The 72089-nt window shown below is 36.7% G+C and overlaps 1 protein-coding gene and 1 long non-coding RNA gene across 2 annotated transcripts; one reads left to right on the top strand and one right to left on the bottom strand.

The window, feature by feature from the left end:
* The first annotated feature begins 6849 nt into the window (after positions 1 to 6849).
* Positions 6850 to 10689, top strand: LOC149829777 (E3 ubiquitin-protein ligase AIRP2-like). Its single transcript, XM_090015620.1, has 5 exons — positions 6850 to 7222; positions 9468 to 9618; positions 9738 to 9804; positions 9988 to 10222; positions 10325 to 10689. The coding sequence occupies exons 1-5, from the start codon at positions 7140 to 7142 to the stop codon at positions 10530 to 10532; spliced, it is 744 nt and encodes a 247-aa protein (XP_089871746.1). The 5' UTR covers positions 6850 to 7139; the 3' UTR covers positions 10533 to 10689.
* Positions 10690 to 16879: 6190 nt separating this feature from the next.
* LOC149829776 (uncharacterized) lies at positions 16880 to 65266 on the bottom strand. The gene is made up of 3 exons (XR_016433590.1): positions 64899 to 65266; positions 17565 to 17663; positions 16880 to 17489 (listed from the first exon to the last, which is right to left on the bottom strand). It is a non-coding gene; the product is annotated as an uncharacterized LOC149829776 (long non-coding RNA).
* Positions 65267 to 72089: the final 6823 nt, after the last annotated feature.

Genomic DNA, 72089 nt, shown 5'->3' with positions numbered 1-72089 from the left:
ATGTGTATAAATATGATGTGATGATATATTGCACACGAAAATCTATGTATTATTAAGATTTTCTTTTAACTGGTAATGATAATATCTATAATATCATAGGACAAAATGGTTGCAAACCGTGAATGGATGTATCATAAGATAGTTGATAATGAGGTGTCACATGAATATATGGATGATGTTGACAGTTTTATTGAATTCGCAACGACAAGTGTCAGTACAGTAGATCCCACCGGTCGGATCAGATGTCTTTGCACGATGTGTAAGAACAATCGATTTGTAGAACCTCATGACGTTAGACATCACCTATACCAGAAGAGTTTTGTTAGTGGTTATCAAAATTGGATGCTTCATGGTGAAGAGTTTTGGAATAATTTTGACACACGGGTGGATGTGGTGCACGATAATCCATATATGAATTTGATATTTGATGTCGCAGGACTAGAAATAGGTTCAACTGTGGGACATAGTGATGCACCAACTGAGGTAGAGGAAGAAGCAACAAACGATGCAGCTAGTATATTTTATGACTTACTTAGAGATGTTGATGAACCATTGTGGAATGGTTGCGAGAGTCACACTATCTTGTCTATAGTTCTTTGACTACTGAATTTGAAGTCTGAGTTTAATTTGAGTCAATCATGTTTTGACCGTTTGTGCTCTATTGTGAAGAATATGTTGCCCAAAGATGAAAAATTACCATAAAATCTCTACCGTGCAAAGGTTATGGTCAATGCTCTAGGTATGGGGTATCAAAAGATAGATGCTTGTCCCAATCACTGCATGTTGTATTTCAAAGATCAAGAAAATAGTAGATCATGTCCATCATGTGGACATCCTTGGTTCAAGCCAAAGACAAAGGGAAATAGTAGCACAAGGTCAAAAGAAGTGACATATAAGTCACTCCGCTACTTCCCGCTCACCCCTAGATTGCAACATCTTTATATGTCTTTGAGGACAGCTAAACAAATGATATGACATGCAAATAAAGTTCAACATAATGAAGACAAGATCACACATCCTGTTGACGCAGAAACTTGGAGGCGCTTTGATTGTACTAATCAGAACTTCGCTTTAGAAGTGAGAAATGTTAGGCTAAGTTTATGTACAAATGGATTTAATCCATTTGGGGGTAGATCAACCCCATACTCGTGTTGGCCGGTATTTGTCACCCCATACAACCTACCTCCAAGCTTGTATATGAAGCGTCAAAATCTTTTCTTGTCTCTATTGATCCCTGGTCCGATGTATATTTGAGCCATTGATTGATGAATTGAAAATACTGTGGGATGACAGTGTTTTCACGTACGATGCCCATAAAAAATAAAACTTCAATATGAAGGCTGTTGTTCTATGGACAATCAGTGACTTCCCTACATATGATATGTTATCTGGTTGGAGCACACATGGGAGGTTAGCATGTCCGTACTGCATGGAGGATACAAAATCGTTTAGATTGACACATGGAAGGAAGCCGTGCTGGTTTAATTGTCACCGTCAATTTCTACCCAACGATCATTCATTCTGATGACAAAAGAATGTGTTTCGAGCAGGCACAACTGAAATGGAAGGTCTACCAAAAAGGTTGTCTGACATAGAGATTTTAAGAAGATTGTAATACTTTTTATGTGGACTGACAGATGCTCGTAAGCCAACGCCTTTTATTGGATTTGAGAAGGATCGCAATTGGACAAAGAAATCTATATTTTGGGAACTACCATATTGACCAACCTTATTGATACGACATAATTTGGATGTCATACATGTGGAGAAAAATGTGTTTAATACAATAATGAATGTGAAAGGGAACATGAAGGATAATCCAAAGGCACATGTAGATTTAAAAGTGGTATGTAAAAGACCAGAATGTATTGTATTGATTTGAATATATTGAAATGTATTGTATTGATTTGAATATATTGAAATGTATTGCAATGTTTAAATATCTTGCATGAAGTTTTTTTCAATTTGACCTAAATGATTTGAATGTATTGAAATGTATTGTATTGATTTGAATATATTGAAATATATTATAATGTTTGAATGTCTTGCATGAAGTTTTTTTTCAATTTGATCTGAATGATTAGAATATATTGAAATATATTATATTGATTTGAATATATTAAAATGTATTGCAATGTTTGAATGTATTGATAGTACATTTTTATTTGTTAGAATATGGTTCGTGAATGATACACTCACCAAGCACCCAGTGGTAGCCAGTCTGAGCCTTCATCTTCACAGGCTCCTTCGATACGTATATCATTTAAATAATTGTATACTTGATTAGTTGAAATGTACATTGTGTGAATTTCTAACTCATTGTTATGTAGGTACTGTTTTGCCTACACATGACCCACCTACGTCGGATGCAGGGTCTTCTTAGTGTGACCCACGATAAGTAATTCAAATACTTTATATCGATGGTCGAATGTAAGTATTTCATTGTCACTTGTCCAATATTTAGAGGGATTTACAAACATATAAAAAGGCAATAATGTAAATGAATTTAACAGACAAAATTAATCAGTAAGAAAATGGGCATTTTGGTAATCTTGACAACAAGAATAAAAAATAAAATAAAATAAAATAAAAAAGGTAACTTAAGAGTTAAGAGAAGAGGGTTTTCCCTTTGCCCCTAATGCCGGCAACAAAGGCTGTCGAAGATCGGCACAGATTGACTCCTCTACAGAAAAACACAGCTCAAAACTTAGTAAATTGACTTTTATTATTATTACTTTTTCCTTTTTTTTATTTCATACCCTAAAATTTTGGTTACGTGCCACACTAAAATGTATGATTTTCTATCAAGAGGGTAGCCAGTTTTTTGACGACTGCCCCAAACAAAAAAAAGAAAAACCTCTGACCTTTACCTCTATTCCTTATTTTTTGTTTTGTTTTGTTTTTCTTGTGTGATTGATGTCGAACAACAATTGATGGTGAAAAGCGGTTGATCGTGAGTGAGAAGCGAGGTTCATAGGTAACGAAAAGTGTTGAGCAACATATCTATGCACACCGTAAGACTCTGGCTCTGATACCACTGTTGAACCTCTGTAGGACTATCTTGAAGTGCGCAGATGATGCAGAGAGTGTAGAAATAAAGAGAATAGTATTTTTGATATTTCACGACCTCCTTTAGGGGGCTTGTTTCTCTTTTCTATAATGAATCTCCTCCTTATCATCAATTATGTGCTCTTATATAAAGAGCGAAGGTTGGGGATAAGTCCTTCTTTCCTGGGTAGCCGTTACTCAGCCAAAACGTCATGCATTATGATTTTTTCGCATTAAGGGATGAAACCGTTTTGGATATGTCTAGGCATGGATATCCCATGCATAAAACAGAAAGTGGGCCCAACTCTCTCCTTAACGCGTGAGACCATGCATGTGAATATGTTATGGAAAATAACCAACAATGTCACCCGCATGTTTTGAATCCCGTTAACTTGGTGACATTTACAAGTCGCCCCTACGAAAAGAGCGGTGCCCTTGTGAGCTGAATTGATAAAAGTTTGGATAGCTAGGTTGTTGGATTGGTATTTCTTGTGGGCAAGGGCGTAGCTAGGGGGGGGGGGGGGGGGCAGGACTGGGCTGTAGCCCAGTCCTGCCTCCCGAAACAGTTAATTTTTTTTGTTTTTTTTTAAAAGCCCAGTCCTAGCCCAGCCCTGATTCCATATGAAATAGATTTTTATCCATTTTTGTAGCCCAGTCCAGTCCTAGCCCAGCCCTGACTGCAGCAAATAGTTTGATTTGTCCATATGAAATAGTTTTTTATTAATAATTGTAGCCATTTTTTATTTTATCTCAAAAAAAAAAATTCGGGAATAATTTTTTTTTTGCTACACCCCTGTTTGCCCCCCCCTCACATGAATCCTAGCTACGCCCCTGCTTGTGGGCAACCAACAAAAGACGCTTAAAGTGACTTGACCAAGTCCTCCAAGCCCATTAACACTGTGGGGTACAAGTGGCTAATGGAATCTCTGACATGCTTCAGACCCACCTAACCCACTAAGCCAACTTGACCGTTCTCAATTGCCTCCTCTGTGACTTGGAGGCACCAAGTTTGTCAAAGTGGGATGGGCCCATAGTGTCAGGCTTATGATTACTGGGTCAGATCCTGATTCAAGTCAGAGCGCAATAGTGCTGCACTAATAACACATCTATGGGGGTCCTAGCAGATCTGGACCTGGTGATTACCAGATCCGGACTCAGCAGACCAGACCAAGTTTTGACTGGTTATAGTGCATATTGATGCACCCACTTATCCACAAAAATAAGATAAACCTGGAATTTAGAATTGATTTCCACAATGTAGTATCCCAACTTATCCCATTTTTCTAGATAAGTGCACAATTTGAGATTATGAGTGCCACTCAATCTAATTAATTTGACAGGCACCAGTAGGAAGTCACAAGGTGCCAGCTTCTTTTGGTTAGTGAGATAGGTTATCTTGGATTTTCTAGCTTCTTCCTTTTTCTTTTGCCGATATTTTCACATGCAAAAGTCACGTATACCTTTGATTTATGTCCTAAATATCGTCAATAATTAGGAAATGTGATTTTATCATGATATTTTCAAAGGCCAATATAATATCGAACTAGAGTGATATTTTCAAATTATGTTTCGTTTTGAAAATATCTTATTTTTACCTTGAAATTAATGTGATAAAAAAAGTTGTTCTAATAAATTTTTTTAAATATTATTGATCTTTTAGATATTTTTGTATATATGCTTTATGTATTTGATGCATTTTTATATATGCCAATATTCTTCTAATTTTTTTTTTGAAAATACCATGTTATTTTCTTTCGATTGAGTTTTGACAAGAACGAGATTTTTCACATTAGTTTTAATTTCACAGACTGGGCAAAAGGGTCTCATGTATCTTAACCCCAACAGTGGCCATCAACTCCCAAAATTTCTGTAGCAAAACCTGGCACTTGTCTGGTGCTAGTGCCGGATCGGGTGTACCTGACCCATGATCCACTCGAATTTCAGTGCTGCATGTTCCGTTTGCTGACCTAGGTTAGGAGAAATATATAGATATTTGGAGTTGCTAAAGTGGGGAGAAGGTGCTGACCTTTTTGTCCCAGGTTAGCCTCTCATTGGGTGTGTGGGTGCCTTTTACTAGTGGGCTCCCTGAGAGCTTGGGTGCTCAATCATTACCTGTTTTGGGTAGGGATGGCAGTGGGGCGGGGCGGGAGACAAGGTCTCCACCCCCGCCCCGCCTCAAGATTAGAACCTCCATCCCCGGCCGGGATGGATTTTAACCTCCACCCTTGCCTTCATCCCCGTTTCATGTCCTCCATCCCCGGTTCAAACGGGGATGAGGCGGCCGGGGGCGGTGATGAAGCGGGGATCGTGGCGGGGACGGGGTGGGGAAAAGGGTACATCCATCCCCGAACGGGGATGGATTTTAACCTTTGTCCCCGCCTCCATCCCTGTTTCAACCCTTCATCAACGGTCCAAACGGGGCGAGGCGGGGCCCCGCTTTCCCGGGGTCCACTGCCATCCCTAGTTTTGGGAGGAAACTTTTTTTTTTTAAAGGCAAGCTGGGGTTAGGCAGACCCCCACCAGTTATTCAACCTACCACTGGGTTTTGAACCTGCAACCTCCCGCCACAAGGAGACGTGCACTGACAGCTCCTACCAATCACATGGAGCCCCTAAGCCCAATGAACTGAAATTATTCGAACCCGAGACCACAATGTCAGCCATATATATACCTGGCTTTGGTATTAGACTACATCGGAACATCCTGACAATGAAGTTCATTGTGCTTGCGATCCAAGGGTCACTTGACTTTAAGGATTCGTTCAATCTTGGACAAGCAATCAAACACACCCTGATGTGATGCAGCCAATCACACTGAATGGGGGCCTGCATTCTATTGCTGAGGAGCCTGTGAAAGGCTGTCATGTGATTGGTTAATGGGATATTAACGGCCAGTTAAGCTATCATTAGATCTAAAACTAATAAACATTGAGCTATAATATCAAAACACACCCTCTTAGGCTATGTGCCAAATGTGGGCTCTACTGAAGTCAGACATAACTGGATATGACCAAATTTGGCAAACTAGAGACAGGGAAGACACTTAGCAGATTAGGACAGCCTGATTTAGAGCACCAAAATATCCTGCCTTGCGTGCATGATGAGACAAAAACATTGAACGCCCTAAATATGAACTGTCCTACTCCTACCCAAACATCTTTTCCAAGCTACAGCATGAGCCACGAGGGTCCAGACAGTTGTTGTTTGCCATGATTTTATCAAGATATTTTTCAAAGCCGATATAATGCTAAAATATCGTGCTTTTGAGATATAATTCAACGAAAAAAAAGGATGATTTTAACGTTTTGATATTACTTTTATACTTTCTATACGCAAAAGTTTCTTAAGATTTTTTCCTTGGCAAGATTTCCTTGATAGCTAGCTAGATGTAGTGTCCACAACGTTTCTAATGTTTGAGAATGTTATCATGATACTTTTTAAAGGCCGATATAATACCAAAAAATGCGATATTTTTAAAAGTATCTTTTATTTCGAGAATAACTTGTTTTTATCATGATAGTAACGTGATAAGAACAAATTTATAATTTTTTATATTATTTGTGTATTTTATATTTTTATATATACGGAAGGCTTTCGAGAAGGGTCCACGGGAACCGTCGGGAGAACACGATAATGGTGGGGGAGAAATTGAGGAAGAAAGAATGCAAAAAATAAAAACAATCCCCGCAAAGTCTGCTTGCCACATTTCGTAATACCTTACCTCATACCAAAACCAACAGAAGCAATCACCCACCATCACCTCATTATTTAAAAGAGGCACACGCACAAAAGAAAGAACAAATTGGTTCCCCAAAACCAAAAAGGAAGGGCAAGGGAAAGCAACAGCAAAAAGCCATCCCTTTCTTTTCTTGCGGTTGGTTTTGAAGGTTTTTTTAATTCCAAAGCAAAACTGTCTTCCCCCTCCTCCTCTCTCTCTCTTAACCTCTCTCTCTCTAGCTCTTAATCTCTTAACCTCTCTCTCTCTAGCTCTTAATCTCTTAACCTCCTCTCCCTCCCTCATCTTTCTCTATTTTTCTCTCTCTATAAAGCCCGCCTCCTCCACTTCTCCCTTTCTATTGAAGGCAGAGGAAGATGATGCAGAGACTGCAGCAGAAATCATCTTTTAAGGAATCACTCAAGGCCTTAGAGGCAGATATCCAACATGCCAATACCTTGTGAGTCTCACTCACTCTCTCTCTGTCTCTCTCTTGGCTTAATTTTTTCAGTCATTTAGTCATAGCCATGATAACCCAACATTGAAAAGCAGAATATTGGATGACCCATCTTTTTCCTTTTGTGATTTCTGTCTTGTTTATTGTCTCCGATTTTTTCGTATGTTCATATCCTCTTTATAAAATATATGTTCTTCTGTACTTTTATTTTCCTTTTCTCAAGTGATAATCTTAATCGGATTCTATATGTTCTTGTAATTTGTTCATCAATTCGTTCTCCCCTGTTTCTAACATGGAGAAAGAAGAGAATGGAGATGAACCATCCTTTTTTTTTTATTTGGTGTTTTTTTTTCTGTTTTAAGGTATACCAAAGTTGCCATGGTTGATTTATTTTCTTACAAAATACTAAAAGGAAGAAGTTGATGAATTGTGTGTCTACCCTGTTCTTCCTTTAGTGTACCTTTTGAAATTTTGGTTGTGCATTTTTTGACCTTTTTTTACCATTTATTGAGGTACAGCCTGTAATGACTAATATTGGAAACGTAACTTAAAGCAGTTTTATCTTCAAATTGGTTGCTGCTTATCTTGTCTCTTAATATGAATTTATGATCATCCGTATGCTGGTCGATTGGTTTAACTAAAAAAGGCAAAGGAAAAGTATGTTGAGCATCAGTGGGTTTACTTTGTTCTCGTCTGTTTTTCTCTCCAAATGTAGAGTTCAATGGTGCTCCGCTGTTGTTGGGGTTTTAATTTCCATGTTTTTAATCAAACATAAGATTCCTAATCACTGAAATAATATAACATACCCATCGAATTATTGGCCCTTTTTGTTTCTTCCATTTACTGTAGGAATTGATATATGTGGATGTGAAAAGAAGAGCAATTGTATTCAAACACTGTGCCTTAGAGATTTTGTTCTCCTGATGGAATTTTCCATTTTTTTGATTTTTTTCTTGTAGCAATGTCATTTCTGACTCTAACCTGGAAAACTAATATGAAGTATGAACGGAAAATTTCTATTTTGTTTTCTTGTTACTTTTTATTAAGCACGAACAATACGGATAGTCTGCATTATTATATCCATATTTATGAAAAAGATGGTTTTGTTAGATAGTGGTGGTTGTAGTCAGTATCATCTGTTTTCATTTTTCATGGATTATTTTCCCCCTTTTCCTGTGCATTTTATTCAATCATTGACATCCTTAATTTCTATCATGTGGATGTGAAAAGAAGAGCAATTGTATTCAGACACTGTGCCTTAGAGATTTTGTTCTCCTGATGGAATTTTCCATTTTTTTGAATTTTTTTCTGTCACAATGTAATTTCTGACTCTAACCTGGAAAACTAATATGAAGTATGAATGCCAAGCCCCAAGGGGGGTTGATGTAGTGGGGTGGGGCCTTGGCTGCTTGACGGGCAGTCAAGGTTCGATTCCCATGTGTGTCTCCCCTCTGCACAAGCTAGCATAGGCATTGGGATCTGGGGTCCTAGCCTCGGAGTTTTGCGCTGCCAGCATGAGGAGTGTAGGTATGGCAGGCTGAGCCAGCACGACTGGGTCTTCGTGTCTGGTGCGGTTTCTTTGGGTTATAAATCCAAAGAAAAGTGTGAACACCAAATTGCTATTTTGTTTTCTTGTCACTTTTTTTTAAGCATGGGCATTACGGATAGTCTGCATTATTATATCCATATTTATGAAAAAGATGTTTTGTTGGATAGTGGTGGTTGTAGTCCGTATCATATGTTTTCATTTTCATGGATTGACGTCCTAAATTTCTATCATGTGGTTGTGAAAGGAAGAGCAATTGTATTCAGACACTGTGCCTTAGAGATTTTGTTCTCCTGATGGAATTTTCCATTTTTTTGATTTTTTCTTGTCACAATGTCATTTCTGACTCTAACCTGGAAAACTAATATGGAGTATGAACGCCAAATTGCTATTTGGTTTTCTTGTTACATTTTATTAAGCACGAACATTACAGATTATCACCTGTTTTCATTTTTCATGGATTGTTTTCCCCCTTTTCTTGTGCATCTTATTCAATCATTGACATCCTTAATTTGTATCATGGAAAAAGGCTGTCAAACTGTTCTTTTGTGTTTTTTCTCCTTCGTCCTATGAATTTCTTAATTGAAAAGTGACTTTCTTATTGCAAATTAAAATTAAAAAAAAAGGGAGGAATATTGATCATTTGGGTTGGAAACTATTTGGCTTATACTAAAATTGGATCAATACCTATCTATACTTCAGGGCTGCTTCTATTCCTGGAGATTTTGATGGGGCTTGCCTTCAAATGAGATTGTCTTACAGTCCTTTAGCACCTATTTTTCTTTTTATCATTGAGTGGATGGATTTCAGCTTTTCAAACTGGTTAGGCCTACTTCACATTCTTATATATAAGGTGAGTAAGATGCACAATTTTTGTGAGAGATGAAGAAAAAATCTTAGCCTGAGTTCATGTCATTCCCAATGTCACTGTTCCATTTGCATTTACAATTGGAGATATGGGTTTGATTGCAGGTATATGTTGATGGCAAGACAACCATTTCTTCTGAGGAACGGAAGGCTAGCCTGAGGGAATTCTATGGTTGGTATCTTAATAATCTCAATTTTATTTTTCATTATTGATTTTGTTCTTATTGTTACAGTGTATGGGTGCTTCTGATATTGTTTGTGATCTTTTATCTTTACATTGCTCTGCTCCATTCTCAGTATTTGATGTTGATGTTTCCCTTTTTGTTGTATTTCTGGCTGGGGCCCTGGGTTTCAGCGGTTATATATCCTGCTTTGCAGCAGCTTGAAGCTGAACATATGGAATTGGAAGATAGTAAAGAGAAGGCACGATGTAAAGAAAGATCAACTCGTAAGAGAATCGATGAGAGGAAGAAGCTGTCAGATTTGGATTTGGAAAGGGAAAATGAATGTGGGATTTGCATGGAGGCTTGTGGCAAGGTTGTCTTGCCTAATTGTGGGCATGCAATGTGCATCAAATGCTTCCGTGACTGGTGTGATGGAGCTCAAAATCCTTATGTTTTTGTCACCAACATTTTGATTGCTTTCGTTGACAAGAAGCATTCTGTTAAACATCAAAGCTCTCTTTTTTGCAGGAATACAAGGTCCAAGTCCTGCCCATTTTGTAGGGACAGCCTGAAACGAGTGAATTCATGGGATCTCTGGGTTCTTACCAGCAACTCTGATGTCATCGACACTGCAATGCTGGCAAAGGAGAACCTAAGGCAATTTTACATCTATATTGAAAAACTCCCTCTTGTCATGCCTGAGAGCCTATTCTTTGTCTATGATTATACTATATGATTATGTTCAGGGAAATCCATTGCCTAGATGAGGTAAAATGGTGTACAGTGCGAAAGGAGCTCGGTCCGCCTCCTCTGTAAATAGTCTGGTAGGAGAGAGCATGCATCTCTGTGGTATCTTTCACTGCTGAAAGTAATGAAATGGTATATTATCTCAAGTCTGAATTTTCAGTGTCCTTGAATTTCCCGTTTTTCTTTTTGCCTGCTTCATGTTTGTTCTGAAAAATGAAGATGCTCTGCTAAGCCATCATCCAGATGAACATATGCATAATGAAGAAGAGTGGTGAACTCATATGGGTGTTTGGATGAACCACTCATCCAGAAAAGTTGGATAAGCCACGTTTGTATATTGATGTTCAAAATTTCAACTTCCCAGTTTATCACACTTACTTTTTTCTAGATGTTCCAAAGGAAAACACTCTCTCCCCGCCGCCCTCAAAAACCACACATTGGCTTTGACCTTGTGACCAGGGACACCACCCATGGCTTGGTAAAACCTTTGAGGTTTCCCCTGCCCATCCGGGAGTATACTCAGCTTTGACCTTGTGGCAAGGGACGCCACCCATGGCTTTCAAACTTGTGACATCCTGTCAACTTGGTGACATTCACAAGTCACCCCTACTAAATGAGCAGAGCCCTTGTGGGCGGTTTATCACACTTGCTGATAAGGAGGTGCTGCAACTCCACCTGATTCCGTGAATCCAAATACAACCCAAGTATCACATGCATATCTGTCTTGTAATTTCTGCATTAAAGAAATACATCAAAAGATTATTATGATTTTCCTTCATTAATTTTACCGTTGTTTTTTTTTTTCCCTTGGGGAACAAGGTAAGCTTTCTCTTTCCTTTGCCTTTAAGTGTGGTTTGGTGGTAAAAGAGAATCCTCTTTAATGTGGGACATTAGAATTGTAGGGTACCGTGGGCCCCTGCAACCTCCAAAATATTGCTTACTATCTCTATTGATGGTATCGTTAAGCACTCCTTTTTTCTTTGGATAGGCAAGTTGGGGCTTAATTTTCATGGGTTCGAACCCGAGACCCCTCGGTTATGATGGCGTGACCTAACCATCCAGCTATCTCATCCGACCCCGAGTCCATTGTTTCAAAGCTGGAAGCAGTAGGATTTCCCCTCGAATCTCATTATTTCCAAGCCAAACGCTATATTTGTCTTGCACCTATTATATGGTGTGATTGAATACTATTGAAAAGCCTATACTTGCCTAGCTTTTGGGAAATTAAAGGTACTGTAACACAGTTTCACACACTGCTTGTTTGACTCGAGCAAGAAAACTGTGGTTCCTACAAGAGTTCTCGCTACTGAAAATTCTTGCTTGGATTTTTTTTCTCAAATGCACATTTAAGGCATGTTTCTTTCAAAGATGGGGAAAGGAAATGACTTGTGTAAAAGGCGCGAACTTTGACTTTTTTTTTTAACACAAAATTGTTTGTCCATGGGGATTGTATGACTATTTTCCTATGAAAAGCTTTGTTTTGTAGGAAAACCCTTGGGCTCATCATGGGCTCCACTTTATGACAGTTTGTTTTACTCTTGGGGAGTACAAAATGAGCCATTATCCCACCATTTTGGGGAGTACAAAAACTAAAGTACTCTCAAGACTTGTTGATCATAGTTTGGATATCTAGCTTGCTTATGCAGAATTACTAAAGTTGCAACAATGGTTATCAGGATATCTGATGCTCCAATAATTGGCCTTGTATGACAGGGATCATGTCCCTTGAATGCAAATTGGCATGGAGTATGGGCATTCTAGATGCCTCTCTCTTTGTACTATTGACAAGCAAAGAGGTTGCTTTTGACATGGACTTTTCCAACAAGTGATATGGTGATGTTTCTTACCGTAGAGCCAAGCCCAGGACCAGTGCCACCACACCCGTTCCAGCAATTGGATTTGTCAAGAACTCAAAGAAAGAATAGGGCACGCATTAAAACACCGTCTTAGTTCGATACTGATTTTTTTCTTTTTCTTTTTCTTTTTTCTCTTCGGAGATATACATCCGATGAAATTAGAACGATACAGAGAAGATTAACATGGTCCCTACGTGAGGCCTGGTTAGGTTGGAACTTTTTATTCGATAGGCCTCACTGGATTGGAACTTGCCTGCCTATGAAAGGATCACCAAATCACATTGCTGGTAGTGAGTTTTCTTTTTTTGTTTATTCCAAAGAGGAAGCCCCACATAGGACCATGACATCACGTTGTTGAGAAGTGAGAACAAAATTCTACCTTTTCTTCGTATTCGAGTTGAACCTGTTACGTGAATTTTGAAAGAGCCTAACGGCACAAAATGCGAAAAAAGGCCAGCACCAGCGGATTACTCATAATATAAATATAAGTAAATATAAAGAAGCCCCCCAAGGGGGGTTGGCGTAGTGGGTGGGACCTTGGCTGCTAGATGGGCAGTCAAGGTTCGTTCCTCATGGGCGCGGTACCCCTCTGGCATATGCCCCAGGGCAGGGGTCCTAACCTCAGAGTTTTTTTATGCTGCCGGCAGGACGATGGGGCAGGTTGAGCTAGTGCGACCAGGTCTTCATGTCGGGTGCAGTTTTTTTGGGTTATAAATAAAAAAAAAAGTAATATAAAGAAATTAGGCAAAAATATTCTTACCAGGTTAATATCCAGTTTGAAACACAACATTTTCAAAATAAGCAATATTCTGAAAACACCACAGTTTTTGTTGTCCTGTAAAAATATCATGATAAAATTACAATATTTTCAGGGCCAAGGCAGGTGGTCGTGGGCCCACCCGGAGCTTTTCTATCTTCGGCGGGGGTTTATCGCTATCAAAAAGTTAAAAAAAAGGCCGGTGATGTATATATATATATATATATATATTTTACCATGGTTGTCACTTTGGTTTGGGCACAGGTTTATGTGAACCAATACCCTACCTGTTGACAATCCTACCCCTACTAGGGGTGGCAATAGGTTGGGTTGGTGGGTCAGCATACCTCAATACAAACCTGACCCATTTATTAAACGGGTAACCCGATACGACACATTTAACCCGTTTAATAAATGGGTCGGGTTGGGTAAATGGGTTGGCGGGTTAGTGGGAGGGTTGGCGGGTCGGGTTCGGGGAAATGGGTTGGTGGGTCGGGTTCAAGTAAACGGGTTGGCGGGTCGGGTTTGGGTAAATGGGTTGACCCGCCCGCCTAACTCATTTATTAAACGGGTCAGCCGGGTTGGCGGGTTGGCATACCCCTAACACGAACCCGACCCATTTAATAAACAGGTTAGGTGAGTCGTTTACGACATAAACCGGTTTAAGCCAAACCCGAACCCGGCTAAGTAACCGGTTGGTGGGCCCTGTCAAATTTTGCCACCCCTGATCAGCTGTCATTATACTGCAATTATGCAATTATTCATGTTGATGATTAAAACCCATTCACGAAAAAGTAGAAGATCACATGGTCATCCCATTGGATATATAGTCACAAATTTATGGCATTTAAGCACTGGATACTCATAAAGACTCATAACTCATAATAGTGTAATGAGCGATGAGCGTCTTTTCGGAACAGTTTTAAGTCATTCATAGCTTTTAATGTTATGAGAAAATCTGAATCAATTTCCCCACCAAGAAAAGACACAAAATAAAGCAAAAAAATAAAATAATCTTCAATATGCAATGGACTATAATGCTGAACTCACCTTGTAGTTGCACAATTAATTATGATTGATCTATTTGTATCCTTGTTATGATAGCAATAGTCCTGGTTCTAGTGTATTCTCATTCATGTGATTAGGGTTGTCAATGGGTCGGGTTTGACCGGGGTTCGATCTGTACCACACCCTTTGGAGTCAAGGTTTTGTGTTAAATAAGAAGGCTCAATTAGAATCTGGATCGGACCCTTCGGGCCCGATTAATATATGGAGCCAGGTATAGTTTGTAAAATTGTATGCCAGACTCAAGCTCGACCTGCGTTTTGACTAAGATTTCACAATTTTTCAATATAAAAAGGAGAAAAAATATTATTTTATCTGGTATGGTTCGGCTCTGGTTCATATAATTCTTATAGGATCTGGGTATGATTTATCTTATGGTGGACCTCATTAGACCTGATTTTGAGCCCCGTGTATATCATCATCTCAAATCAGGTCTGAATCTGGTTCCACCTGAATCTGAATCAAACCCGACCCGTTTGCACCCCCTACATGTGAGGGTGTGGAGTAGGACAAGCCAAGGTTTGTGTGGGTAACTCATTGTGATATATACAAGTGAAGGCTACTTGCATGAGTTGCAGGATTCTTCAATGCCATGCGTTATTTGGTGAACCCAATCTGCCACTAACCTTTCAACCCCATACTTTTGCATGCAATATGATCTTCTTGGTTTCATAAACGAATAACAAAACAGTGGGCTCTTTATAAGATGATAAGAAACAAAAAAAGAAAAAAGAAAAAAAGGGGCGCTTCTAGCCCCTATGCTATTGGTGAGAGGCAGTGTTGTTAAAAGCACTCAAGGCACAAAAAAAGTTCCTCACCTTGAGGCGAGGTCCTCTGCGCCTCAAGGCGCCAACCTAAGGTGTGATAGTAACAACAACAATAACAATAATAATAATAATAAGTATTTATTTATTTATAATTTTAATAATATATATATATTTTTTTTTAATTTTTCAAAAAAAATTTAAGGCTTAACATCAACTTTTGGTGGAGCGTCTGGCTTGGCCTTAGCCTCAACGCTTTTCACAGCATTGGTGAGAGGGGAAAACCCTTAGAAGAAAAACTGAAATGAAATATTATACCATGCAGAATTCATGCTAATGATCTTTTCTTAAGTGTAATTGCTTTTTTAGAATGGAAAACTCATAAATACATCTTAATTATCATACACCTTATCCTATCAACCCGAGCTCAGCTGATAGATATGTGACATAAAGTGACAATTAATCATGTCATGAACCAAAGGAAATTAAGATTTTTGTTTTTTTGTTTTTTAATAATTGGGGGTAAACCACCTCACTTATTCATTAACTGATTGGGGTAAAAAGCACAGATAACCCCTTGCCGACCTAAGAGTAGACCTAGTTTGGGCCTTGCATCAAGGGGTCCGGTTTACCAGACCTGACTCGGACCAAACCCTATAGGGTCCAGGTATGGTGACAAATAAGAAGACTCGATTAATACCCGGCCGGATCCAAACCCGAAGGTCCGAGTAATACATGAACTTGGGTATAGTTTGCACAATCTTAAATGATTGATGCTCGAGCCTACGATGCCATTGCTCCTTGGTAGTTCTTTCTTTGATATATGTGCCTTTATTCTGAGCATCTTTATTAAACTCCTATCGATACAACCCTCCTTTACTTGAACCCTGCATTACAGTGTCCCCATCTTGTGATCCTTCACATAGCAAAAGAAAAGAAAAGTGAAAATCAAGTATACATCATTATCTCTTAAAACCGATTGATGGATAATAAATTTCTCATAATATCGACAATATGAATCGTGTCATTCGTCGAAAAACTGTATTTAGAAGTGTTGAGAACAAAACACCGCCAAGCAAAGGTGAATTTTGGTTCTCGGATTTGAAGATGTGAAGCAATGAGGACATCCCTCATTATTTGGTGCATCCCAATGAGGGGCAGACTAATTTGAAACACTCACTCACATATTCACATTCTCAAAAGAGGTGCAAAGATGATTCTTCCATTCTTCTACATATAAACACATGCTCGCAATATAGATGCCTCCTTATTTAAGCATGTGATGGATAGGAAGCCTATTATATTATGTAGAATCAGCCATGCATTGATAGATCATCAAACCGGATATGCTACATTCCATAAAACCTTGATAGGCATCCATTAAACGGTTAGGGGGCCGAGCATTCTTAGCATGAGCCCATGGTGAATTCACCATTGAAAGAGTGTTTCTAATAAAATAGTGTGTCATTAGGCCTTAGAGGTGACAAGTCTTTACAAAACATCCATTCTTCAAAGATGGTGGGGGAGGGATTGCTTCTTAGCTGTATTTTCCAACTATGTTCCGGATTCCAAAATGAAGAAATTGATTGTTCTTTTCTCCATGCAGCCCAATAAAGTGCAGAATAAAGATCTTGTAAAAACTCATCTTCATTCCATGCCTCCTTACGAAACTGAGTGTTAGAACCATCACCAAAGGACATGAATATTGCACCAAGGAACTCGGCAATGAGCTTGACTAGCTAGCCCCTTCCAAACTCCGGATCTGCCAGCCCATTTATAGCCCCCACTCCACTCTTATGGCCAGCCATTTAGTTCGTATTTGCTCTTGATAACGCACACCCATGGTTTGTCAAGGACGAATGACATCCAAAGCCATTTAAACAATGGAACTTTGTTCCACCTTCCAACCTCTTGAATGCCCAATCCACCCTCCATCTTAGAGTGAGTGCATTTTTCCTTTCTCAACTTTTCTTAATCAAATAAATGTTTGAAAGACTATTGATTCTCTTTCTTGTCTTGCTTGGAATGTGAAATAATTGCATAGTGTAGGAGATAGCTAGTAAGGACATGCTTCACAAGCATGACCCTCTCCGCAATGGCAAGGTTGAGGCCAACCCAAGAGTTCAATCTTGACAAGATTTTGTCCCCAACATATTTCCAATAACGATCCATTGTTACACCTTGGTGTAAGGATATTCCATGGCATTTAAGTGGAAGATTGCCAATTTTACAATAAAATTAAAGGGTTGATGCAAATAAGCCAATCCTACCCTCAATATTAAACAGAACAAAGCTCATTTTTAGGCCATTGATTCAAAGTTCAGATAACTCAGAAAATATGCACATCATAACTCATAAATTTGCAATGTTGGCTTCACTTTCTTGGCCAAATATAAGGATATCATTGGCAAAGAGAACGTGGAAAAATTTGGGAAACCCTGTCAAGTCCACACCATGGAATAAATCACCTCTAATAGCCAATTCAATCATGAAGGAAAGAGCCTCTGTAATGATAAGAAAGAGTAAGGGTGACAAGGGGTCATCTTGCCTTAATCCATGAGATAAGTTAAAGAACATACCTTAAGTGTCATTAATGCTTATTGCCGATGCCGAAATACGAAACAATTCCTTCACCCATTTGCACCATTTTCCTCCAAAATTCATACTATGCATACATGCTGGAAGAAAGTCATACCTCACCATGTCAAATGCTTTAGAAATATCAAGCTTTAGCAAAAAGAGCTTTTTACGAGAGTGAATAGAATGAATAGCTTCATGTGCAAGAATAAAACCATCGTGTAATTTCCTCCTCTTGATGAATGCACATTGGTTTTTTGAAATAATTTTGTCAATGATAGGTTGAAGGCTAGAGGCAAGCACTTTTGAAATGACTTTATAAATAGTGTTGCTAGTGCAGTTGGTCTAAAGTTGTCAATGCTACCTCTAGAGCCATCCTTAGGAATGAGAAATCGACCAAGCACCTTACAAAGGATGGCATTAGTGTGAAATTCTTGAAGCAAGATAGTGAGGTCATCCTCGCACGCATCCCACATGCTTCTAAATGCCTCAATTGGAAAGCCATCAACCCCGGGGCCTTACCCAATGGCATAGACCAAATAACCGGCTTGACTTCATCCATATCAAATTGTCTACAAAATGATGGTCACTTGATTCTCGTCCAACCTTTAAAATCACATATGCATCAAGTCAGGTGGTGGCTTAGGGAGACTTGTGTATCTAGCTTGAAATTGGCTAGTAAGAAATTTCAAAAGGGCCGGCCCTTGGAGTTGGTTGTCATTTAAGGACAAGATAGAGACGTTATTCATTCTCCTTGGGTTGAATGCATATGAATGAAAGTGGCATGTATTCAAGTCACCCTCCAGAAGCCAAGTGACCCTTGATCTTTGCCTCCATCGCATCTCATGATGCTAGTCACCACTTTTCTACCCTAGAGGCGAGTTGATCATGTCTCACTCGGAGGTTTTCCTTATCAAGAGCACATAGTTGTTCTTCCCATGCCCCAATGTCTTGGAATTTAGCTTTGCCATTTTTTCATGACCAAAGAATAAGATTACTTCTCACAAAATCCATTTTTCTTAAAATACATTATGCAGTCCACTTGTTGTCTTGTGCGTGAAGCTACCAAGATGCCATCTTGTTCTTAACATCGGGATCACGAAGCCACCACAATTCAAAATAGAACTGCCCCTTGATTGATTGATGGCCAAACATCCCATGATAATACAATTGGCGCATGATCAGACACTGTGACTGGACCAATAAAAGCATGAACATCATGATATATATTAAGAAGGTTTTGGGACAAGATGAACCTGTCAAGTGTTTGCATAACCGGTGGACATTGCTTATTTGACCAAGTGTAGGGGTCACCTTCCATTGAGATCGCGTGCATGTTGTGTGAGAGCAATAATTCATTGAATTTTCTCCTAAATCTTGTGCACACTTGTGGAAGAATCGAATCAGCTACTGTAAGAAATGTGTTGAAATTACCCTCGATAACACTAGGTGCGAGCTGGTGGCTAAGTCCCCCAACTCCCTCCAAAATGCTTGCTTTAGTGGGTTATAACCGGATCATATATAAATGTGAGTCTAAACTCATAGAAAGCTCCCTATACTTGGAAGTCCATAGTGGGGAGGGTGGTGTGTGTTCTCCCCCGAAGACAGCTGCAGTGCGTGTTCAGGGGTCCCAATTAGCGCCACGTATATAAGCTCGTGGGGCTCTTATTCCCGTGTGTGTCAGCATCACTTAGTATCAGAGTTTGGTGTGGTTGCAAAGACTTAAGTACCCTTTCCTGCTATTCTAGTCATGAAATGACTGTTTAAGAAAATAACAAAAATGTCCTCTATTCAAAAGAAAGAAAATGACGGTTCAAGAAAAGAACAAAAATGTCCTCCATCCAGAAAGTCGAGGATGATGTTAACTTTTCAAAGTCCAAACATTCTGTTTTCGCCCTAAAGAGTAAACTTTTACACCATCTGGTATAACAGAAGCTCCCTTTGACGACACAAACTTTGCCACCAAAGTAGCAGCCTTTGCCGTCGTCTCGAGTCGAGGTTCTCGCCTTGGTTTTTAGCTTGTGTTATAACACATTGCTGCCTTCTCTTTTCTGCCTTGTGTTACAAAACATTCCCGGGTTCGCGATCGACTAGTTCGATCATTAGTGGGCGTCATAAGGCATTTGTCGGCCATCTCTTTTTACAGTCTTCTCATCTTTTTCGTTGTCGTTAGGCATTATGGAAGAAAGCAATGGCACACAAACATTCCAACAAGTGCCATTAAGGCATTGTGAGTACCTTTCCATGTCATCATGCTATCGTTGAAGAACGTATGTCATTGTGAGTGCCATTAAAGCACTATTTTGTTATTTCAGGTGGATCTTGTCCTTTCATTGGTTGAAAACTTAACGATATTTGTAAGACGTTGGGATCTGTTGACAAGAATGCTTGTTTACAGATGCGAGGAAGGGCCTCTACTCCATCTGATATCCTCCATTCATTCAGTATATGCAATGTATTGCAAATCGCGGTTATAATAACATACTATTGATTTGTGAGATATTGTTTTGTTTGTTAATATCGATTTGTAAGCTATTATGCTGAATTTCTGTATCAATTTATAATATATTTTGCGATATGTATATCGATTTGTAAGATATTATGTGTTTTGTATTGTCGATTTGTAAGCTATTATGCTGAATTGTCGTATCAATTTGTAATATATTATGCGATATGTATATCGATTTGTAAGATATTATGTATTTTCTAGTATCGATTTGTAAGATATTTGTAGAAAGACTTTTAAAATGTGTGCATGCAGAAATACATTGTTACGCGCTTGTAGTGGCGATTTTCGTATTCAAATCGCAACTCATTTAACGATTTCTATTGAAATCGCTTCACAACATCTTAGATATAATTAAATCGCTATCATCAACACACATATACGACAAATTGTTTCTTTTATTAGTATGGTAAGTAACAACTTGATGCATAATATAAGCAAATAACAAATCGTCGTTGCTTTTATACTGTGATTCATTCAATCATTCCTTTGACTTGCTTAACCTTATCGGTATCCGTTGTTATATGCATCTTGAATAAATCATAGTAAATGTATGCGCTTGCTAACACAAATTGATATCTTGCTTATAACAGTGGTGAGCTTATCATCTGGTTGTAATGAAGATGATCTATCTCAATCATTTGAAAGATATGGAGAATTGAACATCTGTACTAATGACGCACCTCAAGAAGTGAACATATGCACTAATGATGCACATGATAACAAGGGTGCAAGCATTGGATTCACTCTTGACTTGAATGTTCCAGCAGAAGAAATGAAATTCGATAATGTGGTAGACGATTGTGACAGTACACTTGATAAAGGTGCAGACACTGAGAATGTACATGATAGTACACCTGACTCTGTTCCCGTAGAAGGAATGCAGTTTAATAATGAGGATGCTACATATAAATTTTACAATGATTATGTCTTAAAATTTGGCTTCAGTGTTAGAAGGTATTCTTGGTCAAAAAATGCATAGAGTGTCATGGTGAAAAAGACATATGTTTGTTCTAAGGAAGGTTGGAAGAAGTCAAGTGAAAATCCAACAAGGAGCATGCCAGAATCAAAATGTGGATGTCCAGCGAGAATGGTGTTAAGAAGACTTCTTAATGAGAAATATGTAGTTTGTACTTTAATCAGTGATCATAACCATGATTTATCTGCTTTATTTATGACTTCTATGTTAAGGTCACATCATAAAGTAACTGAAGCGCATGTTGCAATTGCTGAAATAGCTGATAGCACCGGTATTGCACCAAGAAAGACATATAATTTGTTCGCGCACATAGATGTGGTCATGAGAATGTGTCATTCACACCTATGGATCTAAGAAACCACTTGAGAAGGAAGATGACATATAACATGAAGAATGAAGAAATATGTTCTTTGGTTGATTACTTACAAAAGAAATCAAGCATTGACCCTAGTTTCTTTAGTGCAATGCAAATGGATGAAGATGGATATGCTGTGAATATATTTTGGGCAGATTCAAAGTCAAGAGTAGATTATGAATGCTTCAATGATGTGCTTATTTTTTATACAACATTGAAGATTAATACTGAACAATGGCCATTTGCACAGTTTTCAGAGTGAACCATCACTCACAGAGTTGTATATTAGGCGGTGCTTTTTTGTACGACCAGACCAAGAAAACTTTGAGTGGTTGTTTAGAGTATTTACACGGGCATTGAATGGGAAGCAACATGAAGTTGTACTTACAGATGGTGATCACGCAATTATGGCTGCGGTGTCTCATGTGTGGTCAGATGCACATCATCACCTATGTTTGTGGCATATCTTTCAAAATGCAGCAAAGAACATAGGACACATATTTAATCAGAAGACAGGGTTTGACAAAAAGTTTACTAGGTGTATACTTGAGTGCATAGACGAGATCACCTTTATGTCTAATTGGGAGGAAATGATTCAGATATACGACTTTGAAGACTGTCTGTGGTTACAAAATTTATATGCAAAAAAAGAGAAGTGGGCATTGGCATATGGGAGACAATACTTTTGTGCAGGTATGATAAGCACACAAAGAGCGAAATCTATGCATGCCACACTGAAGAAAACCCTGTATTCATGTTTAACAATGTTTTGCTTCATAGAACAATATGAATTATTTATAGATGGTCTTAGACAGAATGAGCTTGAACAAAATGTGAAATGCTTCAATACATGCCCTGTAACTTTGAGCATGAAAATATTGATGTGGTCTGCAGATCTATATACACTAACTGTATTTGAATGGATTAAGAAGAAGGTTATACATGTCATGAATTGCAACATAGAAGGACGCATGCAAACCGAGAATATGCACAAATACCATATTGTATGGGAGGGCGAAAAGCATAAAAAAATGTAAGAAGCACATGTCATATACAATGTTGACAACGAAATAGTTGAATGTATATGCAAAAAGTATGAATTAAAAGGTATTTCATGTCGTCATGCATTAAAGGCACTTAATGAAGAGAAGATACGAGAAATACCTGAGTCATATTTAATGTGAAAATGGAGGAGACAAGCAAAGATTGAACTGCTGGATACAGATAATGTCAGTCAATCTGGTGATGATAAGAAGTGCCACACTTCCTCTCGTTACCAACAACTGTGTAGGTTATTTATGCATGTTGCAGATTTGGCATCGAAAAGTGAAGAAGCGTATGTATGCATGAGAAAAGCATCAAGGGAGTTACTTGAAAAAGTACAGTTAATTCACTATCAGTCCATTGCAACTCATGAAGACCAGTCAAAGAAAATGGCATCGAACAACGAAGGTAAAAATCATGCTTCCCTTGACACTCTTGAGAAGTTGCGTCGAAGCGTAAACATCATCTTCAATAAGTCAGGAGTGAACATTATAGATTATAATGGAAAATTTCACCTAGCGAAGGGTATCAAAAGAAAACCTACCTCTGATCACAGCCATCGTAGGATAAAGGGTGAACTAGAATTGATTCGCAAGAAAAGGTCTAAGAAACAACCAACCTCTAAGCAAAAGCAACCAAGCCCTTTGCATGAATAGGTATGCAAGACATTATATTGCTTCCCATGTAAATTGCATTACGTGAAGCAGTATCTAACTTGTGTAATTTCCAACATGCAGCAATACCCTACGAATGTAATTTCCAACATATAGCAATACCCTACAGACATAATTTTCAACGTTGTGACCTTCAATCCTCCCGACCAGTTATTCTGGAATGATAGCTTCAGTTTTACAAGTCTTTTGATACGTAATCAATGTTGAGAGAATGTTTGCATTTCTTGTGAAACTTAATGTAGTGTCTTATATTGTTCTGTTTCTTGACAGGCTCAAATCAATTCGAAAGTGAGATATGAAACACATGAATTGCGTGTGAAATCTGTTTAAGTCTTACTATAAAGTTAGTTGTCATGCCTCTTTGCATGACCCAATTTCCACATTGTCGGATTTGTTAATAGTTTAACAAAACAGAAGGTGAATATGCTTATACACTGGATGGTCTTATTAAGAAAGAGTTTTTCGATGAAGCCATTTTCATGAATCGTGAGCCACAAAAATAGAATTATATCTTTCACATGCATTAAAAATAGAACTTTGTTTAATAATGTATCTTTCACATGTATAAATCCTTGTAATATGTATCATTCACATATATAAATCGTAGTTAGTGAAAATCGGGTATGAAAATCTGGAATTGTATGTGAACTCAGTGTTTATACAATTAGTGATAATCGTCTTCTCATCTAGCCTTTACATATACAAATCGTTATATATAAACTGTATCGTCCATATTATATGGGAGGGCCTCCACAACATCCGGTACTGTCCAAGAATAATTCGTTCACAAACAAATCCACACAATGTATAGACTTAGTAAATAACAAATTACGAATAATTCAACACTACAAATTCATGTAACTTTATAAATACAAATCGATTTCGTTCACAAAGACTAACAAAGACATATCGTTGTCGCAGTAACTTCATAAATACAAATTGATTTTCCATCCCTGAGTAATTAACGGGAATGGTTTACAACCGATGTCATTTACAATTGATAACTTTAAAACTACAAATCAATGTCATTTACAACCACAATCATTTACCAAAAAAACTTAGTTTTTTTACCTGACCACAATGGTTTGGCTTAGATAAAATACATGACCATCATCATCAAAAAAACAGATATCATCACCAGTAGGTAATTAACATGACGTCTAATTGTATAAAAAAATAGATATGTCTTTGTTTGTTTATGTGAACGATATCGATATGTAATATAGCGATTTACTCATAACATTTTGCAACTGTTAATTGGATTTGTACTTTACCATGACTACACATCATGTTGATGCCTGTACACGTGCGTAAAACCCTGTAAAATATAAAACCCTAATATAGATCTATATATAAAACTCAACCCGACCTGACCCGTTGTCAAGGTCTTAAACCCTAATCAATTTAACCTCTCTTCATCTTTCTTTTCTGCAGCAACGTAACTTCTTCTTCTTCTTATTTTTTCTCCTCCTTCTTCTTCTTCTTCTTTCTTGTATTTTTCTTTTTTCTTTGTTCTTCTGTGTTCCTTCTACCTATGCTTTATAGACAAGGGGGTGATGCAGATGTCCATCTATTTGATCTATTCCTATTGTTGGACCCTACATTATTTGCAAACCATACTTCATAGTTGAAAAAATATCTTTCTAATCTTCGATATACTTCATGACAAATACGTAGGGTGAGGGATCTATCATGTAGCCTCTTTGCTCCTGACCTTTGAAGCTTATTGTCAAGAGCACAACAATGCTAGAGTCCCTAAGAATCGGCCTCAGTCTGAAAAAATGGTGCAGTGGGCTGCCATTACTAACGAGCTCGTTTGCTTGCAGAGGATGTATCCTCAACATAGAAGGACATGACGATGAATGATACAAATGTTTTGGTGATCTCTTCTGTAAAAATTTGAGTCTCTAAAAAATAGATATGTGTTTGACGAAATTGTCCTCCCATGGATATTGTAACTAAATACTAATATTTTTTCTATATGAATTTGGTTGTAAATAATGTAAATCATGTGGATTTGTAGTTATGAAGTTACGACGAGAACGATATGTCTTTGTTTATATTTGTGAACGAAATCGATTTGTATTTAAGAATTTAACTCATTTTGTATTGTTGAAGTAAAACCCAAAATCCTTAAACCCTCAACCCCGCCCGTAAAAGCGATTATGAAATTTTGTTGACATAGACATTGCTCATAAAAGCAAATTGCGATAGCACGTAGCTTTCATATGTCATTATGTAAATCACGATGGTACTTATGGTTCACTTAAAAAAAGCTCATTGTCTTAAAGACATACTTCATTATGTAAAATACAATGGTATAACGATTTACACAATGATATCTTGTTACGACAATGAAGCCATACATGATACTTCAAGTACAAGGTTTTGATGATGAGCAAGTGGAATCAACTGCATTTCAGCTAAGGCTATGAAGAAATTGAAGAATTCAGTGAAGAATCCTTGAAGACTAGTGTGCAAATGTTTAATTCATTAAAAGTCTTAGATTCTTGTAAGAGCCTTACTTAGAGTGCATATTTAGGTTGCATTTCATCTTAAAAGTCTTTAGAAAAACTTTTCTAAAAGAAACTCTTTTGAAAATCTTTTTAGAAAACTCTTTTCTTAAATTTTCATGTTTATTAGTCGACCAATAGACTTATCAGTCGACTAATCCTTTCGCGCCATATTTTCTAAAAAGTCATTCTTGTCAAATTAGTCGACCGAAGGTTTTATCAGTCGACTGGACAGAATGTCTGTTTTCTGGAAAATTAGCAGCAGTCGACTAATGGTTTTTCAGTCGACTGAACAGAACATGTGTTTTCTGAAAAATTTAGCAGCAGTCGACTAATGCTTTTTATCAGTCGACCGAACAAAATGTTTGTTTTTCAGAAGTTTTTAGCAGCAGTCGACTAAAAGGTTTTTCAGTCTACTGATGATATTATCAGTCGACTAACTTTTCTTAAGTCGACTAAGTTTCAAAAGTTTAGAATTTCAAACGGCTCGATTAACAGATCAGTCGACCGACGATAACTGTCAGTCTACTAATAACTAACTATTAGTCGACTAACTGATGTTTCAGTCGACTAATTTTGCCGTTTTCCTGAAACTTCAAAAAAGGCGTGTCTTTTCATTTTTCAAATGTTTTGATCGTTCGAAATGGACCGTTTTGACACCCTTTCATACTCTCAACGTATGAAATCTTTTAACTATAAATATGAGTGCATTTTACACTCAAAAACAACAATTCAATCGATTTGAATCTTGCTTTTCACTCTTATTCATTCAAGTATTGATTTTCTCACTCACGTGATATTTTCACTTCAGTTTTTCACTCAAATCACTTTGAGAGATAGTGAATTCATGAGTAGAGTGTTTCAACAACCTCAAAAGCCAATTGCATCTCATTTGCATTCAAAAGGAAGGCTCATAGGTTGTATTGTAAGTTGTTATTTCTTTTGTGTAAAAAGAAGGACTCCTTAGTGTAAAGGAGTTGTTTGCTTTCAGTAGGATTGTTACTGAAAGTGGGACCGGTTATGGTCTGTGTGATCTTGTAGTTTACAAGGTTGATAGTGGAAAATCTCAAGCGGGTTTTGCTTGGGGACTGGATGTAGGTCGGGTTTGACCGAACCAGGATAAAATCTTGTGTTCTTTGTGTGTTTGCTTTGAGATTTGCAAAATCCTTCAATATTCCGCAGAAAGTTTTAAAAGCACTATTCACCCCCCCTCTAGTGCTCGTTGCCTCGATCCTAGTGCACTTTCATTTGGTATCAAAGCACAGGTTTGTTATTACTTTGATTTGACCATCATCTAGCATGGCAACTACAACATCTCAGCACAAAGAAGGAAGTTCCTCTGTTCGTCCTCCTCTCTTCGACGGAACAAACTATGGATACTGGAAAGTAAGAATGACAATATTCCTGCAATCCATGGATCTCGATATCTGGAGAGTTGTTTCAGAAAAGTACCAAACTCCATCAACTGATTTCAGCCGATGGACCAATGATGAAAAGAAGACTGCTTCACTGAATGCCAAAGCTATGAATGCGCTGTATTGTGGCGTTGACAAGGTAGAGTTCAATCGCATCTCTCAATGCTCTACAGCTAATGAAATCTGGCATACTCTTCTCGTAACACACGAAGGTACGTCAAAGATAAAGGAATCTAAAATTGCTTCTTTAGTTCATAAATTTGAATTGTTCAAAATGAAGCAAAATGAATCTATATCGGACATGGTAACTAAAATGACCGATATAACTAACACTTTGAAATCCCTTGGAAAAGAATATTCACAAGTGGATTTAGTCAGAAAAATTCTAAGGTGTTTAACTCCTGAATGGGAGAGAAAAACCACTGCTATTGAAGAAGCAAATGATCTCAATACTCTCACTCTTGAAGACTTAGTTGGTAACCTAATGGCATATGAGGTCCAACTTCAAGACAGACAAGAAGAAGAGCCTAAAAAGAAATCTCTTGCTTTTAAGGCTACTTCTGACTCAGAAGATTCTGAAGAAGATGAAGATGAAGATATTGCCCTCATCACAAGGCAATTCAGAAGATTCATCAAAAAGGGAAGATTTCAAAGGCAAAGAAAGTAGATTCTTTCATTCCCAATGAAGTAAAGTGCTTTAACTGCAAAAAGGCAGGACATATCAAGAAAGATTGTCCTCTTCTCAAATTCAAGCTCAAGGACCAATTCAAGAAGAAAAAGGCATTTCAAGCCTGTTGGGATGATAGTGACTCCTCTTCCAATGAAGAATCAAATGAAGAAGTCGCCAACATGTGTTTTGTAGCACAAGAAGTTTCGGTAAGTCAATTCGACTATGATGAGTTATTTGAAGCATTTAATGATTTATATGCTAAATTTAAGAGTCTTAGTTCTAACAATAAAGAGTTAAAAACTGAAAATTTAACTCTTGACTCTCAAAATAAAGTGTTACTTCAAGAAATAGAAGATCTCAAGAAGGAAAATTCTTGCCAAGCACTTGAGATAAAAGAAATTGGAGTTAGAACCAATCTCTTACAAAAGGAAATATCTAGTCTTAAAGAAAAGTCAAATGATCTTCTTTCTATAGTGACCAAATTCACAAATGGTCAAGAGAATCTAGAAAAACTTCTTGGTTCTCAAAGATGCTCGGTTAATAAAACCGGATTGGGATATAGCTTCTTTGATACTCAAAATAGACCAAACTATGTGGTGAAAAATTAAAGACATTATTCTCAACCTTTTGTTCATAAAACTAAATTTTCTAGTTCTAATAGAAATGCATCTAGAAATGATTATTCTAGAAATGTTTATTCTAAATCCTTTTATAGAAAGAATATTTATTATCAAAGGAAAACAAAATCCAAATGGATATGGGTTCCTAAGATTAACTCTCATGGACCCAAAAATAGAAAGGGGTCAAATGCTCTGTTTTCTGATTTTGTTGTAGGTACACAACATAAGGAGCAAATGGATATTGGACAGCGGCTGTTCCAAACATATGACTGGAAGGCCGGAGTTATTTTCCACCCTCCAAAATAAGGATGGAGGAACCGTCACCTTTGGTGACAATAACAAGGGAAAAGTGATAGGTATTGGTAATATTGGTAATCCAAAATTTTCCTTGATAGAAAATGTTCTTTTAGTAGATGGTTTAAAGCATAATTTAATATCTATTAGTCAATTATGTGATAAAGGTTTTCATGTTTCTTTTGAAAATGATTTATGCTTAATTTCTGATTTTCAATCTAAAAAGATCATTTTTAAAGGTAAAAGAAGAAACAATGTGTATGAACTATATCTAGATGAATTACCCTCTTTTAATGAAAAATGTCTTATTGTTTCAAATGAAATTCAATGGTTATGGCACAAGAGACTTGGACATGTTAATTTTAAAATTATCCAAGAATGATCTTGTAAGAGGCCTACCTAGAATACCATATAAAAAGGATCACTTATGTGATGCTTGTCAAAGGGGTAAACAAATTAAGAGTTCTTTTAAAGCTAAAGATATAGTTTCAACAAAACGTCCTCTTGAACTTTTACATTTAGATCTATTTGGACCATCTAGAATTCAAAGTTTGAATGGTAGCAAGTATGCTTTTGTTATAGAAGATGATTATTCTCGGTTTACATGGGTGATTTTTCTAAAAAGCAAAAATGATGCTTTTTCAGAATTTTCTAAACTTTGTAGAAGAATTACAAATGAAAAATCTACATCTATTATTAAGATTCATAGTGATCATGGTGGTGAATTTGAAAATGAATCTTTTCTAAAGTTTTGTGATTTACATGGTATATCTCACAACTTTGCTTTTCCTAGAGCAGCTCTACAAAATGGAGTTGTTGAAAGAAAGAATAGAACTTTGCAAGAATGTGCTAGAACCATGCTTCAAGATAAAAATTTACCAAAATATTTTTGGGCTGAAGCAATTAATACAGCATGTTATGTCTTAAATCGTGTTCTTATTCGACCAATTTTACATAAAACATGTTTTGAATTGTATTATGATCGTATACCAAAGATCTCATATTTCAAAATTTTTGGTAGTAAATGTTTCTTGTTAAATACCAAAGATAATCTTGATAAGTTTGATTCAAAATCAGATGAATCAATATTTCTTGGATATTCTTCTAGAAGTAAAGCATATCGTATTTTCAATAAAAGAACATCTTGTATTGAAGAATCTTTACATGTTGCATTTGATGAGAATTGTGAGCAGGTTATTCCTCTAAGCGAAGAAGAAGAAGCAACACTTCAAGAAGAACCCTTGATAGAGAGTACTTCTCAAGAAAATATTCCTCTTCAACCGATTTGGAAAGAAGTTCCTAATCATCCACATGAACAAGTTATTGGTGAAATAAAGAGTGGTGTCCAAACTAGAAGGCAGTTAGAAAAATATATTGCAAATGTTGCTTTCATATCTAAATTAGAACCAAAGAATATCAATGAGGCATGTGATGATGAATTTTGGCTTTTAGCCATGTCTGAAGAACTTAACCAATTTACTAGGAATGATGTTTGGGATCTAGTTGATAGACCAAAGGATCATCCAGTAATTGAAACAAGATGGGTCTTCCGAAATAAGCTGGATGAAAATGGTGAAGTCATTCGTAACAAAGCAAGGCTAGTGGCACAAGGCTATAATCAAGAAGAAGGCATAGATTTTGATGAAACCTATGCACCAGTGGCTCGATTAGAGTCAATTCGTATGATGCTTGCTTTTGCTAGTTACATGAACTTCAAGTTATATCAAATTGATGTTAAGAGTGCATTCTTAAATGGACACATCAATGAAAAAGTTTATGTAGAGCAACCCCCAGGTTTTGAAAATGAGAAATATTCAGAAAAGGTCTACAAATTGAAAAGAGCTTTGTATGGACTCAAACAAGCACCAAGAGCGTGGTATGAAAGACTACGAAATTTTCTAGAACAATCTGGTTTTTCCATTGGTCGGGTAGACTCCACTTTATTTATTAAAAATCTTAATTCAGATATTCTTGTTGTGCAAATTTATGTTGATGACATAATATTTGGTTCTACTAATGATTCTCTTTGTAAAGAATTTGCTAAAGCTATGTAGGAAGAGTTTGAAATGAGCTTGATGAGCGAATTAAACTACTTCCTTGGACTTCAAATAAAGCAAACTGAAGAAGGAATCTTCATCAATCAGGGTAAATATACAAAAGAACTTCTCAAGAGATTTGGGATGGACTCATCGAAATCAAGAAGGAATCCTATGAGTACAACTACTTCTCTTGATAAAGATGAAAATGGTAAAAGTGTAGATACTAAGCTCTACAGAGGTATGATCGGATCTCTATTATACTTAACTGCTAGTCGACCTGATATTATGTTTAGTGTTTGTATGTGTGCAAGATTTCAAGCTAATCCAAAGGAATCTCATTTAACTGCAGTAAAACAAATTCTTCGATATTTGAAAGATACTTCAGATTTCAATTTGTTTTACCCAAAATCATCTTCCTTTGATTTAGTTTCATATAGTGATGCAGATTTTGCAGGAAGTAAATCTGATCGCAAGAGTACTAGTGGAACTTGTCATTTCTTGGGAAATTCCTTAGTCTCTTGGTTTAGTAAAAAGCAAAATTCAGTATCACTCTCAACAACTGAAGCTGAATATATAGCGGCTAGTTTAGCATGTTCACAAGTACTTTGGATGAAACAGACCTTAAAAGATTTTGGTTTAAACTACTCCACAACAACTATTTATTGTGATAACACTAGTGCTATAAATCTTTCAAAAAATCCTATTCAGCACTCAAGAACTAAGCATATTGAAGTTAGACATCATTTTTTAAGAGATCATGTGTTAAAAGGAGATATTTCGTTAAATTTTATTTCCACAACATGCCGATATCTTCACTAAACCTCTTAAAAATGAAGATTTTATGAGAATTAGGAGAGAACTAGGTATTTGCTCGTTTTTGGATTTATAAAAAATGCTGATTTTTGAACAAAATCTCAAAATCGCACTATATTAGTCGACCGATAAAATTCTAGTCGACTGATGTTTTATATTTTGGAATGTATCGCACCATATTAGTCGACCGATATATTTCTAGTCGACTGATGATATTTTTAGAATAAGTCGCACTTTTTAGTCGACCGATAAAGTTTTAGTCAACTAAATTTTTTTTTAAAAAAAAATTTAAGTGAACCTTATCTCTATTTCTGCTTATGCTATTTTTGCCCTTACTCTTTTTGATTCTGACAAAGGGGGAGAAAAAGATAAAGATAGCATTACTTTGAAATTGCAGGGAGATCTTGAGAAAAAGATGATAGCAATTACATTACAGGAGATCTTGCATGAGAAATGCAAAATTAAGAGAAAAAGAAAGCTTTGAATGAAAGTATTTCTAAATACATGAAGAAATGATGAATGGAAATGCAAACTAATCAATATGTGATATATGTGCTTTAAATGTGCTAACTTTTAATGTTTTACAGCATATTGATAGGGGGAGTAAAATCGCCATCTATGCATCTAAATGCTTCATCTTTGATTAAGTTTGTCATCATCAAAAAGGGGGAGATTGTTACGACAATGAAGCCATATATTATACTTCAAGTACAAGGTTTTGATGATGAGCAAGTGGAATCAACTACATTTCAGCTAAGGCTATGAAGAAATTGAAGAATTCAGTGAAGAATCCTTGAAGACTAGTGTGCAAATGTTTAATTCATTAAAAGTCTTAGATTCTTGTAAGAGCCTTACTTAGAGTGCATATTTAGGTTGCATTTCATCTTAAAAGTCTTTAGAAAAACTTTTCTAAAAGAAACTCTTTTGAAAATCTTTTTAGAAAACTCTTTTCTTAAATTTTCATGTTTATTAGTCGACCAATAGACTTATCAGTCGACTAATCCTTTCGCACCATATTTTCTAAAAAGTCATTCTTGTCAAATTAGTCGACCAAAGGTTTTATCAGTCGACTGGACAGAATGTCTGTTTTCTGGAAAATTAGCAGCAGTCGACTAATGGTTTTTCAGTCGACTGAACAGAACATGTGTTTTCTGAAAAATTTAGCAGCAGTCGACTAATGCTTTTTATCAGTCGACCGAACAAAATGTTTGTTTTTCAGAAGTTTTTAGCAGCAGTCGACTAAAAGGTTTTTCAGTCTACTGATGATATTATCAGTCGACTAACTTTTCTTAAGTCGACTAAGTTTCAAAAGTTTAGAATTTCAAACGGCTCGATTAACAGATCAGTCGACCGACGATAACTGTCAGTCTACTAATAACTAACTATTAGTCGACTAACTGATGTTTCAGTCGACTAATTTTGCCGTTTTCCTGAAACTTCAAAAAAGGCGTGTCTTTTCATTTTTCAAATGTTTTGATCGTTCGAAATGGACCGTTTTGACACCCTTTCATACTCTCAACGTATGGAATCTTTTAACTATAAATATGAGTGCATTTTACACTCAAAAACAACAATTCAATCGATTTGAATCTTGCTTTTCACTCTTATTCATTCAAGTATTGATTTTCTCACTCACGTGATATTTTCACTTCTGTTTTTCACTCAAATCACTTTGAGAGATAGTGAATTCATGAGTAGAGTGTTTCAACAACCTCAAAAGCCAATTGCATCTCATTTGCATTCAAAAGGAAGGCTCATAGGTTGTATTGTAAGTTGTTATTTCTTTTGTGTAAAAAGAATGACTCCTTAGTGTAAAGGAGTTGTTTGCTTTCAGTAGGATTGTTACTGAAAGTGGGACCGGTTATGGTCTGTGTGATCTTGTAGTTTACAAGGTTGATAGTGGAAAATCTCAAGCGGGTTTTGCTTGGGGACTGGATGTAGGTCGGGTTTGACCGAACCAGGATAAAATCTTGTGTTCTTTGTGTGTTTGCTTTGAGATTTGCAAAATCCTTCAATATTCCGCAGAAAGTTTTAAAAGCACTATTCACCCCCCCTCTAGTGCTCGTTGCCTCGATCCTAGTGCACTTTCACATCTCTTGTCAGAAAATATGAGTTGTTCAAAATGAACAAAGATGAACCCATCACAGAGATGTTTACCAGATTCACCAACATCACCAACGATCTGAAATCTCTGGGTGTAACATATTCCCAGACAGAAAAGGTGAAAAAAATCTTGAGATCTCTCACAACTGATTGGGAGAAAAAGACTACAGCTATTGAAGAAGCTCAAGATTTATCTAAGCTTACTCTGGACGACTTAATAGGCAATCTTATGGCCTATGAAGTCCACATGAAAGAAAGAAGGGAAGAAGAACAACCAATAAAGAAAACTCTAGCTTTCCCAGCTCTATCTGAGAATGAAGACTCAGATAAAGAATCTGAAATTGCGCTATTAACCAGAAAATTCCAGCGCTTCATAAGAAGGAACCGGCTTCCAAACAAGCACAAGGAAAGAAAAGATCCTAAGGAAGATCCCATGTGCTATCAGTGTAATAAGCTAGGTCACTTGAGGCGTGATTGTCCCCTTCTCAAAAGAAAGTCCAAGACCGATGAACCAAAGAAGAGGTTCTTCAAGAAAAAGGCTCTGCATGCTCAATGGGATGACTTAGAACCATCCACCAGTAAAGAGTCAAGTGATAATGAAGCCGAAACTGCAAACATGTGCTTCATGGCAAACGAAAGCTCTGTAAGTGAAATTTCTGATTTTTCCTTTGAAGAACTTCTAGATGCTTTTCAAGAACTATTTGAAGAATCTAGAAAATTAAGCTTCAAAAATAAAACTTTAAAATCTGAAAATGTAGAGCTTTCCCAGAAAAATGAAAAACTCAGTAGTGAAAACTCTGAGTTGAAAAAGAAAAATCTTCTTATTACTTCTGAAATCTTATCTACTAGCTTCAAGACTAAAAATCTGCAAGTAGAAATTTCAGAATTAAAAAGTAAAACTGAAAACCTTATGAAAACGGTTTTCAAGTTTACTAAAGGAAAAGAGAACTTGGATAAACTCCTATCTTCTCAAAAAGTCTCTTTTTACAAGAATGGTATTGGCTACTCTCATTTCAATAAGCCTTCTTGTATAAATCAAAAGATCACTTTTGTGAAAAGTTCGTCTGAACCAAATAAGGAGTATTATAAAGTTAATTTTTTAAACTCCTCTAAGGTTGTAGACAAACCCAAATCCAAATGGATATGGGTTCCAAGGTCTAACAAAAAGGGACCCGATTGGGTACCAAAAAGAAATTTTACTTGATGATTTGCAGGCTCCAAATAAGAAGAACAGATGGATTCTAGACAGTGGATGTTCAAAACACATGACTGGACATTCAGATCTCTTTGCTGTTCTTCATAAAAAGGAAGGACGAACTGTCACCTTTGGAGATAACAACAAAGGTTTGATAATAGGTATTGGTAATATTGGAAATATAGATAAACCTTTTATCAAAGACGTTCTCCTGGTTAAAAGCTTAAAACATAACCTTCTAAGTATTAGTCAAATGTGTGATACAGGTTATAATGTTAGCTTTAATCATAATGCTTGTCTTATAGCAGACACCAACGAAAATATTATCTTAAAAGGTATAAGAAAAAATAATATATATGAACTATACCTAGAAAACATCACAGAACATTGCCTCATAGCTAATAATGACTCTCAACATCTATGGCACATGAGAATGGGTCATGTCAATTCTAAATACATGTCTAAATTAGCTAAAGATAAGTTAGTATGTGGGTTACCCAAAATATCTTTTAAAAAGGATTATTTTTGTGATGCATGTCAATTAGAAAAACTATCCAAATCATCTTTCAAATAAAAAATTATCATTTCAATCAAAAGACCTTTAGAGCTTCTCCACCTGGATCTTTTTGGTCCTTCTAGGGTAGCTAGTCATAATCACAATAAATACGTTTTTGTCATTGTAGATGACTACACAAGATTTACTTGGGTGATATTTTTGAAAAACAAAAGTGATACGTTTTGTCAATTTGAAATTTTATGTAAAAAATTACAAAATGAAAAATCTTGTTCTATTGTTAAAATCCGTAGTGACCATGGAGGAGAATTTGAAAATGAACTTTTTGAAAATTTTTGTAACTTGCATGGTATTTCTCATAACTTTGCCTTTCCTAGAGCTGCACCTCAAAATGGTGTAGTAGAAAGAAAGAATAGAACCCTTCAGGAATCTGCTAGAACTATGCTCCAACACAATAATCTTGCTAAATCTTTTTGGGCAGAAGCTGTTAATACTGCATGCTACATAACAAATAGAGTTCTCATTAGACCCTTATTAAATAAAACTCCCTATGAACTATTCTATGACAGAACTCCAAGAATAGACTATTTCAAAGTCTTTGGTTGTAAATGCTTTATCCTAAACACAAAAGACAACCTAGATAAATTTGATGCTAAATCTATTGAAGGCATATTTTTAGGATATTCAAGTCATAGCAAAGCATACAGGGTTTTCAATAAGTGTTCTAAGTCTATTGAAGAATCTATGCATGTTAGTTTCTGTGAATCTATTGATCAATCTGTTCATAAGCAAACTAACGATGATGATGTTGAAAGTATAAATTTATTTTTAGATAACACAGCTAAGTCTAATGAAGATGATCATCAAAGAACATTTGACGATATCAAAGATCATCCTCAAAAGCAGATTTTGGGAGAACTGACAAAGGGGGTTCAGACTAGAGCTCAGCTAGAACGGATTGCAAATATGACATTCATTTCTCAACTTGAACCAAAGAAGATTGGTGAAGCCATCATCGATGAGTTCTGGATGCTAGCCATGACTGAAGAACTGAATCAATTCCAAAGGAATGAAGTTTGGGATCTTGTACCAGGACCAAAGGATCATCCAATCATTGGGACAAGATGGATCTTCAGAAACAAGCTAGATGAAACAGGTAATGTTATAAGAAATAAGGCAAGACTAGTAGCTCAAGGATACAACCAGGAGAAAGGTATTGATTTCGATGAAACATTTGCTCCTGTTGCTAGACTTGAATCTATTAGAATGTTTTTAGCATATGCAAGCTATATGGATTTCAAATTATATCAAATGGATGTTAAAAGTGCTTTTCTAAATGGTTTTATAAATGAAGAAGTTCATGTAAAACAACCTCCAGGATTTGAAAATGAGCAATATCCAGATCATGTTTTCAAACTCAAACGTGCTTTGTATGGTCTAAAACAAGCACCTCGTGCTTGGTATGATAGACTTAAAACCTTTTTGTTAAAAACTGGCTTTTCTGTAGGCAAAGCAGACTCTACATTATTTGTAAAAATAGTGAATAATCATACCCTAATTGTTCAAATATATGTAGACGATATCATCTTTGGATCTTCTAACAACACTCTTTGTGAAGAATTTTCAAAGTCCATGCAGAAAGAATTTGAAATGAGTATGATGGGAGAACTCACCTACTTTTTTGGACTGCATATTAAGCAAACCAAGGATGGAGTTTTCATCAATCAATCTAAGTATGCTTGTGAACTTCTGAAGAGGTTCAACATGAACTCAACTGCTTCAAAAACAACTCCTATGAGCACTACTACTGTTTTGGACAAAGATGAAGATGGTAAGTCTGTTGATACAAAGGTATACCGAGGTATGATAGGATCACTTCTCTATTTAACTACTAGCCGTCCAGATATCATGTTCAGTGTTTGCTTATGTGCTAGATTTCAGTCAAATCCAAAAGAATCACATCTTAAGACTGTAAAAAGAATAATGAGATATTTAAAAGACACAGTTGATTTTGGATTATTCTATTCAAAATCCTCTACATTTGATTTAATCTCATACAGCGATGCTGACTTTGCTGGAAGTAAATCTGACAGAAAAAGCACAAGTGGAACATGTCATATGCTAGGGCACTCACTTGTATCATGGTTCAGTAAGAAACAAAACTGTGTATCCTTATCAACTACTGAAGCCGAATACATTGCTGCTAGCCTAGCCTGTACACAAGTTATCTGGATGAAACAAACCTTAAAAGATTTTGGTTTAAATTTTGAAAATACAACTATTTTCTGTGATAATACTAGTGCGATAAACTTATCTAAGAATCCTATTTTACACTCACAAACTAAGCACATTCAAATAAGACACCACTTCTTAAGAGAACAAGTCTTAAACAATATAATTAAACTGGAATTCATACCCACTAATCAACAGTTAGCAGACATTTTCACTAAACCATTGAAACATGAAGACTTTACACGAATTAGAAGAGAACTAGGAATATGCAAACTAAGTGACTTATAAATTAATCACACTTATTATAATACTTCTTAAAATCTTATTTTAAAAGTTTTTTTTCTTCTTATCGATTTTTGTTAGTCAAACTAGATTTCCATATTCACGTACACTTTAAAAATCTTATAAGACACATTCTTTATGTCTTTCAACTTGTCAAGTACACATCCATTATGACTTCTTGTCCTATCTCCTTTCACTCATATCCATAAAAATAATTATATTAAAAGTTATCATAACATGGTTTACATCACTCATCTTATAACTCCTTTATTATTTTTTGTCCTTTTGTGAAAACTTCTCTTACGAATAATTGATTCACCTTCAACATGAAAACATATTAGTTTATGAGAACTCTTGCTTTTCAAATTATTAGTTAAAATCGAACGTTTATTTTGGTTCTTTTACCTTTCTCTAAAAGATCTAGTTGCTATGTTCTCACGTAAATTTTTACTATATCATTTAATATATCATAGATTACGTACACTCTATTATATCTCACGTAAAATTTTACTATATCATCTGTTATATCATAGCCTAAAGAACTATCTATTATCATCTCTTCATGCTTTACTTCTTTTACAAAAAGTATTTGTACTCCACTCATTAGTACGTTTTGTATCACCTTCTTTTTTATCTCTCTCTCTCTCTATATATATTATACGAAGCTCCTTTTCATCTGTGACCATCATTCTCTCATTTTATATCTCTCTCCAATAGAGACTCATTAAAACCTTATCTTTTATTTTTATTCTCTTAAGTACCTTTAGTACTTTCTCTCTCTTATACAAATTGATTCTCCATTCTTGTCAAACCGAGTTTGTGACTCCTTTACTAGTTTAAAACTTAACTCTATTCTCTATGAACTTCCTCAAATCGAGTTTCTTTAAAAATATGTTTATCAAATAAACAATAATTCATGTCAATCATAACGTTATGTCTTTTATCAATCATGATTTTTTTATTACTTCTTATCCTACTCGAAAATCCATATATGTCATCTCACTTTTCTCTATGACTACTCTCACTCCTTCCACGCATATCCATAAAAATATTTCTTATATAAGCAATTATTACTCTTCATTCATAAAAATCTTTTTGTCTCATCACTATTCATAGTCAAAGTGTGTCCCTCTCATCTTTACGTACACTCATAAAACAATACAAATGTGAAGACACATTAATCATGACACATTTTTTAAGGCATTCTTTTCTTTCAAACCACATATCCGTATCACCCTTCTTTATGTCTAGTCATTCTTTTTCCACACATATCAAAATATATACTTATTAAATAACAAATTATTGTCTCTCACTCTCTTATCTTTGTTTGTCTTATTCCAAAATCACTCTTCACGAATTTGGAATGCTTCCACATCAAGTAATATCATGTAGAAAAAGTTGTTTGTTTTATTAGGTCATTATTTTCTTCACTCTCTTCAATATGTCACTCCATACTCCATTCATAACATTTGTCACTACTCGATCTCCCATAGTATATTTGTTCAAATCTATGTCCTTCTTAACTTACATACCAATATGATACACTATCTTCCACCATTGATTTGATTTGTCATTCACAAGCCCCTTAACTTACAACTCACGAATTTCCTTATTCAAACTACAATCCAAAAATCATTCACTTCCTTTGTTATTCAATTATTGTCACAATTATTTTCTCTCTTCTATTTAATCATTTGGTTCATTCCTCACCAATACCACTCGTAGCTCACTATCTTCATACAGACTTTCAAACTCCTTATCTCTCAACTTCCTTTTGCAATGGCTTCCTCTTCAACCTCTGCAATCACTGCCGCAGATCTTAGGTATCCAGATCTTTTTCACTTCTACAACTCCCTTTGTTCTCGACCCATTCATGAAGGAAAATTAGTTCACTATGAAGACTTCATGCTATTTGACCTAGACAACTATCTCCCCGAACTCAAACATCTACTAGGATCTTCATCCCAAGCTGCCTATTATCCTGAACTAGTTCGACTATTCTATACAAACTTTTCTACTGATCATGAACAAACTACAATCACCAGTAAAGTCCGAGGAAAACTGATGTTCTTTCATGCCTCCTCATTAGGTCGTATTATAAACCTACCTTCCACCGGCACAGACCTCAACAACATAGTACCAATCGAACGATCGGTACTTCGAAAAATTCTTCTCTACACCAACTGCTACCCACTTCCCTGGCACATGAGGAATCTCCAACCTCATGCTCAATTACTTGCCCAAAGTCTTCTCCATAACATCTATCCCAAGCTTCCCCGCAAGGGATTAGTTCCACGAAAAATCTCTCTCCTTATCTATGCAATTTTCTCATCAACTCCGATAAACTGGTCCTCCATTCTTTTTGACCTTTTTATTTGTTATCAAAAATTCAAGCCTCTTCTTTTCGGGTGTTTTATAACTCCCATCCTAAAATACTTCAAAGTACCCCTTCACAATGAAGTTATCCTCCATCCCTCTCAGGTCCTCGATGCTACTACCTTCAATCTAAGGTCCTTGCACATGCCCGGCTCTGATAAAGAAGATCCAACATCCACCTTCAATTACTTCCCTGCTCTGATGGATGTCCAGCGTTCTCAGGATCGTATTCTTTGCCGTCAAGCCTCGTTGCAGTAAACCCTACAGACCCTCCAGTCGGATCAAGTCAACCGAACACATCAACCTACTCCACCTTCGGGATAAACTTATTTTTTTTACTGTAATATTTATTATTGGTCTGTAATAACTCTAGTACTCTGATCCCTTCCTTTTTGTCTGTGACAAAGGGGGAGAAAACCTGTCTCCATTATTGGAGAAATACTCTCTTTAAACATTTTTTCAATATTTTATCATATTATTATTTCTATGCATAATATCTTTTTGACAGGGGGAGCATATTTTGTCATCATCAAAAAGGGGGAGAATGTTGAGAAACTCTGTTTTGATGTCACATAATATGATACACTGTCGTATTTGATTTTATATGATATGATAATATGTCCTCTTGAAAAATGTTATATTATGACTGAATATGTTTTGTCATAAATCTAACGAGTATTTGATGCAAGGATATCTCACCCAAAAAGGATGGAGACTTCCTGTTCAAGTACAACTAGTGCAATCATACTCCTTGAAGAAAAAGCTTAATGAGCCATGCATTCCTAAAGATCAACTGAAGAGATCGACTGCCTCAAGATGAAGATTTTTTTCTTCTTTAGAGTCATATGTAACAGAACCTTCGGGAACATGCATATTGCATATTACATACTCATTCATAAAAACTATATCATAAAAGTATACGATAGTTTCAAAAAGCTCCTTTTTGAAAACTAATAATTGTACCTTCTTACAACCCTTTATGAAAAAGGTATTTTGACATGATTTCAAAATGTAATAATTGTACCTTACATCATATACAAGACAACATGAAAAGAAATGTAGGAAAAAGACAAAACATGAAATCGGCTACATAAAGAAAAACAAATATAATATGTTTTTGAAAAGACTCTAGTTACCTTCTTTAAAGAAATGATTTCAAATATGGGTAAAAGACAAAACATGAAAATCGGCTACATAAAGAAAAACAAATATAATATGTTTTTAAAAGACTCTAGTTACCTTCTTTAAAGAAATGATTTCAAATATGGGTAAAAGACAAAACATGAAAATCGGCTACACAAAGAAAACAAATATAATAAAGGTTTTGAAAAGACTCTAGTTACCTTTTTACAAATCCATAGAATGTCGACTTACTTGAAGTCATCATTCTCTTTGTATAGCATTAAATACCTCCTGTAAGAAATCCTTGTTAAAATATCCTTCTCAAGAATGTCGACTTTCTTGTAGTCCTCATTCTCTTTGAAGACTTTGAAAACCACAACATAAAGAAAACACTTGACATGACTATGTACAAATAAATATCTCAAAGCACTCATTGTACTTACACTCATTTAAAGTAAAGAAGTACTTATGTACCTCAAATCATTAATTAAGATAAAGACAAAACCACAATCCAACGTTCAATGTACTATTGTAAGAAATAGACTTTTTACATAAAATATGTATTACCTAAAAAATTTACAACGACTAGTGTACCCTATATTTTACTTTTATGGAAAAAGACTTTTTCGAATTTCTCTAAAGATGTTTTTGAAATGACATATCATTTCACATCTCAAGAAGGCTACGATTTCAAAATATAACGACTACTTTTTTAAAAGCTATATAAACACACTCAAATAAACTATTCAACATGGAATGGAATGGACATGTGAGCTTACAACGAGAAAAATCCCTATTTGATATTTGAAAAGAGAGCCTTGAAAAAGAAATAGAAAAAGAAAAGAGAAAAAGTCAAGTCCAGCTCTTTGACAAAGAGTATCCTCTGAGTGACAAACAGAACATTCTGAGAATCCTTCATTCGTGCATTCATATCATTCTGAAGGTTCTATAGGAAGTATTGTAACTCTGTTATTCACTGTTTTCCTTCTTTGTTGAAAGAAGTAGACCTCTGTGAAAGAGGGTGTTGTCCTTCTCTGTTGAGAGAAGAAGACCTCTGTGGAAGAGGGTGTGCCCCTTCTCTGTTGAGAGAAGAAGACCTCTGAGGAAGAGGGTGTTGTACTATTTATCCGGTGACTCGAATGTTATAGTGGAAAGCTCAAGTGGTTTGCTTGGGGACTGGATGTAGGTCTGGGTATTGACCAAACCAGTATAAATTCTGTGTTTTATGTGTTGTGCCTTATTGCCTGATTATTTTATTTTATCGATCTTTATCGTATTTCACTATTCACCCCCCCTCTAGTGGAATTTCAAATTTTTTTATACAAAATTTGGTTGTATAATACATAAAATCTGTTAGAATTCGATGTACATCATATTACTCCTGGGGGGGTCGCGTCGTCTGTTGCCTTCTAGATATTCTTGCCGATTGAGTTTTTTTCTCTTTCGCAATTAAATACTCCATCAATTTTTCGCATAGTTATGTGCAGAATCCAAGCATATCAACCTGCAACAAAAATGTAATGTGACATCAATATATACATTGAGTCCCCAATAATAGAGGGTAATAAACAACATACAACGTCGAAATTAGGTTCTTGTCCATTGTATATTGCTTCAATATACTTCATTACAAATATGCCACAATTGACGCCATTGTTTTATAAAGGAGTATCTTTTGCTGAGCGAAAGATCCGCTCGCCAATGTCGACACCCAAAGCATCTTTGACGAATCCCACCTGTGGTTTATGCAGAAGAAAGTAAATTCTTGACCTCCATACATGATACAATATCCTTATAGATGGAAACTTATGAAATGCAAAACGTCATGACGTACACCACTGTGTAACTCCAATGAATTGTAGCACCACAGTTGTTTTTCTTTTAAATCCATCACGTATAAGACCCAATGCGCTTCAGTTTGCTAGAGTGTTGGAATCAATATCTGTAAATCGATAGGACAAATCGTGTTAGAACTGTTATGCCGAAACCTTGCACAAGAGGTTTGTTCACTTACCTTTTCACTTGACCAAAAGTCTCTGCAATGATCATCGTTACCCCAGTATGATAGTTTATCTTGAAATCCAATGTAGTATGACAATCGACGAACGATACTTTATTGAACAAAATAGTGATAATAGTAATATTAAAACACGAAGCAACAAGAGTAAATAAATAAATATAAAATAGAACCGATATACCATGAAATAAGGGTTGATGATGCGTCTAGTATTGGTTGTTGCGTTGCTTTGAATATACTTGACGAAATCGGATATAGTCTGTTTGCAACAAATATGAACTTGTTAACATACATACCATGGCATACGTAAATATATTACTAATAGTGGTTTCATATGTACAAAATTACTGATAGTGTTCCCTTTTGCATATTCATTTTGCATCCATTTGATGTTATCTTGAAGCTCTTTGCTGAGTTTTTGGGCACTGCCTTTTGTGGATGTTCCACTGACATTAGCAGAATGTTCAAGAAACGATATTGAAATTCCGTTATACAGTACACAACACAAATCACATAAACATCATAAAAGAGACAAATTTTAAAGAAAATCGACATGATGTTTAGACAATATATGCCTGAATCGCCATCGCTGGTCGTGTAGCTGTCGTCTTCTTCTTCCTCATCTTCTTCATCGATATCGATACCCCATTTGTGATGAAGTAGGTTACATGTTCGATTCATGGACACGTCGTTTATAAAGGAACCATCGGTTTGTCTGTTCCTTGTTCACAAAGCAAAGCAAAGACACACCATCCAGAACTTGTGCGATGTGTCATTCATATATAAAGGAAACGTTGTTTCACAGACTGCCAGTTTTTAAAAAATAATGCTAATTTTCAAAAAGCGTGAGCAAATAAATTGCATTATGCATTAATTAAATTAAAAAAAATGTCATTTCATCTACCTTTTACAAAACTAATTAACGCGATAGGATATACCAGTCAAATCACGATAGCATATCTCATGTGGATTTATTTTTCAACCTCTTTTTGGTCTTTTATATGTCATTGTGTAAATCGTGATAGGAAAATTGTTAACTTAGACAAAGCTTGTCAAAACAAATCGTGATAGGACAAATCGTTGTAGTGATATCGATTTGCAATTATGACTTAAATCAGCATAAAACTGTAAATTGTGATAAGATATATCATTCACATAGACAAAGCTCGGCACCCAAAACACTAAACCCAAATACCTAAACCAAAAATCCAAAAACCTAAAACACAAAGCTCGTCAAATCGCGATATTATATATCGCTATCGTTTACAAAGACAATGATTGATATATCGTTGTCGCGGTAGCTTCTTAAAACCTAAAACCCTATACCCTAAACACTAAACCCTAAACCCTAATCCCAAAAGCCTAGACATTAAACCTTAAATCCTAAACCCTACACTCAAAACCCTAAACCCTAAACCCTACTATCTAAACCCTAAACACTAAGCCCTACTACCTAAACCCTAAATCCATACTATCTAAACCCTAAACCCAAAACCCTAAATCCTAAACTCTAAACCCTACTATCTAAACCCTAAACACTAAACCCTACTACCTAAACCCTAAATCCATATTATCTAAACCCTAAACCTTACACCCTAAACCCTGAACCCTAAACCGCTTATGAAAGTGTTTGCATGAGTACACATCTCTAATCTTTTATAGGATGTTCATTTACGAAGGGAGAACATTACAAGCCTTTGTTCATCGCATACATTTCTAATCCCTTTTGTGATTTTCATTCACGGAGGGTGAGCATTATAATGATTTCTGAATAGTACACATCTTTAATCGCTTATTAGATGTTCATTTACGAAAGGCGAACATTACAAGCCTTTGTTCACCGCATATATCGCTAATCCGTTTTGCGATTTTCATTCACGGAGGGTGAGCATTACAATAATTTATGCACAGTACACATCTCTAATCGCTTATAGGATGTTCATTTACGAAGGGTGAACATTACAAGCATTTGTTCACCGCATTCATCGCTAATCCCTTTTGCGATTTTCATTTATGTAGGGTGAGCATTACAATGATTTCTGAACAATACACATCTCTAATCACTTATAGGATTTTCATTTATGAAGGGCGAACATTACAAGCCTTTGTTCACTGTACACAATGGTAATCCCTTTTGTGATTTTCATTTATAGAGGGTGAGCATTACAATAATTTCTGAATAGTACACATCTCTAATCGCTTATAGGATTTTTATTTACGAAGGGTGAATATTATAAGCCTTTGTTCATTGTACACAACGGTAATCCCTTTTGCGATTTTCATTTACGGAGGGTGAGCATTACAACGATTTATGAACAATACATATCTCTAATCGCTTATTGAATTTTCATTTACGAAGGACGAACATTACAAGTCTTTGTTCACCGCATACATCGCTAATCCCTTTTGCGATTTTCATTTATGTAGGGTGAATATTACAATGATTTCCGAACAGTACACATCTCTAATCGCTTATAGGATGTTCATTTAGGAAGGGCAAACATTACAAGGCTTTGTTCACTGTACACAACGGTAATCCCTTTTGCGATTTTGATTTACCGTGGGTGACCATTATAATGATTTCTGAACAGTACACATCTCTAATTGCTTATAGGATTTTCATTTATGAAGGGCAAATATTACAAGCCTTTGTTCCTTATACACAACGCTAATCGCTTTACGATTTTCATTTACGGAGGGTGAGCATTACAATGATTTCTGAACAATACATATCTCTAATCGCTTATAGGATTTTCATTTATGAAGGGCGAACATTACAAGCCTTTGTTCACTGTACACAACGATAATCCCTTTTTGTGATTTTTTTTACGGAGGGTGAGCATTACAATGATTTCTAAACAGTACACATCTCTAATCACTTATAGGATTTTCATTTACGAAGGGCAAACATTTATGAGGTTGAACATTACAACAATTTATTCACATAGACAAACTTCACAAAAAGCAAATCACGATAGGACAAATACTATTTACAAAATAACGTCTATGTCAGAGCCAACATACACATTGTATAATGAAGCATAATGCCTTCTTCTTTTAGAAACCATACTAATGGCCTGAAAGACTTAAGATTTCTCAAATTGTAAGTAGAGATACATGTACAGAGAGTAGTCGTCTATAGATGTGACAAATAATAGTCCAACTTATTCACGTGTTTAGTAAAATTGAAATTTTATTTCAACTCAGAGAGATTTACACAATTTGTATAGTCTTACAAAAATTTGTATACAAAATTTGGTATACACAGTCTACAAAATCTGTTAGAAATTTTTGTACATCATATTAATCCTGAGGGGGTCACGTCGTTCGTTGCCTTGTAAGTACTCCTGCCAGCTGATTCTTTTTCTCTTTTACATTTAGAAACTCAGTCAATTTTTGGTATAGTTCGGTGCAGAATCCTGGTATATCATCTTGCAACAAAAATGTAATGTGACACCAATATATAAATTGAGTCCCCAATAACAGAGGATAATAAAGAGCATACAATTTCGAAATTAGGTTCTCACCCATTATATATTGCTTCAATATATTTCATTACGAATATGCCACAATCGATGCCATTACTTTGTAAATGAGCATGGTCTGCACAGAGCAAGCTCCACTCGCCAATGTCGATACCCAAAACATTTTTTAGGAATCCCTCTTGTGGTTAATACAGAATATAATAAAATCTGGGCCACCGTAGAAGATATGATACACTTATAGACAGAAACTTACCAAATGCATAACGTCACGTACACGAGTGTGAAAGTCCAATGAGTTGTAGCACCATAGTTGTTTTTCCCGTAAATCCATCACGTATAAGACCCAATGCTCAACAGTTTGTCAGAGTGTAGGAATCAATATTTGCGAATCAATACAATATATTAGAAATCGATAGACAAATCATGTTAGGCCTAAACCTTGGACAAGAGGTTTATTCACTTACCTTTTCACTTGACCAAAAGTCTCTCTAGTGATGATCGTTACCCTAGCATGGTAGTGCATCTTGAAATTCAATGGTGTATGGCTTTCGACGAACGTAAGTTTGTTGAACGAAAGAGTGATAATAGTAAGGTTAAAACATGAAGCAATAAGAGTAAATCATAAAAGAAAATAAACAAATAAGAGTACCGATATACCATGAAATAAGGGGTAACGATGCGTCTAGTATTGCTTCTTGCGTTGCTTTTAATATACATGACGAAATCAGATATAGTCTGTTTGCAACAAATATGAACTTGTTAACATACATACCCATGGCATACATAAATATATAACTGATAGTGGTTTCATACGTACAAATTACTGATAGTGTTCCCTTCTGCAAATTCATCTTACATCCAATTGATGTTTTGTTGGCGCTCTTTGCAACATTTTTGCCCACCTTTTTTTATGAATGTTTCACTGACATGAGTAGAATATTCAGTAAATGACATTGAAATTGCTTTCTACAGTACAAAACGCAAATCAAATATATGCCATAAAAGAGGCAAATATTGCAAAAACTAGTCACGAGGTTTAGAAAATATACGCGTGAATCGCCATCGTTGGTCGTGTAGATATGGTTGTCTCCTTCGTCGCCATCGATGGCCGTCTAGTTGTCATCGTCTTCTTTGTCGACATCACTAGCCATGTAGCTGTCGTCGTTTCCTTCCTCAATATGGATACCTTCTTTGCGACAAAGTGGGTTATATGTTCTTTTCACAAACACATCGTTCTAAAAGAATTGTTGGTTTGTTTGTTCCTTAATCAAGAAGCAAAGTGAAGCAACACCCTCCTGAACTTGTGCAATGTGTCATTCATATATAAAGGAAACGTCGTTTCACCTAGCGCATGTTTTCAAAACTGCACATAAATTAATTGCACTGCACATTAATTAAATAAAAAAATGTTGTTTTATCTGACTTTTACAAAACTAGTCAACGCGATATGACGTATCAGTCTAAACATCGTGTCAATCTGTTTATTATTTTTTTTCTACCATTTATGAATCAATCATTGTGTAAATCGTGATAGGACATATCGTTCACATTGACAAAGCTCGTAACAATAAACCACAATAGGACAAATATTGTTAAATTATGAAACTTAAAGTATTGTGGTTGTAAGTCGATTTGTATTGATTAAGTTACCTAGATTTATATTTATTAAATTACCTAAATTTGTAGTCTGAACAATGTCTCAATTTATGTGATGGGTTTAGGTGGGGGAGTGACCCGACTCGACCCGTTGTCAAAGTCTAAAACCCTAATCTATTTAACCACTCTTCCTCTTTCTTTTCTACGGCATTACAACTTCTTCTCCTTCTTTTTTCGATCTTACGCCTTCGTTGTCTTCTTCTTCTTCCTTGTATTTTTCTTTCTTCTTTGTTCTTCTGTGTTTCTTCTACTTGATGGATGGTGTTTGATGCTGATACCGTAGTTGTTTCATGCCGTGCATAAAGATCTGTATAATCTTTGATGATGATTATAGTGGTTATCTTCTGTCAGTGGTGGAGCTAGAAGTTTTTCGTTGGGTGGGCAGACTTCGGGTCTCGGAGACAATGCTATGGTCTTGAAGGACGATCCATTTATCCTGACCAGTGGCAGAGCCAGAAATTTTTTGCCCACCCATCGTCAGAAGAAATTTTGGTTGTGCGTGATAGATCTGACATGCTCTTCTAGAAGCAGCCTCTCTGGCCGGAGAAGGCGATGGCCATCAAGTTGATGGTATCATCTGGTTTCATCATTCTGAGGGCCTTCATGGTCGTGGTCAGGCTACAACACACTTTTAATCCCTCTTTTCCTCCATTTAGTGAAGCAAGCATAGTGTTTTGCATGGCACCCATAACCAGATTTAGGTTCCAGTCATCCATATCGCCATTCCTGTGATTAGGACCTCACCGATGCAAGTTGTTTTCATCAAATTGGACCCTGTGTATGTGATCTACATCATCCATTTAGTGAATGATCGGCATTTGAATAGACAGAATCCGACTTATGTGCAGGGCTTTTTGCTGATTCAAAAATCAATAACCATTAATAAAAACATGGTTTTTTTTTGTTAAAGAACACTGTCAAAATAAATTGAAAATCATGTTATTTTTTGTTAAAGAACACTATCAAAAGATTGATTTCTATTAAATCAACCGTGTTGAACCCATCGGTAGGGCCAGATTAATCAAACAACTTAATACCAATGAGATCCCAGAGGGAGTTATGACCACAGAGGATGATACAGGGATGAGTTGAGCCGGGTTCCCCATAAACGTAGGTTACACGGTTTCACAAAGAACAAATGACAAAAGAAGAAGCTGGGGAAAAACACACAGATCTTAGTTGAATATTCACAAGAGAGAACTCCAACTCCCACGAACTAATAACCCGTCTCTTTTGCAGTTTTTACACAGTTCAGTAAGGTAAAAAAAATTAAAGGAAAAGATTAGCACTACCATCGTCAGAAGAAAACACACATGGATGCATATTCTTTCTATAACATCGACAAAAGAATTTTTTTTTCCTGTTTCTAATTCTGGGGTGGGCAACCGCCCACCCATGCCCACCCCTGGCTCCGCCAGTGTCTTCTGTGGATACATCGATATATTCATGACACATACGACTATGAAGTATTTGTCGTGAAGTATATCGAAGCTTATGCAGAATATAACGACCATAATTATCCAGAATCTTTGCCGCCATACCAGAGCAAGCACATATATTCTGCATGATAGAAGGTGGGTGCTGATGACAATCTATTTAATCTATTCGTACTGTCAGACTCTCAATCGTTCGTAAACCATACTTTTCATTCAAAAAAATATCTGCCTAATCTTCGATATACTTTATGATAAATATGCTAGTTGTGCGGGTTGCATCTTCTCTGCCTGTTAAGATCCATACCTTTATTTGTTGTCAATATACATCGTGACAAAAAAACTTACAAACAGATAAGGACCTCCATTGGTAGAAAAATTTGCCTTCAATAGTTCCCAGTGACTACCGAAGGCCACTGAGTAAACTAAAAGTGTTGATGATGATGTTGATGATGTCTGTTTCGAAGCACATCACTATTTGGACGTAAGTTGATGTTGATGATGATGTCTGTTTTCTTTGATGCCGATGATAGTCATATATTGTATCTAAGCCAAACCATTGGTCATGATGTATTGTAACTAAATAATTATGTAAATGAATGTGGTTGTAATGTATCATTAAAATTATTTATAAAAATGAGTGCTAAATATCTCATGATTGTTACTAAGAATGTTAACGATTATAACGACATGCATTAATGAAAGTTAAATGCTAAAGCGATATTGATTTGTACTAAGGAATACAAATTCCTGCAACGATCATTACTTATGAATGCAAACGATTACAACAATTTACAGTACTGAAAGTTAAATGCTAAAGCCATAACGATATGTACTAAGGAATACAAAATCCTACAAAGATTATTACTTAAGAATGCAAATGATTACTACAATTTACAATATTGAAAGTTAAATGCTTAAGTGATAACGATTTGTACTAAGGAATACAAAATCCTACAACGATCATTACTTATGAATGCAAACGATTACAATGATTTACAATATTGAAAGTTAAATGCTAAAGCCATAACGATATGTACTAAGGAATAAAAAATCCTGTAAAGATCATTACTTAAGAAGGCAAACGATTACTATGATTTATAGTACTGAAAGTTAAATGCGTAAGCGATAATGATTTGTACTAAGGAATACAAAATCTTGCAACGATCATTACTTAAGAATGAAAACAATTACAATGATTTACAGAACTCAAAGATAAATGCTAAAGAGATAACAATTTGTAATAACAAAGACAAAATCCTGCAGCGATGATTACTTAAGAATGTTAAACATTTCAATGATTTATCCTACTGAATGATAAATGTTGAAGCGATTGTAAACGATTTTAAACCATTTACCTCATTTAATTGTAGACAATCTAAAATGAACTTAGCATTATCTTGTTTTACATTAATTCTAGACCACCAACCGATCTTTGGAAAACCATAAATTGCAGGGCAACACTAAGGCCGCAATGCCACAATATGCTCCCATGCCCAGGTCTACAACATAAATATATTAGTAAGATTATAACCTTCAACAATTTTTTCTTTCTACTTTTCGATTTTTATCAGTCATTGTATAATTCACGATAAGACAAATCGTTGTACATGTATTGTATTTGAATCATTATACCAGATATTGTCCTAGAGTGATATACACAATGACGTCTGTATCGGTCAAGTTAACTTGATTTGTTATTTACTAAGTCTAAACATCGTGTCGATTTGTTTATTGTTTCTTGTTCGTCATTTTCGAATATCATTGTATAAATCACGATGGAACGTATAGTTCCCTAGGGCAAAGCTCATAAAGGAAAATTGCAATAGGATATTCAAACAGATTTGGCTCGATTATTTGATGGGTTTAGGCGGGATGGCTTTACAGATCGTGATAGAACACCTTATATAAAAAATAAATCGCGATCTCTTATATACAACTGATTGCAAGCCAATTGTGATCTCTTATAAAAAATAAATGTGATCACTTTTATTTATGAAGGTCGAACATTACAATGATCTGTTCAGTGACACTTGTGTGTTGTAATTATTAAAAAAAGAATTAAACAATTAAAGAATGTCACATTACAAAAAATATTTATAGAATTACAACAAATAATTATCGGGATAAAAAGAATCACTATTGTTTATTTAGTGGCATTTGACGACTCATATGGACTATGACATACAAATCATCTCTTTATTTTTCTTGGTGGACTCTCTATCCTCGGTGGCCTCTTGGTTCTCTCGATCTTATTATAAACACTAGTCATCATCTCTACCAGTGACCACATTTGTCTCCCCAAATTGCTCACCTCTTTTCGTAAGTCCTTATTCTCCCTCTCCAATATCTCGAACCTTGTGCCAGAGACTACGTTCTCTTTTGTGAGCTGTTTCGCTCCTCATCGTGTACTGTTACTGAGGTAATTGTTGTTGTAGCCAGAGAGAGACGATGGACGTGTTTTCTATGCTGGGATGCAACATGATGGGTGACAGGAGCGAGGCATGGGTTCTCAATATTCTCAATCTCCAGATTTTGACGCATGGGTTCCCAATATTTTTGGAAATAGTTGGGATCATACTGTCATTCTTTATAATCATACGCTATGGCACAGACACCTTATTTTTTCCAGCTATCCAATTGTTTCCTATAGTGTTTGTGCCAATTCACGTTCCTGGCCCCACCACTATTCATCTTCCTCCTGACTTCCACAGGCTTCTTTGGGATAGACTATCCCAAGTCAGATTGTAGGAGAACTCGACTACCGTGCTGCAATTTGGCTTCATAATGGCTAAACAACCAAATATCATGGTCAGACAGTCTCGCACCCTCAGCAACAAGCTCTTGGTCCTCGTCCTCCCCATCTCCATATGGTTTCCATACAACCTGTACATTAGAGATTATGGTTTAGGTATAGACGATTATTCATGCTAATGAATGCTAAATATTAAAATTATTTATAATAACGAGTGTTAAATATATTACAACGACTGTTGCTAAGAATGCAAATGATTACTACGATTTACAGTACTGAAAGATAAATGCTAAAATGATAACGATTTGTACTAACGAAGACAAATTTTTGCAGTGATGATTACTTAAGAATGCTAAATATTTCAACAATTTATACTACTGAATGATAAATACTGAACCGATTGTAAACGATTTTAAACTATTTATCTCATTTAGTTGCAGACCATCTAAAATGAACTTAGCATTATCCTCCTTGACATTTATTCTAGCCCATCGACCGATTTTTGGAAAACCACAAATCGCAGGGCCACACTGAAGACGCAACACGATATTATGCTCTCATGCCCATGCCTACAAAAATAATATATTAGTAAAACTACAACCTTCAACAAGCTTAGTCTACAAGTACTAAATATGTAATAAACAAATACTTGAACAAATGGCCAAAACCTCCCGACGGTTTTTGTACCCTTACTCGCACGGTAAAGTTGAGTGTATAAGTGTGCGAGCATAGCAGCACTCCGTGCATAGTTGTCAACTTCATCTAAGTCTTTCAGGAATTGCAACCACAAGTAACTTATTCTCGAACCAGAACAATCGAAAAATAAAGTAAGACCAAAAAAATAAAGAAGGAACCCACACAACTTTTGGTCAGCTCTTTTAGATGCACATATAGCGGACCAACCTTCCCATTTATTACGGAAAGAAGAAACTTTCATCGACGTGGAATTGCTTCCACCATAAATATATTGACTTCAGTCGTCCACCGACATTCGTAGAAGGGCCGTGCACTTTTCCCTTGAGTTATAGTTTGAATCCCATAATAGGACAACACTGCCATGTCACTTAAGGCCAGTAATCCGTGCCATGTCTTTTAAGGTCATGGTGATTTCAAAAAAATCAAACTAGAATGTGTTCGTCTGATGATTCTACTTATTTACCAGGTGGGTCATGGTGTTCCAGCATGTTTCATAATAATGCTAGTCCAGAAGGCCGCCAAAGTACATATTTTGTAATCAATCCTTCTGATATTCACTCAGTTGTTCATACCATGACAGAACTACAAGCCACTGACATCGCCCTTCAAGCTTTTCACCTGGTGCTCTACCTTTCTTCTGACCTCCCTGTAATACAAAATAGCATATTATTTGTATCAATTATATTTTAGTCTCATTTGTACTTCTACACCTCGCTGTAGACAATACTCAATATAAATAATAATCGTTGCACACACACTATCACAGTAATCGCTAACACAGTAATCGACATGCATAGTAATCACTATACATAGTAATCGATATCATAATAACCAATATACATAGTAATACCTGTCATAGTAAATCGTTCACAGTAATCGCTATATATTAATCATTATATATAGTAATTTCTATCACAGTAATACCTATCACAGTAAATCATGACAGACATGATCAATTTACGTACCTTAATCATAATTTTCTCCTCTTCATCCCCTCCCTCCATTCTCTGCCTTTCTTGCTACTCTGTCACCTCCCACTTCTTTTCTACTTCTTCCATCCTTCGCTCCATTGTCTCCCTTCTCTACTTTTTAATTTCTTTCTTCCTTTCCCTTTCCTTCTCTTCCTCCTCTTGCTTTTTCCTTTCTCTTTCCTTCTCTTCCTCCTCCTGCTTCTTCCTTTCTCTTTCCTTACCTTCCTCGTCCTCCTTCTCCTTCCTTTGCCTTTCCTTTTCTTCCTCGTCCTTCTCCTTCCTTTGCCTTTCCTTCTCTTCTTTATCATAATGCTTATTCCTTTGCCTTTCCTCTTTCATATTCATCATTTGTCTTTCCTTCTCTTCCTCCTCCTCCTCCTTCTTCAGTTGTCTTTCCCTCTCCTCCTTATTCTTTTTTTGCCTTTCTCTCTCCTCCATCTCCTTCTTCATTTGCCTTATCCGCCTTTGCTTTTCAAAATATTCATGTTTCATCAGTTGCCTTTCCTTCTCTTCCTCTTCATCCTTCTTATTCAATTGCCTTTCCCTCTCCTCCTCCTCCTTTTTTTGTCTTTTCCTCTCCTCCTCCTCCTCATTCTTTTTTTTTTGCCTTTCATTCTCTCCCTCCTTCTTCTTCCTTTGTCTTTCCCTCTCCTCTGCCTTCTTCCTTTGCCTTTGCTTTTCGTTCTCCTCCTCCTCCTTCATTTGCTTTTTCTTCTCTTCGTCATCCTTCTTCTTTTTTATCTTTAGTTCTTTCTCATTCTTCCTTTGGTTTTTAGCCTCAATATCTGATGAATAATCCTCCACATAATACAATTCCAATGCTTTGTCTTTGTCTTTGTCTTTGTCTTTATCATTCTCAATCTTCATTATATTTTGGTACCTTTCATAATGCTCATGTAGATAGGACTAGCGGATAACTTCTCTAATATTCATCCTATAAAACGCCAGGGGATTTCTTGTCTGACGAGCTTTAGACATTGCTAACCTACACACCATATAAATTTAACCGCATCATTATATGTTACAACCACCTCCCCAAGTATATAATAATACAAATTATCCCTTTTGTTACACAATCACCAACATTACAAATTATCATAATATTTGACTTCATAAGTAAACATCGTTGTAAGATTTAACACACTTAAGTACAAATCGAGGTAACTTCATAAATACACATCTTTAGTGCTTTAAATGTATAAATCGTTGTTGCTTCAAACTTACAAATTGTTGTATAAATCGCAACCTTCATAAGTATATATTGTTGTACGATTTACCAAACTTAAGTACAAATCGTGGTAGTTTCATTAAATCGTTACTATTTCAAACGTATAAATTGTTGATGCATCGAACGTACAAATCATTGTAGAAATATAGCCTTCATAAGTACACATCGTTGAAATGTTTGGCCTTCATAAGAACAAATCATGATAATTGTTTTTCGACGCCCAAAAGGTGGATAGGTACAAATCGATTTGTTTCAGTATGAAAATAGGTGTTATTTAGCATGAATAGTAAAACCAATTGTAAGATTTAGCATTCATATTTACAAATCGATTTGTTTGGATAACGAAACCTTGGTAATCCGATAATGGAGGAGAAGCACCCAGAAGGTAGACGCAGCCGATGGTGGCAACAATGCTGCCACTGCGCAGACGACAGCAAAGGATGCAACAGTGGCAACAGATGATGGAAAAGGGTGCTCTGGCGGCAGCGAACGATGGAAAAGAGTGCTCTGGCAATAGTAGACGATGACAAAGGGTGCTCCGGCGGCAATAGAAGATGGTACAACTGTTACTCTGGTGGCAGAAGACAATGACAAAGTTTGTATCGTCAAAGGGAGCTCATGTTAAAGCAGATGGTGCGAAAGTTTACTGCTTAGGGCGAAAACAGAACGTTTGGACTATAAAGAGTTAACATCATTGTCGAACCGGCGTTTTACTTTTTTAGATGTATTTTCTCGAACCGTCGTTTCTCTTTTTTTGAATGAAGAACATTTTTGTCATCTTTCTGAACCGTCGTTTCATGACAAAAAATAAATGGTGCTTATGTGTTTGCAATCACACGAGGTGCAATTATGACAACCACATCAACATCGATTAGAAGCTCTACCCATAACCTCTCCCCCATGACTCGAGTTACATTATCCCATAAGTCATCATTTGAGAGAGACACAACGTCAAAATCCTCATCCGACAGCAACTCATAATTTATATTTATGAGGAATTTGAAAGCCCATGACGGATCAATTTCAAAATATTTGAGAGGCCAAAGTAGCAATGAACATGCAACATCAGTGCTCGTGGGGATCTGGTAATTTTTTTTGGAAACAACCTCCTTCCATAAAGGGCCAATCCCAAGAGATGCAACTATTTTTTAAACTGCAGGTGGTGGCCACATTTGTTAAAGGCGTTACACATCGGAGGCCAAAAGGCGTTAAGTCTTCTATTAAAGGAGGAAGACATTTTTCCTTCTTGGAACTTTCACCAGCCTCCAAAAATGGCAAATGAGATTTTCTTGTTGGATTCACAATGATTACAGGTGCTATCAAGAAACACACCTTCTTGGCATGGTGTTCCCGACCGGAGGTATCAGAATGCCGGAAACGGGGTCTGCCGATATATTTTTCCGGCGATGTTACCATTTTCCTCGTCGATCCTTCACTGCCATACGTATCGATGGCCATGTCCTTTACTTGACGTTGGTCGTTGGGGTTGATCCTTGCACAACGTTCTGCACCTAAGAATGTCCATTTTCACTCTTGGATCATCCGTAGCCCTTTGATTTGATTCCTGCACGAAAGGGATTAGCAAGGAACCAACCAGGAACTCATTCTGCAATGGAGATGACTCCTTCATCGTCCCCTGATCCTGAGCATGAATCACTTTCAACCTGTAATGTGTTGTTGATCTAGAGGTGCATATGACGAGGTTGGGGTCGTTGGCAAACCAGAGACGACTACACCGAAGATTGGCGACCCTCCTTTTGAAGTTTAGAAAGACACACCACTTACAAATCCAGTCACCGGATATGCCCCTCTGTGCAGTGTATTTCTGGCAAAGTTTTGCAAGTCGTCGGAATTTTCTAGATCCAACATCGATCCATTGCTTATCAACAAACTGAAATCGCTTAGTCTTGACGTCAAGCCACTGGCGGAGCCAGGGGTGGGCATGGGTGGGCGGTCGCCCACCCCAGAATTAGAAACAGGAAAAAAAAAATTCTTCTGTCGATGTTATAGAAAGAATATGCGTCCATGTGTGTTTTCTTCTGACGATGGTAGTGCTAATCTTTTCCTTTAATTTTTTTTACCTTACTGAACTGTGTAAAAACTGTAAAAGAGACGGGTTATTAGTTCGTGAGAGTTGGAGTTCTCTCTCGTGAATATTCAACTAAGATCTGTGTGTTTTTCCCCAGCTTCTTCTTTTGTCATTTGTTCTTTGTGAAACCGTGTAACCTACGTTTACGGGGAACCCGGCTCCACTCATCCCTGTATCATCTTCTGTGGTCATAACTACCTCTGGGATCTCATTGGTATTAAGTTGTTTGATTAATCTGGCCCTACCGATGGGTTCAACACGGTTGATTTAATAGAAATCAATCTTTTGATAGTGTTTTTTAACAAAAAATAACATGATTTTCAATTTATTTTGACAGTGTTCTTTAACAAAAAAAACCATGTTTTTATTAATGGTTATTGATTTTTGAATCAGCAAAAAGCCCTGCACATAAGTCGGATTCTGTCTATTCAAATGCCGATCATTCACTAAATGGATGATGTAGATCACATACACAGGGTCCAATTTGATGAAAACAACTTGCATCGGTGAGGTCCTAATCACAGGAATGGCGATATGGATGACTGGAACCTAAATCTGGTTATGGGTGCCATGCAAAACACTATGCTTGCTTCACTAAATGGAGGAAAAGAGGGATTAAAAGTGTGTTGTAGCCTGACCACGGCCATGAAGGCCCTCAGAATGATGAAACCAGATGGTACCATCAACTTGATGGCCATCGCCTTCTCCGGCCAGAGAGGCTGCATCTAGATGAACATGTCAGATCTATCACGCACAACCAAAATTTCTTCTGACGATGGGTGGGCAAAAAATTTCTGGCTCTGCCACTGGTCAGGATAAATGGATCGTCCTTCAAGACCATAGCATTGTCCCTGAGACTCGAAGTCTGCCCACCCAACGAAAAACTTCTGGCTCTGCCACTAGGACTCAAGCCAATGATTGTCCTCATTAGAATGTGTTTTAGGGTTCTTTCTAGATAGATTTGGGGGCAGGCATAAGGTCAATCTAGAGTCTCCTAGCTTTCTGTCAAACCTGCACCTCGAACAAAAGCCAGCTTTGAGGCTATTGAACGAGGCACAAGATTGACACCACCATCCCACAACTTGACCCTTCATTGAATCTGTAACACATACCAACTCTGAGACCTCCATGACTTTCCTACCCATTGCAGCCGAGGACCTAAATAAGATGTATGAGACACCCATCATGGTGAAGGTAGGGGAGACGTGAGACCAAAAGAGCAAACCAGCTTCAACACATCGAACAAGTGCTGGTACTAAATCCTTGTGAAAATATTCTGGATTTAAACTTTTAATTTTCCTCTTTATGTGTTCCAGCAATAAGAGGTTCACATCCCTGGACTGCCTCCAATGAAACCCTCTGATAACTGCTTAGATATCTGATGGCTCCTCACCCTCAAACAACCAGAGTTGCTTTGGAGCTCTACTGCATTCTGAGGTCTAGATCCTACGAGCTTGAGCACCTTCCACCATAACGAAAGCATGCGAAGCTTTCCTGGCCCCCATGTTACTATCGACAACCAGCTTTTCAGACTCCTGAAGCACTTTTGCATAACTTTTCTGATTTCCATTGGCATCCCACAACGATGTCGTTCAACTAAGTCGAATGCTTCCCCTCTATGATATGAATCTGTTGGTTAGTGATGCACAAATCCAGATGTTTACCTGGTAATTAGGAGAAGCAGTTTCTCACTTAGTTTTAGTTGGCAGTTCCTACGTTCTTTAGCCTTTGGACATATCCCTATTATTCTTCTTTATTTTCTGGTTATGTTAAGATGTGCATAACTTTTTCTTTGGCACATACTTGGTTCATGTTTCGTTCTTTCTTGTGTTGCCTATTTAAAGGCTTGGTTAGATGAATGAAATATTATTCTAGTTCCTCATTCTTGTTCTGTGTGTACCTTCACATTGGTATATCCCTGTTATGCTCTGTTTGTTAAGATAGATGCCTAATTAGAAGGACGCCTTTTTTTGGAAAGATGATCTCCTAACGGTCGTTGTCTATCTCGATGGTGTTATCCTCTTCCCTTAGAAAGTTTTTTTTTTCTGCCTCTATCTCATGTATTATAAATGTCCTATACCTCTTATTAGTTGGTAAGCGAATATATCAAAATAGCTTCCCGTGAATGTAGGTTGTATAGCCGAACCACGTAAAACACTATGTTGATTGTGTCTTCCTTTTTTGTGGGCGTCTACAAATCGTAACAACTCTGGTAGTTACACTAGGTAAATCGTAACCCGATGTTGCATGGAAATCGTGACATAGCGATTCCAGAAATCGCTACATGGATTTGCCTATGAATCATGACATAGCTATTCCTATAAATCGTAATAAGGGCAGTAGTCACAATGCGTAAATCGCTACATGAGACTGCGCACAAATCATGACATGGTATCAGAGCATGTGATCTGGGCAGAGTGATTGTTCTTCAATCTCAAATAAGCAACCCTTATTCTGCATCTATTGCCAGTGATGAAAGCAGCTCAACAAAAACTAGGACTTAGGGGCAGAACCCCAGTTTAAAGATTACTACAACCCTCCTCAACGGAAGCAACTATCTGCCATGGTCCAAGGCAGCTACTCTCTTTCTGAGCGACATAGGAAAGCTTGGTCACATAACAGGTAAAACTCTCAAACTCGATGTGACTGATGCCACATATGATGATTGGTAATCTGTCAGCCATCTTGTTATGACTTGGCTTCTGAATTCTATGAAAACAAACATAGCTAAAGGCTATTTATTTATTGAATCTGCTATGGACCTATGAAGTGCCCTGAAAGATCTTTATGGACAATAAAATAATGTTGCTAGAATCTATCAACTCCAACAGCAAATAGGCCAACTCCAAAAAGGAGATAAGTCATTCCATAGTTATTTGAACACCCTAAGAGGAAATGAACTTAGTCATTATCGTCCCATCACCAATGATGTCAACATGTTGAAACAAAGAGAAGAGGAAGATAAAGTGTTTAAAATTCTCGTTGGATTAGGTCAAGAGTATGAGAGCATTCATAGTCAAATCTTGATGACTAGTACGTCTCTTTCATTAAACACCATCTGCTCTATAATTCAAAGGGAAGAAACTCGCAAAACTGTTATGGAGTCTCAACAAAAGACTGAAGATGAGACCCATGATAGAATTGCTTATACAACCTCAAATCTATGTGGTTCTAAATCTGAAAGCACCAATTATCAAAATTAGAGCAAACCAAAGTTTAAGTACAATCACTGCAAGAAGACTGGCCACACCAGAGATCGATGCTTGGAGATTCATGGAAAACCCATAAGAGGAAAAAATGAAAAGGAAGGATGTCTAGCCGCCAATATGGATGACCTTACCAAGCTTCTTCAGCAACTTACTCGCTCAAATCTGGTCATATCAGCTTCATACCATCAACAAGAAAATAAAGAAGAAACTTCAGGTACTCCTCTAGCCTATAATGCTATGTCATACTTCAGCAAATGGATTCTTGATTCTAGAGCCATGAACCACATGATGGGTCAAAATACATTGATTGATGATATTACCCTAAGAGCCAATAATCCGGTCCGCATTGCTAATAATGCACTTGTACCGGTTCAAGGGATCAGTCATGCCTCCTTCTTTGAAGGAAAGGCTAAGGAAGATGTGCTTCTATTGTCCAACTTCCTAGCCAATCTTATTTCTATCAGCAAAATAACCAAGTCATGTAATTGCCTGACTATTTTTTTGGCTAATCAAGTTATGTTTCAGGATATCCAGAGTAAGAGGGAGATTGGTAGAGGACAGAGCAGAATGGACTATATGTCCTGGAAAATAACCCTATGAGTTTTAATGTGCAGAAACCAAGTAACCCCCATAGACTATGGAATCAAAGACTTGGTCATCCCTCAGACAAAATCTTGAATATTATGTTTCCATCATTAGTTAGCGACAACACTTTCTGCGATGCATGTCAATATGCAAAAGCAAACAAGAAACTCCTTTAACATGTCTGAAAGTCGATGTAATAAATTATTTGAGCTTGTTCACTCAGATGTTTGGGGGTCAGCCCCTGTGTAACGACCCCAACTCATACCCTTAGAAAATGCAGATTTTTTTTTAAACAAGTTGCGGAAATATTCCCAGAGATTCGGGGCCTTTACAGTTTCACTTACAGTTGGATAACCACACACCACAATAGAGCTTACACTTATCATCCATACCAAAACAACCATTATTTATTTATTGAAATACTGATAAATATGTCTAGAGACACTTGCATAAATGAATTACTCAGAGTGCAATAACAATTAAATGAACCAAAAAGAAAATAAAAGTAGAGCCGTGATGTCCATCTGTGATCTATCCAGCAAGTGCGTGACACCCGTGACTTTCCCAGACACCAGTCTCTTCACTGATTTATTTCTCTTGTGAAAAACCATAAAAGAAGAGGGTCAGAAGTCTGAAGAATTCTACGTACAGATCCCTCTAATGAAAATAAGAGAGCATAAAGAACACATGTACAATTTTATGCAACTTTTCAGAGGAATGCAATTGTGACAATTTCCTAATCTGATTTAAGCATTCATACCACATCTATTAAGTATATAAGAACCTTAATCGACAACAGGTATATCAATCTAAGTAAGCAAGGTATCCTACATGCATTTAAAAATTTACCATCACCCATCCAACAATATTTATCATTTAAGGAAAGAAGTAAATTATGCATGTGCTAATGCATAGCAAGATTTTGTATGATTTATATACAATATATGAATACCTTATTGTCTTCCATTTAAGTTCATGTTTCCACATGTATGCCCTATTAAATGCATACAATTTAAGTTCTTTTTTTTAAATTTTCATCGTCCGCGGATACACCCAACGGGTAAAATCCCTGAGGTTAAGTTAGGTTTTCAGGATAGCTTAGCACACAATTTGTATTTTATTACTGGGTTTCAACTTAGCCATCGACCGAATCATCTTCGGAACATTAGACCTCCACATCTAATGCCGAGAACACAAGGGACACCCCACGCCCACAAGTGTCATTTCCTTGATACCATAACAATCACAGTTATGACAAACACCCCCCAGGTAAAGTGACAGACTCTCCTAAAACCGTGGCCAGGAGAAGGAACCTCAATATCGGGTTCAGGGTACCAAATTTAAGCACACGGAGTTTTTATATCCTCACAGTCTCCCCAAGACCGGATTTCTAAGATCTCCATTCTCCAGATGGAAATCCCAGAATATAAGTTATATTTTTTTTATTTCTTATATTTCTATTAAAGTCAAATTTTTAAGTTTGCAACACCATATGCAAAAGTAAAGTGAAAACCCTCATCCTTCCTTGCAGGAACCCTTACGAGACTTCAGCCCGTGAGGACAACGGGAACAGTGTAGTAGTGTGCCATACCAACTTGTGTGGTTAAAGTGATGCAATTAAACATATAAGAACACAACCAAGTGCACGGCTCTCCAGGCCGGTGATGATCCATTAGGCCGATGATGATTCATTAGGCCATCAATGCATCACATAACAAAACCAAAGTGATGTGTTATATAACATCAAACTATTATGCCAAATGCACATGCACCCATACAAAACAAGGTCAATCGTAAGCATGTAATTTCCCACCTCTCATGCATTTTTGTCATGTGCATTTCCTACATCCGTACACACGTATCCATGTTAAGACATACTCTCTGTGGTTGTGTGTGCACGTGAACAACATTGTTTATTATGCATGTCCCTGGTAAGTAAAACCTCAAACATTTAGTATATGCATACTTTTCTTGAAGAAGTGTATTCATATCAATGCATGGATGCATTAAGTAAATACTCAATAGTCAATGAAATTGTTTCCTTTCGATGGAGTGATTTCTCTTTAGTGTACACATTTGATACATACCCATACCCAATATTCAGACTTAAAGGAAATGCATGATTTTAACTAATACAAGGAATCACCAACAACAAGTAGATACGCAACACTTCTACATATGCTTTATAATCCCCAGGATTCGGAATTCACTCCTGCTCCCAGTATATTCATGTAGTCCACTACAGTTGAATATGGAATCATATAGACTTATTTAGTCATAGGCATGTGGAATTTCGTTCCCGCGGGTACATAGCTGAAAAACTCTACCATTCGTCCAAGTTTTAAAGTATACAGATACGACCCCTACTACCAAACATATTTATTCATTTATTTATAGTTTTAGTCTGTCATATTTCTTTTCTTCATTTCGGCCACGTGGACAGTATTATTCAGTTTTTTCCATGCAAGAGGTTCATTTCCAAAACCTCACATATAAAATATAACAACAAACATGATTATGGAAGGATCAGCAACCACAAATCCAAATCAGGAATTTACTGGGGTAGGCAGACATGCTGTTTAGGATGTTCAGTGCTTGGAACATCACTTCCCCTTCTGTTGGGTGTCTAGTTTAACTCAATTCTATATAGCATAATTTCATACTATCACGGTTGACTTTGAGTTAACCCTCAGACTTGGAACACATAATAGTTTGAGTACTCAAAATTTAGAACATGCACCAATGTAGATATGGAGATATACTCAAAACAGGAATTTTCAGCACAGTATAAGCTTAACATGGACAAAAATCAGAATTTGCTATAATTTGTACATTAAATGGATAGCACTTAAGTATACTAAGGCATCGGTTTAAGCAATTTCATGGTCAAAAGAAATACACAACCTTTATACATCGAAGAGTTAGGCAACTATGCCAACCTTCTGTGAATGATGAAAGTTTAATCACTGCTATCACTTAGGTAACATGTAGCACATAAAAAAATCGTCAGAAGCCTGTGGCCATCTGCAAGTTAAAAGCTATATATGATGTGTAGCAAATGAATTCATATTTGCAGGACAAATTTTTATGACTCAAGAAAGAAATATAATTCATAAAAAAAAATAATTCAACACGAACAATTACATCACTTCATGCTGGAGTTAACAAAGTTTCATTTATCTAGGTTCAAAGCTACAATCAGAAATAATGAAAAGTAATAGATGGAATCACTCTGATTCCAAAAACCCCCTAATCCCCCTTTAAGCGTAAAACTGAAACTCGGTTCCCCCTTTTTTTTTCTTGTTTGGGCATGACCCAGCCACCTAATCGGTGGAGCTTATCATGAAAAAAAAATCGAGCCACCATGAACTCCATCTGGTTCCCAAGGATTTCATCCAAAGAAAAACAACATAAAATCGAACCAGGGTTCGATTTCTCAGTCATCTTCACAAGAGGGGACCCGTACCTCTGTCCGGCGTTAGATGGCTGCTGCAACCGCGTGAGGATGATCCTGCCGACCCCGATTGCCCACAGTGAGGAGTTGATATCCCCCCCTCCCCGAGGACCCTGTTGTCGAACAAGGTTGTGTTCCCCCTTCACGCCGCGCGCACGAGAGAGAGAGAGAGAGAGAGAGAGAGAGAGAGAGAGAGAGAGAGATTTTGGGGAAACAAAGAGAGCGAGGGAGGGAACCAACTCAAGAACCCCCTTTTGAAGGGAATAGCCTTGCAAAATGGAGCCGATTTTCCCGCCGGCGGCTGTGCTTCAAGCCCCTCCCTTTTCCCCCATGCGATTTCTGTTAGGGTTCTCTCTCAGAACCCTAACCCCTTCCTTGTTTTCCCCTGTTCAAAAATTATCGGGCAACCCTTATCGGGTTGCCCCTTATGTGCTCGTTACACAGGGCGCGATCCGGGTCCGAACCCAGGACCCGGTAACCGACTTTGAGTTGGGTCCACACCTTACCCCTCTTATATGGATCCACAAGTTGGATCCAGATGGATCCAACTGTGGATCCTCATATTAAGTTTATATATATTTGTATTTATTTGTTTTAAATATTTATTATTAATATTTCTATTATTATTAGTATAAACGTAGGTAGTATCATTTATAACTAGATATCCCTTTATGGGTCCTAGATCCGAAATATGGATCTCCGACCCAAATTTGCATATTTTGTAATATAAACAAAATTTATTAGCGAAAATTTCGGTTTTTACATCCTTACCCCCTTAAAAGAATTTCGTCCTTGAAATTAGAACGTACCAAATAAATGAGGGTAATGTTGATGTATAGCCGCCTCAGGTTCTCAAGTGCACTCATCCAGCCCGTGATGCTGCCAACGCACTTTCATGAACGAAATCATCATATTTTGCAATGTCTTTTCTTGACGGTTTACAATCTCTACTAGCCTTTCCTTCGTAGTCAAGTCAGGCTGCACCTCGATCACCTCATAGTGAATCACATGTGAGGGGTCAGATACATATTTTCTCAACATCGAGACATAGAATACATCGTGGATCTACGAAAGTTGAGGAGGGAGTGCTACTCGATATGCAGTCTCCCCAACACGTCCGAGAACCTCAAAAGGTCCAACATATCAAGGACTTCGCTTCCCCTTCTTTCCAAACCTGAAGACACTCTTTGTAGGGGAAATTCAAACAAACACATGATCGCCTACCTCAAACTTAAGCTCCTTGCGCCGCTGATCAACATAGCTTTTATGTCTGCTCTGCGCTGCAAGCAAACATTGTCGGATTAAATGTACCTGATCCGCATTATGCTGAATGATTTCGGGAGACTCCACTGCTCTCACTCCAACCTCATCCCAGCACACCAGGGATCTACATGGTCGGCCGTACAAGGCTTCATACGGGGCCATGCCAATACTGGCATGAAAACTGTTATTGTACGAAAACTCTGCCAGCTTCACATGTTTGTCCCAATCGCCAGCCCAATCTAAAGCACATGCTCTCAGCATATCCTCGAGCGTTTGGATCGTACGTTCCGACTGTCCATCCGTTTGTGGGTGGAACGCAGTGTTAAACTTCAACGTTGTGCCTAAAGCCTTCTGAAGCTGGCGCCAAAATCGAGATGTGAAACGCGGATCTCGATCTGACACTATCGAACACGGCACCCCATGAAGTCTAACTATCTCATCGACGTAAAGGTCGGCCAAACTCTCCAAACTCTGGCTGATTCTAATTGAAAGAAAATTGGAACCACTATTACCCAAATGGCATCTCGTTGTCGTCGGGTCTTAGGTAACCCTACTATGAAGTCTTATAAATATTGGTGTAAACACCCCAAATTTTCCACCTTCTCTCACAAACCCTTTCCTCTTGCCACTAGGACCCGCTCTCTAAATCCTTCAGGAAACCAGTTGGTCGACATCTGAGCCAAGGCTATTCAGAGCTCGATTTTTACCCCAAATTCAAATATTTCTAAAATTCAATCTCCATTTTGGCCAAATTTGAGTTATCAATTTTCCATCTTCGAATAGGAATGTTCAATTCTTTGTCTCTGTCAGGGGCCCGAGACTTCAAATCCCTCATCCAGGGTTTGCATTTTGCATCTCGATTCATACCATTTTGTATTATTTCATATCATTTCTTGTCATTTCATGTCATTTTATTGCATTGCATATCATCACATGTCATTCTCGAGATCTTGCACTCCTGTTCGATTGTACCATATTTGTCATTGTTATATTCTGCATCAACTTTGATATACTTCACGACAAATACGCCACAGTTGTGGTCCCCTTGTTTATTTTAGATTGAGCACATATAAGGCTTTGCATGACCAACAAGCAACCAAGCCCTTCGTTCATGCTTGTGGGCTAGTGCAGAAAGCTTCGAGGCAGAGCTGACGAAGCTGCATAAGGTATGGATTCCAAGAGGCAGAGAAGATGGAGCCCGCACGACTGTAACATATTTCTCATGAAGTATATCGAAGAAAAGAGGAAGAGAGGTTAAATATATTAGGGTTTTAGACCTGGAGAACGGGTCGGATCGGTGATGATGGACAACCTGGACAATGGGTTTTAGGCCTGGACAATGTATTCTTTTTTTAACAAGCATAAAACACTAGTGCCACTGAACAAATTATTGTAATGTTTGGCCTTCGTAAATGAAAATTATAAAAGTGATTAGTGTTGTGTACAATGGAGATCATAATTTGCTTTTATGGTCTTGCTATTGCGATTTACACAATGATTGATAACTATTTGAAACGATTTGTACGTATGAAGGCTACGTGCTATCGCGATTTGCTTAATACTAATTGGCTTGCAACCAATTATAATTCATTATGTAATGTAACATTCTATGATTATATAATTCTTTTTATAACAGATCGAGAATTGTTTTTCATAGACAAAGTGTTTGATCATGACATGTATAGCCATAGACATAAAGCACACGATTTGCTTTTATGGGCTTTGTCTATGTCAACGATATGTCTTATCGTGATTTATACAATGACTGCTTCAAAGGTACAAATTGACATCCCGTTTAGAATTAGTAAAGTATAAATCGAGGTAACTTCAACAATACAAATCAAGTTAACTTCTTAAATACAAATCAATTTCGTTCACAAAGACAAACAAAGAAATATCATTCTCGTCGTAACTTTGTAACTACAAATCTACATGATTTATAACCATATTTATATACAAAAAATATTAGTATTTAGTTACAATACATCATGACCAATGGATTGGTTTAGATACAATACATGACCATCATCATCAAAGAAAACATATATCATCACCAGTATGAAACCCACGTCCAAATAGTGATGTGCTTCTAATGCAATCCAGGTGCGAGAATGTGAAAAGCTATTTATGGGAGGACATTTTCGAAAATGCATATCTATCTTTTAGAGACTCCCATTTGTACAAAAAAGATCACCAAAACATCCATATCGTTCATTGTCGAGTTCATTTTCTTCTGCAAAGTGATTCTATGTGCAGCTGAGGATACATCATTTCCAAGCAAAAAAGCTCATTAGTAATGGCAGCCCGCTGCACCATTTTCTTTGGACTAAGGTTGATTCTTAGAGACTCTAGCAATGGTGCACTCTTAAGAATATGCTTCACAAACTTCAGCTCAGGTACTGTCCCCTTAAAGGTGTCGATGGGCTACATGATAAATCGCTTTTACGATGTAGGAACAAAGCTGCAAAATGTATGGGATACGAACACGTGGAGAAGATAAAGCTCACACGACTGTAGCATATTTTTCATGAAGTATATCGAATATTAGGCTGATATTTTTCCAACTACAAAGTATGATTTGCGAATGATGAACGGTCCGGTAGTAGGAATAGATCAAATAGATAGACATCAGCATCACCCCCTGTCTATCATGCAGAATATTTGTGCTTGCTCTGGTATGGTGGTAACGATTGAAGATGATTATGGTCTTTATATTCTACGTAAGCTTCGATATACTTCACGACAAATACGCCATAGTCATATGTGTCATGAATATATCAATATATACACAAAAGATAACCACCATAATCATCATCGAAGATTATACAGATCTTTCCTCATGGCGTGAAACAACTACGTTATCAGCATCATACCCCATCTATCAAGCACAGGTAAAAGGAACGCAGAAGAACAAAGAAGAAAGAAAAATACAAGGAAGAATAAAAAGAAGAAGACAAAGGCGGAGGAGAAAAAAGAAGAAGAAACTGCATTGCCGCAGAAAAGAGGAAGAGAGGTTAAATAGATTAGGGTTTTAGACCTGAACAACGGGTCGGGTAGGGTTTTACATAGAATAGGGTTTTATACAGATCTATATTAGGGTTTTACATAAAATAGGAATTTATAAATGTGTACACAAATTGACACGATGTTTAGACTTAGTAAAGTATAAATCAATTTACAACTTGATAACTATTTAAGTAATAGTTGCAAATCGCTATTACTGTTTTATAGAAGTGTCCTATCATGATCTGTACAACAACGAACATAAAGCGAAAATGATTTGTCCTATCACGATTTGCATTTATGAGCTTTGTCTATATGAATGATGTCCTATTGTGATTTACACAATGCTATATTAGTAAGAACCCGTTATTATAAATCGTCATCACACGTTTAGCACTTATAAATAAAAACCGCACTGAAATAAAAAAAAGTGTTCTGTATCTACAACGATTTGTACATGTGAGGGCTACATGAGACAACAATTTTTACTAATGGTATAAGCACTAAACAACGACGATTTATAAATGGTATCAAAATTGTAGCTTTGTAGGCTAGATGAGACAATGATTTATACATGTGAAGGATACACATTACAATGATCAAACATGTTAATACAATCAAATACAATTATGTAGCTGAAGAATTCATACGTGATTCTTGTGTTCCATTGCTCACTTTTGAATTGATATTGAACTGAGTCTGTCATGAAATAGAACAATATAAGACACTATATTAAGTTTCATAATAAATACAAACATCTTCCCAACATTGATTACATACCAAAAGACTTGTAAAACTGATGCTATCGTTCCACTGAAACGGGTCAGGAGGATTGAAGGTTTCACTGAAATACAAACATGCAATGCCGGTGCTATTAGCTATTTCAGCAATTGCAGCATGATCTTCAGTTACTTTACGATGCGACCTTAACATAGGAGTCATAAATGAAGATGCTAATTCATGATTATGATCACTGATTAAAGTATGAACTACATATTTCTCATTCAAAAGTCTTCTTAACACCATTCTCGTTGGACATCCACATCTTGAATCTGGCTTGCTCCTTGTTGAATTTTCACTTGACTTCTTCCAACCTTCCTTAGAATAAACATATGTCTTTCTCACCATGACACCCTTGCATTTTTTTACCAAGAATACCTTCTAACACTGAAGCCAAGTTTTAAGGCATAATCATTGTGAAATTTATATGCAGCATTCCTTCTACGGGAACAGAGTCAAGTGTACTATCATGTACATTCCCAATGCTTGCACCTTTATCAAGTGTACTGTCATGATCGTCTACCTCATTATCGAATTGCATTTCTTTTGCTAGGACATTTAAGTCAAGAGTGAATCCAATGCCTGCACCCTTCTTATCATGTGCATCATTAGTATACTTGTTCACTTCTTGAAGTGTGTCATTAGTACAAATGCTCACTTCTCCATATCTTTCAAATGATTGAGATAGACCATCTTCATTACAACCAGATGATAAGCTCACAACTGTTATAAGCAAGATATCAATTTGCATTAGCAAGCGCATACGTTTACTATGATTTATTCAAGATGCATATAACAACGAATACCGATAAGGTTAAGCAAGTCAAAGAAACGATTGAATGAATCACAATATAAAAGCAACAACGATTTGTTATTTGCTTATATTATGCATCGAGTTGTTACTTACCATGCTAATAAAAGAAACGATTTGTCGTATATGTGTGTTGATGATAGTGATTCATGTGATAGCGATTTAATTATATCTAAGATGTTGTGAAGCCATTTCAATAGAAATTGCTAAATGAGCAGCGATTTGAATACGCAAATCGCCACCATAAGCCCGCAACAATGTATTTTCGCACGCACATGTTTTAAAATTATACTACAAATATCTTACAAATTGATACTAGAAAACACATAATATCTTACAAATCGATATACATATCGCATAATATATTACAAATCGATATGATAATTCAGCATAATAGCTTACAAATCGACACTACAAAACACATAATATCTTACAAATCGATATACATATCGCATAATATATGACAAATCGATACAAAAATTCAGCATAATAGCTTACAAATCGATATTAACAAACAAAACAATATCTCACAAATCGGTAGTATGTTACTACAACCGCGATTTGTGTTATATTGCATATACTCAGTGAATGGACGATACTGGATGGGGTAGAGGTCCTTCCTCACATCTGTAAACAAACATTTTTGTTAATAGGTCTCAGCGTCTTACAAATATCTTTAATTTTCCAACCGTCGAAAAGACAGCATCCACCTGCAATAGCAAAACAATGCCTTAATGGCACTCACGACGACATACGTTCTTCAACAATGGCATGATGACATGAAAAGGTACTCACGACGCCTTAATGGCACTTGTTGGAATGGTTGTGCATCATTGAATTTTTTTATACTGCCTAACAAAAATGAAGAAGAAGAGAAGACTGTAAAAAGAGATGGCCGACAAATGCCCATATGGCGCCCACCAATGATCGAACCAGTCGATCGATTTATAGTTATCTTCACAAGGTAGGAATGAACCCGAAAATATTTTGTAACACAAGGCAGGAATGAGAAGGCGACAATGTGTTGTAACACAAGCTAAAAACCAAGGCGGGAACCTGGACTCGAGGTGATGGCAAAGGGTTCTCCGGCGGCAGCAGATGACGGTAGAGAGTGTGTCGTCAGAGGGAGCTCCTGATACAGCAGATGGTGCGTCGTCAAAGCGTGATCCGCTGGCAGCATAGGAGTTTACTGCTTATGGCAAAAATGAAACGTTTGGACTTTTTGAAGAGTTAAGATCATCCTCCCTTTTCTGGATGGAGGGCATTTTTGTCCTTTTTTTTAATCATCATTTTATGGCTGGAATGGCAGGAAAGGGTACTTAAGTCTTTGCAACCGCACCGGACTC

The sequence above is a fragment of the Nuphar pumila genome, chromosome 8 (assembly GCF_984573655.1).
Source record: "Nuphar pumila chromosome 8, dmNupPumi1.hap1.1, whole genome shotgun sequence".
NCBI lineage: Eukaryota > Viridiplantae > Streptophyta > Magnoliopsida > Nymphaeales > Nymphaeaceae > Nuphar > Nuphar pumila.
The sequence above is the reverse complement of the archived record's forward strand: the minus strand, read 5'-3'. Positions and strand labels throughout refer to the sequence as shown.

Bases quoted from the DNA above. Each gene is read 5' to 3' on its own strand.
- LOC149829777 (XM_090015620.1), top strand. From the start codon at position 7,140: ATGATGCAGAGACTGCAGCAGAAATCATCTTTTAAGGAATCACTCAAG. The intron at 7,223-9,467 runs GTGAGTCTCACT...TCTATACTTCAG, and splicing joins ATCCAACATGCCAATACCTT to GGCTGCTTCTATTCCTGGAG. The intron at 10,223-10,324 runs GTGTGATGGAGC...TCTTTTTTGCAG, and splicing joins ATCAAATGCTTCCGTGACTG to GAATACAAGGTCCAAGTCCT.